The sequence below is a fragment of the Euprymna scolopes genome, chromosome 23 (assembly GCF_053919585.1).
Source record: "Euprymna scolopes isolate OS-2025 chromosome 23, ASM5391958v1, whole genome shotgun sequence".
Classification (NCBI taxonomy): domain Eukaryota; kingdom Metazoa; phylum Mollusca; class Cephalopoda; order Sepiida; family Sepiolidae; genus Euprymna; species Euprymna scolopes.
The window spans coordinates 102,766,221-102,838,309 of NC_136504.1; the positions used below are offsets into that span (position 1 = coordinate 102,766,221).

The following is a 72,089-nucleotide window of genomic DNA, read 5'->3' on the forward strand; positions in this document are numbered from 1 at the left end:
AGCATATTTTTTAAAGTAAGTGATTTTCTGGCATTTATATATATACATATATTTATAAGCAAGTAAAAATGTGTTGATTTTCTTTATATTTTTTTAAAGAAAACTGCTTTAAAAAACAAATATTGCATAATTTGCTATTAAACCTGTTATTTTTTTACATTTTGGTCTTTGCTCCTTTAATTGAAAAAAAAATTAGGGTTTGAATTACATTTTTCAAGTTGTTATAAGCTTCGAAAAATAGTAAGTTGAATTATTAAAGTTCTGATCATCATTTTTAATGGCCACTTTCTGATACAACTAGCCTTTCGATAATCTGAGATTTGTTTACAAAACTTCCGTTTGTTGCGATTCTGGTTTTTGGGGCTAATTAAGCTATTTTTTGTATAAACAAGGTGTTTTTTTTTTTTTATTTAATTCAATATCTTAGAACTTTAATAATTATTTTGAAATAGACCCAGAAAACTAATATTTATCTTTCAAAGGATTTTTACAATTAATTTATTTAACTTCAAAATTTAGCTGAAATTGTCAGTCGTGAAAACATTTTTCATTATAACTTTTTTTTTTTTTTTTTTCACGTGTACAAATATTTTTTTCCTTTTGGGAATTAACTTTAGTCTTTAATCTTTTTAAATATAATAAAAAGGTAGTCAGAAACCTACAAAATAATTATGATGAACCGGCTTTCAAAACTATGTCCCCCTATCTTTATCCACCATTTTTGCCGGTATATAAATAATGATATTTTAAATTTGTGCTTATGAACAAATATTTATTTAAAAACATAATAAAAAGTTATTAGTTCAAATAATGAACATAAAAACCTCAGTAAAGCTTTAATGATAGTTTTGAGTTTTAAAACGTTTTACAAGTACATTTTATGACTGTGGAATCTGATGGTAAAGGGGAAAGAACTCAATCGAGAAATAATTTGAATTATCTCCCCTGTTTTATTCAGTAAGTTGACTAATAAATTATAGTGTTTGTTTTTATTGGTGATCGTTTAAACGAGACACTTCAGATGGAAAAAATTATTACGTACTTACTTGTCATGACAAAATTATTATAAATTCCAAAAATCACGAAAAATAATCCAGCAGAAGACGTACTAGATATATTTTTAATAAAAAAAAAACGTCCATGATTACATTTTGAAATGCATTGGTTTCAAAATAGCAGACAATTAATTTGTCAATTTAAGTCAAGTGTTATCTCCCTTATTTATCGAACAGAATTAGTTGCACAACTCTTCCTCATTAAAACATATGTAAAACTCAATAATTCGATGAATTTTAGTTTTACTTTTTTTTTTACTCATTTTTTACTGGATTATTTTTTTTTAATTTTCAATATGACACATGTAATAATGTTTTCACCTGAAATGTGTTTATTTAAAAGATCACCAATCTAAAGAAGCATCTAAATTGTTTTTTTTTTAGAATTATTATAATGATATTGATAATCTTGTGTCGTCTTTAAAATGTGTTTAAGAAAGAAACTTTTGAAAAATATTATCTCTACTAAAAACCATGTGACCCGTGTGCACACCTATTGGGCTTGGATTGGATTTTAAATAAAAATCATCAAAAAAAAATTTTTTTTTTTCAAACGAAATTTTTTCTCCCTTAAAATTAAAGCAAACAATTTGATAATGATAATCATTTCATGTTTCTCGTGCAGATATTTTGACAGACAAAAATTCCCGCGCAAGGAATCAACACACATTCAAAAAAGCCAGAGACGAATCAAAATTTTGGTTGAGCAATGGAGCAAAGTCCATTTTTGTTAGCTCCTCTGATTGATTCCATTTCTCTTGTCAGGATTAAACTGTTCTTCAATCTACGCAATCCACACAAAATGTCCATGTTGCTCTTTGCTTTGTGCAACAAAAACACACAGTCCAAAAACCGCATCTCAATCTGGTTTAAGAGAGGCTTATTTCCTGCCAACCGATCACACAATTGCACTTCAGTTTGTCTGAAGTTTTGTCGTTTTTATTTCTTCATTATTTTTGTTGAAACACGAAATTGTCGAATCGGAATGTAAAAGAAAAAAATCGTTGTTGAAAATTTTTTTTTTTTTAAATCTTTTCTTTTGCTGATTTTTTTTGTTTTTTAAATCTTTTCTTTTGCTGATTTTTTTTGTTTTTTAAATCTTTTCTTTTGCTGATTTTTTTTTTTAAATCTTTTCTTTTGCTGATTTTTTTTGTTTTTTAAATCTTTTCTTTTGCTGATTTTTTTTTTTAATCTTTTCTTTTGCTGATTTTTTTTGTTTTAAATCTTTTCTTTTGCTGATTTTTTTTTTTAAATCTTTTCTTTTGCTGATTTTTTTTGTTTTTTAAATCTTTTCTTTTGCTGATTTTTTTTGTTTTAAATCTTTTCTTTTGCTGATTTTTTTTGTTTTTTAAATCTTTTCTTTTGCTGATTTTTTTTGTTTTAAATCTTTTCTTTTGCTGATTTTTTTTGTTTTTTAAATCTTTTCTTTTGCTGATTTTTTTTGTTTTTTAAATCTTTTCTTTTGCTGATTTTTTTTTGTTTTAAATCTTTTCTTTTGCTGATTTTTTTTGTTTTAAATCTTTTCTTTTGCTGATTTTTTTTTAAATCTTTTCTTTTGCTGATTTTTTTTTGTTTTTTAAATCTTTTCTTTTGCTGATTTTTTTTGTTTTTTAAATCTTTTCTTTTGCTGATTTTTTTTGTTTTTTAAATCTTTTCTTTTGCTGATTTTTTTTGTTTTTTAAATCTTTTCTTTTGCTGATTTTTTTTTGTTTTTTAAATCTTTTCTTTTGCTGATTTTTTTTGTTTTAAATCTTTTCTTTTGCTGATTTTTTTTTTAAATCTTTTCTTTTGCTGATTTTTTTTTTTTTTTAAATCTTTTCTTTTGCTGATTTTTTTTTGTTTTTTAAATCTTTTCTTTTGCTGATTTTTTTTGTTTTTAAAATCTTTTCTTTTGCTGATTTTTTTTTGTTTTTTAAATCTTTTGTTTTGCTGATTTTTTTTGTTTTTTAAATCTTTTCTTTTGCTGAGTTTTTTGTTTTTTAAATCTTTTCTTTTGCTGATTTTTTTTGTTTTTTAAATCTTTTCTTTTGCTGATTTTTTTTGTTTTTTAAATCTTTTCTTTTGCTGATTTTTTTTTTTTAAATCTTTTCTTTTGCTGATTTTTTTTGTTTTTAAAATCTTTTCATTTGCTGATTTTTTTTTGTTTTTTTAAATCTTTTCTTTTGCTGATTTTTTTTGTTTTTTAAATCTTTTCTTTTGCTGATTTTTTTTTGTTTTTTAAATCTTTTCTTTTGCTGATTTTTTTTGTTTTTTAAATCTTTTCTTTTGCTGATTTTTTTTTTTTTAAATCTTTTCTTTTGCTGATTTTTTTTTGTTTTAAATCTTTTCTTTTGCTGATTTTTTTTTGTTTTTTAAATCTTTTCTTTTGCTGATTTTTTTTGTTTTTTTTAATCTTTTATTTTGCTGAATTTTTTTTTTTTTTAAATCTTTTCTTTTGCTGATTTTTTTTTGTTTTTAAAATCTTTTCTTTTGCTGATTTTTTTTGTTTTTTAAATCTAATTTTTTGCTGATTTTTTTGTTTTTTAAATCTTTTCTTTTGCTGATTTTTTTTTGTTTTTTAAATCTTTTCTTTTGCTGATTTTTTTTGTTTTTTAAATCTTTTCTTTTGCTGATTTTTTTTGTTTTTTAAATCTTTTCTTTTGCTGATTTTTTTTGTTTTTTAAATCTTTTCTTTTGCTGATTTTTTTTTGTTTTTTAAATCTTTTCTTTTGCTGATTTTTTTTGTTTTAAATCTTTTCTTTTGCTGATTTTTTTTTTAAATCTTTTCTTTTGCTGATTTTTTTTTTTTTTTAAATCTTTTCTTTTGCTGATTTTTTTTTTGTTTTTTAAATCTTTTCTTTTGCTGATTTTTTTTGTGTTTTAAATCTTTTCTTTTGCTGATTTTTTTTTTGTTTTTTTTAATCTTTTCTTTTGCTGATTTTTTTTGTTTTTTAAATCTTTTCTTTTTCTGATTTTTTTTTGTTTTTTAAATCTTTTCTTTTGATGATTTTTTTTTGTTTTTAAAATCTTTTCTTTTGCTGATTTTTTTTTGTTTTTTTAAATCTTATCTTTTGCTGATTTTTTTTGTTTTTTAAATCTTTTCTTTTGCTGATTTTTTTTTTGTTTTTTTAAATCTTTTCTTTTGCTGATTTTTTTTTTTAAATCTTTTCTTTTGCTGATTTTTTTTTGTTTTTTAAATCTTTTCTTTTGCTGATTTATTTATTTTTTTTTTAAATCTTATCTTTTGCTGATTTTTTTTGGTTTTTAAATCTTATCTTTTGCTGATTTTTTTTGTTTTTTAAATCTTTTCTTTTGCTGATTTTTTTTTGTTCTTTAAATCTTTTCTTTTGCTGATTTTTTTGTTTTTTAAATCTTTTCTTTTGCTGATTTTTTTTGTTTTTTAAATCTTTTGTTTTGCTGATTTTTTTTGTTTTTTAAATCTTTTCTTTTGCTGAATTTTTTTGTTTTTTAAATCTTTTGTTTTGCTGATTTTTTTGTTTTTTAAATCTTTTGTTTTGCTGATTTTTTTTGTTTTTTAAATCTTTTCTTTTGCTGATTTTTTTGTTTTTTAAATCTTTTCTTTTGCTGATTTTTTTTGTTTTTTAAATCTTTTGTTTTGCTGATTTTTTTTTGTTTTTTAAATCTTTTGCTGATTTTTTTGTTTTTTAAATCTTTTATTTTGCTGATTTTTTTTGTTTTTTAAATCTTTTCTTTTGCTGATTTTTTTTGTTTTTTAAATCTTTTCTTTTGCTGATTTTTTTTTTGTTTTTTAAATCTTTTCTTTTGCTGATTTTTTTAGTTTTTTAAATCTTTTCTTTTGCTGATTTTTTTGTTTTTTAAATCTTTTGTTTTGCTGATTTTTTTTGTTTTTTAAATCTTTTCTTTTGCTGAGTTTTTTTGTGTTTTTAAAAATGGCCGCATTTTTATTATTTCAGAAAAATAAATTTCCTTACCTTCACCCACGAAAAACTACAATGTTAGCTGAAATTAGGTATGCATAGAAGGGGTTTAAGACCTTTTGATTTTCATCATTTTCATTCTTCAAATGAAATTCATGCAAAAATTCTCCATTTTCACCCAACTCAATCAATCCATTTCCCAAACTACAAAAAAAAAAAAAATGTGGCCATCTTCTTCATCTACATGAATCGATCGAATCTGCAATTTTTTGTTCAAAAATGCATTCTTCAAGTTTTCTTACGTTAGGAAACTTTCTTTGATTAATATGAAGACAATCAAGATTTTGGTGGAGCAAAGGAGCAGAGTCCATTTTTGTTATCTCCTCTGATCGATTCCATTTCTTTTGCCAGCAGATTGAACTCTTCGCTTCAATACATGCAAGGAGCTGCCAAAAACAGCCTATCATGCCTTGACAGAGTACAAAATAAACTTCGTGGCTTAGTGGGGGATGCCCTTTTTCTTCCCTGCAACCTCTCTCCCACAGAAGAGACGTTGCGAGCTTATCCTTGTTTTATCGTTATTTTCATGGCAGGTGCTCGTCTGAACTCCAATCTCTGGTCCCCTCTCGCCAATCTTTCACGAAAAACACCCGTCTAGCTGAATCCACTGTGAAAAATTTCCCCCACTCTATATCTGTGCCTAAATCAAAACGCGGATTCTATGAACAAAGCTTCTTTCTTAGAACTGCACGCCTGTGGAACTCTGTTCCGTCTGCCTGCTTCCTTCCGGACTACAACTTGGATGTTTTCAAGTCCAATGTTAACAAATTCCTAATGAACCGCCCCCCTAATTAAACACTTCATCAAATATCCACACTAACGTAATGTACTTGCAATAACCCTTATCCCTGAGTGGCTTCCGGGCCTGGATAAGTGGTGATCACTGTGTAAAAAAAAAAAAAAAAAAAAAAGCCACACAAAATGTCCACATTCATCTCCACTTCACGCAACAAATGCGTTCAGTTCAAAAGTCGCATCTTAGTCTGGTTTCTTGTTACAGACATTCGCATAGAAATGGAAGTAAATGCAACACCAGAAGAAACGAGGGGTCACCAGTTAGAATGGCTAACATAACAAACACAGTTTTGTTAATAAAAATTGAGAAAAAATGAAAATCGCCATATCTTTAAGTCCTTAATCAATCAAGCATTAATTTGCCACTTCATAGATAATAAAAAAAATTTTCTGACCGGTAGTATGGATTTAAGCAAGCTCATTATACTGCAGATTGCCTAACTGTAATCTCCAAATGTATATAGCATGCACTGGGTGAGGCAGGGGAGGCTAGATCAATAGGCCTAAGGTCTTAGACAGGGTTTGGTATAATGATTTTCTAATGAAAATTATATTGTATGATATTACTGAAGGCATACTAAACATAATTAAATCCTTCTTAGATAAGAAAATCCAGCTTGTCCTTGATGGTCATACATCTGAACAACATAATATAAATGTGGGTGTGCCAATATAATATAAATGTGGGTGTGCCAATATAATATAAATGTGGGTGTGCCAACATAATATAAATGTGGGTGTGCCAACATAATATAAATGTGGGTGTGCCAACATAATATAAATGTGGGTGTGCCAATATATAATATAAATGTGGGTGTGCCAATATAATATAAATGTGGGTGTGCCAACATAATATAAATGTGGGTGTGCCAACATAATATAAATGTGGGTGTGCCAACATAATATAAATGTGGGTGTGCCAACATAATATAAATGTGGGTGTGCCAATATATAATATAAATGTGGGTGTGCCAATATAATATAAATGTGGGTGTGCCAACATAATATAAATGTGGGTGTGCCAACATAATATAAATGTGGGTGTGCCAATATAATATAAATGTGGGTGTGCCAACATAATAAAATGTGGGTGTGCCAATATAATATAAATGTGGGTGTGCCAATATAATATAAATGTGGGTGTGCCACATGGGCCAATCCTTGGACCTTTATTGGTCCTGCTATTCAGAAATGATGTTCCTGATAAAATTGTCTATGAGATTAGTATATTTGCTAATGACACCACACAACAGACATGAGGGGGAAAATGAGTGCATATCTAAGGATATGACTAAAACTCTAGAGGAGAAATTCCAGTTTGTATTTGAAAGCGGCCAAAACTGGATGGTAACGCACAGACTAAGCTTATTTCCTTTAATAAATACAAGAAACCTTCTCGACTACTGATTGCCATGACATGATGACAGTACTTTTTTTAAGCTCATAAGTTTTACATTCAAAAACACCATTAATTGGAACAAATACATTGAAGAAATTGCCAAGGCTGCTGCAAGGATGGTGTGCTTTCTCTACCATGCGAGAAGGCTATTCACACCCGAGAGTATCCTGTATCTCTACAAAGCCATTATTCACCCATGCATGGAATATTCTTGTCACATCTGATCTGGTTCATCTGCCATTAGTCTCTCATTCCTAGATAGGGTTAAAAAAAACGTCATCAACATAAAAAAAGTCCCACACTGTTGGCCAAACTACAACCTCTGTCCCATCGCCAAAATGTGGCATCTCTGTGCCTGTTTTACAAGTAAAAAAAAAAAAAGGCTTCATTCAGTCTTGACAGACTATGGATACCCACTGTAAGGGTGCCTGCGCGTGAAATGTGTGTGGCAAGAGTTGCGCAGTCTCCAACCACGCCTCTCCTGAGTCAACATTGTTGCATACCAGTGGCAAGTTGAGGTACAAGACGACTGGAAACAATGCCGAGATAAGCGGACAGCACATCCAGCGCCTAGAATTCCCAAATGGTAACCCATCTGGTATTAGCCAGGCTCAACGTTGCTTAACTTCGGTGATCTGACGAGAACCGGTGTGTCAACGTGATTATGCCATATATGTTATATATGTTTTACAAGTACTTTAATGGTAAATGCTTGGATGAACTTAAAGCACTAATACCCCGTCAACGTAAATACCCCCCTGGCAATCCAGACAAATAGTAAAATCCCACCTTTACACCATCCCTGGATGCCATAAAGCCTTCTACTCAAATCACGTCTTCCCTCAAACTGCTAGACTTTGGAATTTGCTCCCAGGCCCCTGCTCTTCTAACTATACTGACATGCAAAAGATCGAATGTTATGTCAATAGACATCTCTCTGCAAAACTTCCTAAATAGTATCCTGGTAAATCTGATCCCAAATAGTAGCCCTTACGACTTAGCGGCACTGTGCCTTGTTCAAGAATGAAAAAAAACAATAATATATATATATATATATATATATATATACTAGCTGTACCTTGCCACGCGTTGCTGTGGCTCAATTTGGTGTAATGGAAAATTCTAATAAAAAGAGAAAATGCATGTTTCTTATATTCTTAGTACAGGAATCCACTCCAAAAAAAAAAAAAAAAAAAGGAATGAAAAAAACAATAATATATATATACATATATATATATATATATATATATATATATATATATATATATATATTTTTTTTTTTCATTTTTAAATTTTTTCCCTCATGTTTAACCCAAACAAAACATATCGCCACTTGGACATAAGGGGCTACTATTTGGGATCATGCCTATGAGAGATTTTACATTACATTTAAACTTGTGCATATAGCAGGAAGGGAATTCCAAAGTTTAACTGTTCAAAGGAAGAAACTATTAGAATAGGAAGCTTTCTGGCATTTAGGGACCTCAACAGTGAAAAGGTGAGCTCTTATTGCTAAGCAGGTTTGTCAGCAATATGTACGTTGAGGGGGCACAAGTTCATCAGAGCACATTCCATTAAAATATTTGTAAAACAGGCACAGAGATGCAACATTGTGGCAATGGGACAAGGGTTGGAGCTCAGTTGGAGCATATTTCCTGCTGACATGAGACCATTTTCCCAGGGACTACCATCTCCTATTTTGGAGATGGGTTAAGTATCTTTTTTTTTATTATTTAAAAAATTTTTTTTTTACATTTACTCCAATATACATTTTTTATATAAGCAACTTGATAAGAATATAAAACTTATTTCCAGTTCGGCCTAGTATTCACAGGCGATATGAACTGGAACAAATACATTGAGGACATTGCAAAGGCTGCTGCAAAGAAGGTGAGCTCACTCTATAGAGCTAGACTACTCATACTCGAGAGTATCCTGTACCTCTACAAGGCCACCATTCGCCCATGCATGGAGTATTGTTGCCACATCTGGGCTGGTGCATCTACCACTAGTCTCTCCCTCTTGGACAGGCTCCAAAAAAGAGTGTTCAATCTAATATATCCCACTTTGTCAACTAAACTCCAACCCCTGTCCCATCACTGCAATGTTGCATCTCTGTGCCTGTTTTACAAATATTTTAATGGAATGTGTTCTGATGAACTTGTTGTACTTGGCCCCCCTCAGTGCACATATACCTGACAAATCCACTAAGCAACAAAATCTCACCCCTTCACTGTTGAGGTCCCTAAATCCCAGAAAGCTTTCTACTCTAATAGTTTCTTTCCTCGAACAGCTAGACTTTGGAATTCCCTTCCTGCTACCTGCTTCCCTGACTGCGCTGATATGCAGAAGTTTAAATGTAACGTAAACCAACATCTTGTTAATCTTTCGTAGGCATGGTCTCAAATAGTAACCCCTTACGTCCAAGTGGTGATATGTCTTGTTAGGGGTGAACATAAAAAAAATCAAAAAAAAATCAGTAAATGTTCATTTATGCAAATTTGTTTGGTAAAGAAAGTGGAGTAAGTTGCCACAAGACGTAGAGATATGTATGTCAATATATTCATAGTGTAATTAATATCGCTCCAGTAGATATTTCACTGCTGATGCAATTCTCTACCTATGTAAGAGCTAGGTACGTCCAAGGATGGAATATTGTTGCGACATCTGGGCAGGAGCTGCTAGAAAGACCTTATCCTGTCTTGACAGAGTTCAAAATAGACTTTGTAGCCTAGTATGGAGGATGCCCTTTTCTCTTCCCTAAAACCTCTTTCTCACAGAAGAGATGTTGCGAGCCTGTCTCTTCTTTATCATGGCAAGTGCTCGTCTGAGATCCCATCTAGTGCCCCCCCCCTCACCAAAATTTCACAAGAAGCACTCGTCTGGCTGAAAACACTATCAGTAATTTCCCCCACTCTTTATCTGTGCCTAAACATAAAAGTAGATTCCATGAACAAAGCTTCTTTCTTAGAATTGCGCACCAGTGGAACTCTGTCTGTTTGCCTGCTTTCCAGCTGACTACAATATGGTTGTCTTCAAGTCCAACATAAACAAATTCTTTATGAGCCATTCCCATTAAGTAATCCAATTTACCAAATTTCCACAACTAACAATTTCTCCGATATTGTCCCATATACTACTGTACACTCTTTAACCCTTATCCTCGAGTGGCCTCTGGGCCTTGATAAGTGGTGACTCCAATGTAAAAAAAAAACATTCGTCTGGAGGCTCAAGGTTCAATCCTCACTGTGATAATAGTAAGAATAAAATTGCAGATTACTCAAGTTTTCTACCTGGTCACAACTGATGGAATGAAAGCACTCTACCCTTGTGGATTAAATCTATATCTATCTTTATATAAAAGTGAAAGTGTCTGTGTGTGTGTGTCTGTGTACATTTCCCTATGCAATAACTCTATCAATTTTAAGCCTACAGATTCGAAATTTGATGTACAGGGTACTGAGATTTGGGAAAATCGATGTGATTGGTTTTCGGACAGAAATTTGGCGATTAAGGGGTCAAAGTTCAACGATTTGACCTTTGAGAACTCTACCAAATTCGTCCTACAATTTTGGGTATAAACACGTGAAATTTTAGATATAGATTCCTTGGGCAACTTAATAACTTTATTTGAGCCCTAAACAATAAATTTTAAGGGGTCATAATAGGGGTCAAATTTAAAAAAAATTGACCGTTTTTTTTTTTTTGTTTTGCTCAGCAATACACCTCAAAACACCCGGGCAATTCCGGGCACCCATGCTAGTAATTTTAAAACTCAAATGACCTTGTAACGAGTGTTGTAACCCAACATCCGGTTTATGACTTCTGGTTGCGCTTGCGTACGCAAACATAAACCCATAACAGCGTAAATAAATAATCAACTCAATAATAAAACATATTTTACTGTGTACATTTTCACCGTCCCAATTGTTTGTTTTTTTTTCGCGTTTAAGTTTATTATATTATAATTGATTATTTTTGACAAAAAATTTACAGTTACTGAATTATAAGTGGTTAGCCATACTTATAGGTAAATGTGCACTGAACAGATACCATAATACTTATTATAGTTAAATTCAAATTGATATATCTGCTTCTTTTTTCTTTTTTTTACATCATTCATTTCTGTATTACGTTTAAGCTATTTTAAACCCCACTCTTCCCATGTTAAATAATAATTTCGAAATAATAACGTTAATATTTCAGCGTCACAATTGTTCTTTTGTTTTTGTTTTTCGCGTTTAAATTATCCAATTAAACAATTGTTAATACTTTCTGCTTTTTTTTTACATCGTTCATTTCCGTATTGTCTTAATTAGTTTTATTGACTTTATTATTAACATATAAATTAAATATTTGACCCAATGGGTCATGAATGTTTAAAATAAATGAAAAAAGTTACATTTTATTTTCATTTTCTATTTAAAAAGCCATTCTTAACATGGGGAGAGTGTCTTTAACTATTCATTGCTCCCAACTAAAAATTTCATTTAAAAACGATGTATCAAAATTTGAATTTAAGTATTATGGTATCTGTTCAGTACGCATTTACCTATAAGTATTGAAAACCACTTATAATTCAATGGCTGTAAGTTTTTTCTTTTTCAAAAATAAACAATTATAAACAGAACAACTCAGAAATCTATCTATATTCTTTTTTTCATTTTAATATACTTTCATAGAAATGTTTCTTTTATGTTAAAAAAATCTATTTTCTTTACGTCACAAGTGTCACACTCATGCATTAATTCCATAGCTAATATAACATACTGACCCAACGGGTCACGGGTAGTCTAGTAAATAAATAACGGGTAATACAGGGTGACCCCCAAAGAACGGGCCCCAACTCTAATTAGGCCCCGTTTCTTAATGGTGTGTCCGAATGAAATGAAACTTTGGTCATAACTAGTTTATTATATTCAAAACATCACATCACAACAGTAGGGTTATGTAGCAGAAACAAATAGAACTCTTTTCTTGTGCGTCAGTGCCTCCCCTGACCGTGCGATATGGCACATACTGACCAATCAGAGGCATAGCACAGAGACCTTCTTTACCCCCTAAGGAACTCTAACTGCTTTCGTTCCGGACGAGTAAAACTCCTTTTCCAGCCAGACGCCAAAGAGAGCGGACCTGTTTCCTCACTCGCCGATTCACACTTGGAGATAACTACCATGCAAAGGCAGACAAGTTTTATCCGAGTTATATCTTTTGGGCATCTTACCCTGACTCGCTTCAATAAACATTTTTCTTGTTAAGTTTTACGAAGTTGTTTGTTCGTTTATTCAGTAGCTTGTGTTGAATTATTTATTTTTATTAGGGAGTGCCCGAAAAGCACTAACTCAACTCTCTAAAGGTCTTTGGCCTTTTTTCTCCGTTCTACAGCATATGTTCTAGATGGCCTCCATTTAGCTCTTGTTTTTTTTTTTTGGTCACCTTGTATTATGATGTGTTACCTTCTTGTTGAATTTAAGGATTTGTACAGAATCTGAATGGAAACTCTTATTTAATCCCCAGCGATAGCTTGCTCTTGTTCCGTCTGCCATGACTGGATAAAAATCTAAAGTAATTTGTAATTCTTCATGTTAGGAAAATTATTTAAATAAGAAAAACTTAAACTTTAGCATTTACTTTCTTGAACACCTTTGTAAGAAAAAGGAACTTTTAGCCAAGTCAAAGTATTGCACATATTTAAAGAAATTATACATACATACATACATAGTGTGTGTGTGTGTGTGTGTGCGTGAGAGAGGGCGAGGTCACACTATGCCAGGCATGACCAACAATTATATTAGGCTGCACTGTAATATCTTTGGTTTTCACCTTTAATTCAACCAGCATCTTGACAACACTCTCAAAGGTGCATAATGAAGACCCACCACAAATAACACCAAATACTGGGAAGTTCCTGTCACCTCTATGAACGATTTTGCAAGAGTATAGCTGGTTTGAAGAGTCATCCAATCCACATGGACGCTCTACATCAATCTGAAGAGATGGCATGCTTCTGTCCAGAAGTAGCAATCATTATATATATATATATATATATATATATATATATGATGATTGCAACGTCTTGTCAGACGAGTGCCACTCCCTCAGACATTTAAAATCCATGAGCCCAAATGCCTGAGGGAGTATCTATACAAAGATGATGTTACAGAGTCTTAGCTTTGTACGACAGCTAAGTCTCTCTCTCGGTTCAAAATGTTGAGATCCAGCAACAAGCAAGAGCAAGATAGCCAACAACAAATTAAACTGCAGACCAGCTTAATGCGGGTACTGGTCTCCCGCTTTATGTTTTTTTTTTAAATCAGAGATTTGCTTCTCCTAGAAAGGTTGCCTTCACCACGGCTTACGGGAGCCCTCTCCACCCCAATACACATATACACACACACACACACACACACACACAAATATACACAAAGTACAATTAAATAAAAACTTAGTTTTGGTCTTCTCTTATTTTTCCTTTAGAAAGATATTTTTAAAGTAAGGTCTTTATTTTCAAAAACGTTGGTAATAGCAACACCTTTTTAAAGTACTGTCTTTCCTTAAGAAAGAGTTTTGTTGACTTTTCTTGTTGAAAGAATTTTGTAAATTGAATAAAAAAAAAATCATCTTAATTAAAACAAGTGCAAAAGAGAATTTTAATTTTAACCAATAAAAAAACGTCCTTTTTTTTATTCATAAAAATTAACATAAGCGACCAATTATTGTTTTTTTTTTTATTTTATTCATATTTTATTTTACTTGGCAAATTATATTGAAGGAATATATTTATTTCTAACACTGAGGCTTGAACCATCAACCTCCAGAAGACTGTCATTCAATACTGATTATACTTGGCATTTTTATCCATTACGCAAACGTTGTGAGAATAACTCAACATGAGACAGTAGTCTGAATAATATAAACATTTTTATGTTGTGGTAGAAGACGAGTTCTTGCTTTGAATGTCTTATAAGAAAGAACAAAAGACTGAACCTCATCCATAGTCAAATACTTTCTGGAGTGGTAGAATGATCCAACCATTTTTTCAGAAACCATGAAAAAAATAATACCAAAAAGCACTTTCATTGATTTTGCAGTAATTAAAATTTTAATCAACTTTGGTTTTTGTTAAATACTAGACTACCCGTGACCCGTTGGGTCAGTATGTTATATTAGCTATGGAATTCATGTATGAGCGTGACACTTGTGACGTAAAGAAAATAGTTTTTTTTTTACATAACAGAAACATTTCTATGGAAGTATATTAAAATGAAAAAAGAATATAAATAGATTTCTATGAGTTGTTCTGTTTATTATAATTGATTATTTTTGATAAAGGAAATTTACAGTTACTGAATTATAAATGGTTGGCCATACTTATAGGTAAATGTGCACTGAATAGATACCATAATACCTATTATAGTTGAATTCAAATTTTGATATATTTGCTTTTTTTTTTTTTTTTTTACATCGTTCATTTCTGTATTACGTTTAAGTTATTTTAAGCCCCACTCTTCCCATGTTAAATAATAATTTGGAAATAATAACGTTATTATTTCAGTGCACAGGTCAAAATCTGCAAAAGAAGCGATTTGTGTTTATTTGTTTACGTTGTTATGGGTTAATGTTTATGCGCGCATGTGCAACCGGATGTCGTAAACTGTAAAGTGGGTTACATACATCGTTACAAGGTCATTTGAGTTTTATAATTATATAGATTTACATATTTTAAATTTATGTAGACTTCACCTTATTTGAAGCACGGACCACTTGGAATGAATGAAATCTATATAATTATAAAACTCAAATGATCTTGTAACGATGTATGTAAACCACTTTCCAGTTTACGACATCCGGTTGCGCATGCACGCATAACCTGCGCACTGAAATATTAACATTATTATTTCGAAATTATTATTTAACATGGGAAGAGCGGGGTTTAAAATAAATTAGACGTAATACAGAAATGAATTATGTAAAAAAAAAAAAAGCAGACAGTATTAACAATTGTTTATTTGGATAATTTAAATGTAAAAAAAAAAAAAAAAAAAAAACAATTGGGACGCTGAAATATTAACGTTATTATTTCGAAATTATTATTTAACATGGGAAGAGTGGGGTTCAAAATAAACAAAAAACAAAAGAACAATTGGGATGCTGAAATATTAACGTTATTATTTCAAAATTATTATTTAACATGGGAAGAGTGGGGTTTAAAATAACTTAAATGTAATACAGAAATGAACGATGTAAAAAAAAAAAAAAAAAAAAAAGCACATATATCAAAATTTGAATTCAACTATAATAAGTATTATGGTATCTGTTCAGTGCACATTTACCTATAAGTATGGGCAATCACTTATAATTCAGTAACTGTAATTTTTTGTCAAAAATAATATATTATAATAAACAGAACAACTCCTAGAAATCTGTCTGTATTCTTTTTTCATTTTAATATACTTTCATAGAAATGTTTCTGTTATGTCAAAAAAAACAAACTATTTTCTTTACATTACAAGTGTCATGCTCATACATTAATTCCATAGCTAATATAACATACTGACCCAACGGGTCACGGGTAGTCTAGTTAAAAATAAATGTTAGATGTGCTTCTTTTAACCATTGATGGTCAGAGAAAGAACTTTACATTTTTTGCACTTAGTTATATTACAAAGGAAATCATTGCAAATATTGCGGGGGGGGGGGGGGAGAGAAAACATTTTATTTCAAAAATTTTTACAAAAAAAAAAAAGAAAAAAAAAGTTTTTGACAATTTCACTTCTACAGTGTTTCACAGTCCTTGTAAAGAATTTCAAAAATTTCCAGGGAAGTCATTTGATAACGATAAACAGGAACAAATACTTTATTTTCAAAAACGAAAAATTTGTATGGTTTATTGGAGTTTTCGGTCAAAAAATCTATTTCGGGTGAAAGAGAATGAATTCCAGTGTCATTTAAATATAAAATATGTCCATATTTATTCAAATAAAAGTCATATAAATTCTTTTTTTCTTTTATAAAAGAATTTTTTTCTCCCTCAGAATTAAAACAAACAATTCCATAATCATTATGTCCTTCACTCCATTTATCACTTTTTACTACGCGAACACATTTTGACACCCAAAAGTTCCCACTCATGGGATCAATACGCATCATTGAATCACATGAATAACTCCACATTGTCTGAAGTTTTATTGTTTTTATTTCTTCACCATTTTTGTTGAAACACGAAATTGTCAAATCTGGATGCAAAACAAAAACAGAATCATTGTTGGAACACAAAGACTGAAAAATTTTTCCTTTCATTTTGATGATTTTTTTTGTTTTTAAAAATGGACGCACTTTTATTCTTTCAGAAAAATAAATTTCCTCCTTTTCCCCACAAACAACTAAAATGTTGGGTGAAATTGAACACACATAGAAGGGGTTCAAGAACTGGGGATTTTCATCATTTTCATTCTTCAAATGAAATTCATGCAAAAATTCTCCATTTCCACTCAACTCAATCAATCTATTTCCTGAACTACAAAGAAAAATGTGGCCATCTTCAGTAACGTGAATTGATTGAATCCGCAGTCCATTTTCAAGATCATATGTTTCAAGTTGTTTCAATCCCATTAATATAGGAATTTCTTCTTGATCCAGAGAACGTGAAAATTCCTCTTGATCCAGTGAAGATGAAGATTCTTTTTGATCCAGAGAAGGCGAAGACGAAGACAAATTGACATTTTGGTTGAGTAATGAAGAAGAATCCGTTAGCTTTATCTCGTCTGATCGATTCCATTTCTCTTGCCAGGATTGAACTCTCTGCTTTAATGTACGCAAACCACACAAAATGTCCACATTTCTTTCCGCTTCGTGCAACAAATGCTGGCAGCTCAAAAGCCACATCTCAATCTGACTCAAAAGAGACGCATTTCCTGCCAACTGATCACGCAATTGCACCTCTTCATCATTCTTCTCACTTCGCAATTTATTGCACAGCTCATCAGCATCGCGCCGTGCACAATCCACTTTTTCATCATAGTTTTGCCAAATTTCAAGACATTTCTCATCAAATTCCGCGTTTAATTCACCACTCCGTCTCATCAGCTTCTCATTTGACTCCTTAACGACCGTTGCAAACTTTTTCACTTCTTCCTCCAGGATGGGACCTTCTTCAGTTTTTTGCTTCACAACTTCATCTTTCACATTCAACAGACGTGCACTCACACAACCAGAATCACGTGAAGGACACTCTCCTCCCCCATAACACACATCACAGAAACATGTGTTACACTGATCGCAGAAGAAGTCACATTCCTTCCCGTGGTGAAAGCATTTTTCGTCCATCACTTGTTCTATCCACTCCGAGCCGCTCATTCCATCCAAATCTTTACAATTGTGAGATTTTGCCAAATTCATGTGGACTCGGTTGCAACTATTGCAAAATATTTGTTTACATTCTTGGCACCAAAGTTTTCCACGGGACACAGATTTCTCTTCTGAGCAGGAACGACATTCCAGTGGTAAACGTCGCTTTAGTTCAGTTGCCAAAAATGGCAAGAGGTCCGATTCTTCCACGTAGAAAACTTCTCGGCATTTCGGACATTTTCCAATATTTGACTGCGTTTCCACATTTGTTGATATGTTTTCCTCCATGCAAGTGTTGCACACGCTGCAGAGGCAGGCTAGAGTATGAGAGTCCAGGTTCAAGTCCTGCCCACAAGAACAACACTGAAGAAGTCTGTTTGTCATAGATGAAGCCATTGTTGAACCTACAAGCAAATGAAAAATTGTTAACACTAAAAATTGGAAAAAAAATTTTGTTTTTAAAAAACATAAAATACAAATATATACAGTAATGAAATATTTAAATTGTAAGGTTGGTGTTAAAACTTGTGCAAAACAGATAAAAACTACATAGATGTTTGTATTTTTTTTTTATAAAACCAACATATGTAAATAAACACAAAACAAATAAACATTAAATACTTATAATAATGTCCTTCTAAACCTAAACATAGATTCCATGAACAAGTTTCTTTCTAAGAACTGCACACCTGTAGAATTCTCATCCGTTTACCTGCTTTCTAGCTGACTACAATATGGCCATCTTCAAGTCCAATGTAAACAAGTTCTTTATTAGCTGTTCCCCATTATTAATCCAACTTACCAAATTTACACTTCTAACAATTACTATATTGTCCATTCGACCACTGTACACTCTTTAACCCTTATCCTCGAGTGGCCTCTGGATCTTGATAAGTGGTGATTCCTTTGTAAAAAACATGACCTATTCAAGGAGCAACTCTACGGCACATTAGAGAAAGACTTTTTTATGGTAAAATATTGGAGGATTACAACATTTAAGCAAAGGAAGAAATGAAGGATATCCATATGTGCTTTACGACCGGGCTTTGCTGGGTGTTCATGCTAGCTTAGATAAATACTTTTGCAGTTTTAACAAAAAAGCTACAATAATATCAGAGCGTCTCCATTTAAGCTGAACATCTACAGAATGCCAACATCAATGAATCATATGAATGAGTCCCCTGTGGAATTTCCACAGGTCCCGCTAGTTAATTATAATAATATCCTTAAATATGCACCCAAACACTAACGATCCACAGAGTTCTGCTACAGAACAAGAAGAAAAGTGTTAGGGTTAGGGACATACAGAAACAGTATTTAGACATATTAAGTTTTCTTTCGTTGGAGAAAGACTTCTTTTTTTTATAGTAAAGTAATTAAAACAAATTCTAAATATATTTTTTAAACGTTTTAGCAAAGGAACAAAATGAAGAATATCTATATGTTATATATTCACTGTGGCCAGTCGTTCAACATGTGCTTTAAAGCATATATAATTGTTGAATCTACTTTTGTCACTGATCTACGATATATACACACTGACAGCGAGTAAAACACAGCACAGCTGATCTATAAAATAATCTTTTGTTTTTATTTCACACCAACAAACAGTTTGCGATTTTAAAGTTATGACTGGTGTTTGACATCAGTGAAGGCACATGGTGTTGGTGTGGATGTTGGCAGTGAAAAATTGTCAGCTTGTTCTCTCTCTGACTGACTTCCCTGCTTTCTGCTTGTGACAATTTTATATAAACATTCTTTTCCACTGGAATGTTTAATATTTCCCATTATCTATTGTCTCGAATCCTTTGACTGATATCCTCTCACATATTTCTGGATCAAATTATGCATTCCAATAGACAATGGTAGGAAGTCCCGCATTCAACGCATGGAATCCATTTACATGTGTGCAAGCCACTGAATTCTCCTTTTTCCAGGGTCACCTGCCAATCCAACATATATATATATAGACATTCATTGGAATTGATTAAAATGGTGGTGCACCCAGTATCGAAAAGTGCAAAGCAATCATTGTAGCATTAATCACAACTACTATTATTGGTATTGTAGTGCGCTTTCATTCTGTTGCCAGGGTAGCACCAGAATTTGGAGACAATACTTTGCAATGTGCTCAAATTTTCCTTAATTGTAGCACACTACTTGAGGTAGCACAATTTAAAATCTTGAACTGCTATCAACGACATTTAAAGCACTGATTGCTTGATGATTCCTTTTGGACGTTATTTTTCAGTGTATTGATTTGTGTACGCACTGCCACGGTCTCAGTCTCTCGAATTTGTTTGCTGACTAAAAGCCGTGCAGTTGGTATCAGTTTGTTGACGTCCATTCTTTTTATGTGGGGTAACTGTTGTAGTGTCACAGATATATTTTCGGGGAATCCTGTAATGAAAGCAAGTTTGGCTGTATGATCTTTAGTGCAGCTAATCTTTTGATTTTATTGGCATAAACATCAACATATTCTCTTGTCTACTTGAATAGTGTTAGCTTTTCATAGGCTTCCAAAAGTCGTTCCGTGAATGCCGTCGTTAGTCTCATTTCCATTTGCTCGACATCTAATTAATCTTCATGATGCATCTCAAGGTAAACAGCAAGTGCATCTTCATGCAAGTGGAATGAAACTACCAAGGTTTGCACTTTTTGTAGTTTAGCCACCAATTTCATCTGCTTGATCCATCTGACTACATCACCTCCTCCACTAAAACGTGTTATCACATCTTTGTCCAATTTCAATATTCCCGACTCCATTACCTCCTTTTCTTGCTGGAATAGCTTGTATACAAAAAACACAATTTGTATCACGTAAACTTAAACCATAATTCACAACAAAATCTCTTTCTCCAGTCTATTCTCATACAGAAGGGAAATCGCTACCTTAGAAAAGATGACATGATTCCATTTCTGTTTGATGAAAACCGGTTTTCTTTTTTATTGCAGCCATCTACTAGTTGGCCAGTTGTGTACAAATCCCAAGAACGATAGGAGTCTTCTATCATGTCTTAAAGTGACACAATGTTCAACGAACGAGATTAGAGATTCACTACTGTACAACTCATGTTCTCTACCCATCCAAGTTATGACAACCGAACCATTGTCATCACCCTAGGGGAAATATCAGATATTTTGTAATTCATATGCAAAACTAGGAAAACAAATGACTATGATTGAAACATTAGTAAAGGTGCAGTATCTTTAAACCCTTAAAAAAATCCTTTAAAATTACCACTATTATGGGTTTTCAAAGGTGCTGAAAACAAAAATAATGTTTAAAATTCCAGGAAACGAGTAATTTCCAAGATATGAAGAAATTATTGTTCTAAAAGGTAGGAGATCAATTTTCTATATTAATTTAATGTAAAATGAACATCAACTTGAAACCTACCTATTTTGGGAGGAGGGAGGGTGGCATCTTATTTTTTTGTAGAGTCGTGTTTATTTGGTAATTGTGGCCTATTAGATCAACACAAAACCTAAGGTCTTTTTCTTTTTTAAGGTAGGTTTTGTGTGGATTTACCAGGCCACAAAAAAAAAATAATAAGACTACCTAAAAGAACAATGGCCATAAAGTGGGTGCTCTTTTTATGCTGTTAATATAGAAAAGTGATCCACTCACTTTTTGATCCATTTAATGTGTGATGTTAAGGATAAATGTCACATAGCCCACTATACACAATTCAGGTCATTACCTTTCCAACAAGCCTTTATTTGTTAAATTCTGATCAGTAGTCACAGACATTTAAAACTTATAAAATTGACAAAAATGTGGTATATCAATATATGGAAATAGCTTTAGCCGTAGCCGAATTGAATATTGAAATGCTTATATCTTTGGTTCTACATGAAAATTTGCAAGCTTTTTGAAGATTATAATATTATTCTATGGTTAAAATTTTGTGACAATTGGTAAAAATGAACCCATATTTTAAAACCAATAAAATACAGTCCTGCTCAAAATCATAAGACCACTTAAGAAAGTAAGTGTTTACGCATATTATCAAATTTTTAATCAAACAAATGGTTGAAACCATTGCCAAAAGGAGAAAATATGATGGAAAAAAAATTAAATCTGCTTCATTTGAAACCTTAACCCTGATCTAATAATTATTTTTTAAAAAACAAACATTTTCACCTGGTCAAAATGATAAGACCACTTTAATAAAATCGGCTAGTTTTGAAAAAATGAATACGAAACGCTTTCTATATTACTAAAAGCAACTTGTTAGTGGATAAAAAACATCTTACTAAATTATAAATGGCAAAAGGGAAACCATTATTAGAGTTTGAGAGAGGAAGGATCTTTGAGCTTGATAGGGGGTGAACTCTCCCATAGATCCATTAAAAACGAAGTGAATCGTAGCAAAACGGTCATCACAAATTTTTTAAGAAATCCAGATCAATATGGGCACAAAAAGAGTCCAGGTCAACCAAAAAAATAATCCCATCACTGAATCACCGTATCAGAAGAAGTTTAAAAAAAACTCCAGTATGAGCTCAAATCGATTGAAAAGCCAAACAGCAGCAGAATGTAGTCCTAAAACCATCAGAAGGCATCTGAAAATGAAAGCTTTTAATCATTTAAAGTGACTGCAGAAACCACATCATCTTGAATAGCACAAAACTAACCGACTTAAATATGCCGCCAAATACCAGACTTGGGATGAAGAGAAGTGGGAAAATGTAATTTTCTCCAATGAGAAAAAGTTTAATCTAGATGGTTCAGATGGATTTCAACACTATTGGAATGATAAAAATTTGTCCAAAGAGACTTTTTCAACTCGGCATAGTAGAGGAGGGTCTTTAATGATCTGGGGTGCTTTCTCGTCAGCTGGGACCCTAAAGTTGCAAGTAGTGAAACGCCGGCAAACATCATTGAAGTACATTTCAATGCTTGAAAATGCTTCTATCAGGACTGAAGGTCCACGTCTGTGTGGAAGAAATTGGATTTTCTAGCAAGACAACGCTGTGATACACACTTCTCAACAAGCACGAGAATACTTTTCTTCAAATAATATAGAATTGTTAGATCATCCAGCATGTTCTCTGGACCTCAATCCCATTGAAAATCTTTTGGGATGGATGGCAAAAGAAGTGTTCAAGGATGGAACCCAGTATGATTCGATAAAGGAACTTTCTGATTCAGTTTTCAGTACATGGGATAAAATTCCTTCGCAACTGATAAAAAACTTAGTCGCAAGCATGCCGAAGAGCATTTTTGAAGTAATTCGTAATAATGGAGGCAATACTAAATACTGAGACCCCTTTTAGTAATTTATAATTGCCTTTTGTTAGATAAATTATCAGTGGTCTTATCACTTTGACCAGGTGAAAATGAATTTTTTTTTAAATAATTATTAGATCAGGGTTAAGGTTTTGAATGAAGCAGATTTCATTTTTTTCCATCATATTTTCCCTTTTGGCAATGTTAATTAACGTTTTGTTTAATTAAAAATTCGATAATATGCGTAAACGCTTACTTTCTTAAGTGGTCTTATGATTTTCACCAGGACTGTATACTCAAATTTGCCTACATTTGTATATATAGTGTCCTGGCAGGCAGCTTCATTTTGCTGCTTCGGTTGTCTCCCCTGTAGCCTTGCCACATCACTAATATATATATATATATATATATATATATATATATATACAGAGAGAGAGAGAGAGAGAGAGAGAGAGAGAGAGCTAGCAGGCTGCCCGGCATTGTCCAGTCCTCAAATACGCTCAAATATGATATTTTAATACATGTAGATTTTGCATTTATTATTATAGTGGCATTTTCCAAATTGATTATTATATTGTACCCAATATATAGTAACGATTTCAAATTTTTTTTTTAATATGATTTGGGTGGCATCAGCTACAATCGAAACCAAAACATTTAGTGATTCAATCTTATTACCGTTCGATCTATTGTGAAATGGATAAGGAAGGTTGAAAATTAAGCAAATTCAAGTTATGAATGTATTTTTGTGCATGTGAAAAGTACAAGTTTAGTCGACTTATTCTTGCCAAGGTCAACTGCTTTTTGCTTTTTTTTTTTTTAAATTTTGATCCCAAAGTAGTTATTTTTACCGGCTAAAAATCAAATCGAACTTGTTTCACACACACACACACACACACACACACACACACACTGACACACACACACACACACACTCAGACAAGGTTATATGTGCATGTGTTAGAATTTTTTAATCCTAAATGCTAGTCATCAATACACAATACAGAAAACAGATACACACACACACACACACTCAGACACACACACACACACACACAGATTTTAAATCTGAGTTTTGATGGGATCTTTCAAAATTAATTACAGCTATTTCCTATATAATAGCATTTTCTGTTTTAATAAATAAAAAAAAGTGTTTACGTAAGAAAATTAAAAAGCAGTGACCGTCAGCGATTAAAACATTCGATTAATTTTCAATTTTCAAGACTTTAAAAGTAAATTAACTTTATTTTTTTTATTTTAACACAAGAAATTTAATTTAAGACCAACAATCGGTTTCGTTTTTTTATTTAATTAGAACAAATTAATTGGTAATATCAATTTTAATCATTTTCCACTTTCTTATTTCGGAGTCAAATAGTGACTTTTACAAAGTTTTCAACTAAAAGCAATTTGATATTTCTGCACATGCTGACCCAGATTTCCGTGACGTTGGCTCGGGCTCAACCGGCAACTGACGTAAGCCGCAGGAATATTTCGGAAGATGAGCAAAGTAAAAGATGCCAGGAAAAAAATAAAATTTTTCGCATGCTAAATAGGATAGAAAAAAAAAAAAATACAAATCTAATTTTTAACAGCTACATGTCGGCCTGTCTGTCAGTCTGTCTCCATATTTTCAAACTATCTCCACCGAAACTATAAGTCGCAGAGCGGAGCCCGGAGTGGCGCTTGTTGGGCCCTAGCGCCGCTAGGTGCCTCAAATAATGGGACTTGGGTTTGTATTACTGTACACATAGATTCGAAAAAGTTGTCAAAAAACAAATATAGAACAAATAAATGTTATCAAAGGCAAGTTAAGTTACTTTTCTACCTAACTGGATATAGTTTTTGTGTTTTTATTCAATGTAACATGTTTATTCAGCTCGAAAAATATGCAGTGTTTACCGATGTATTGGAAAATTCAAAATGGCAGCCGACTCTCTCTCTCGGAGAGGGTACGTTTGGGAAAAGGTATTATAAATAATAAACTAGACAAAATACTGTTAGAAATTCGCTCAATATATGTTACCGTGACATAAGTTGACATGTATACGGTTGTTTTCTAACAGTATTTTGTCTAGTTTATTATTTATAATACCTTTTCCCAAACGTACCCTCTCCGAGAGAGAGTCGGCTGCCATTTTGAATTGTCCAATACATCGGTAAACACTGCATGTTTTTCGAGCTGAATAAACATGTTACACTGAATAAAAACAAAAAATATATCCAGTTAGGTAGAAAAGTAACTGATCTTGCGTTTGATAACATTTATTTGTTATATATTTGCTTTTTGACAACTTTTTCGAATCTATGTGTACAGTAATACAAACCCCGTTACCAATTTTGAAACGAAATTAAAAAAAAAAAAGTAATAAACAATTTTTTTCCGAACACAAAATATGGTGTACTAGTCCAGATATAAGAGACTTCAGACCCCCCCCCACCCACCGCGGCGCAGAACAAATACTACACTTTGATCTTGATATCCGTGTTAGTTACACAGTACATTAATTAATTTGGAACCAAAGAAAATCTCTCTTATATCCATTTTCTTATATTCGGTTCTCTTATATACGGCTTACACTGTATTTGAAAACCGAAACATGTATTATATCAAAATGTATCAATATATAATTGTAAAAACATTTATTTATTTATTAAGTCTGCGTAAGAAAATATAATTTTAATAAAACATTTTTCTAATGAAAGCAACATTGGATTTTTTATAAAGTAAATTAAAAGAATTAACAATTTTACTGAAAAAGATAACGAAATATTTATTCGTTTTTACTAAAATAATAACAGGGGAAATACGTCTTTTCTGGTTATAATAAAAGTAAAGTTCGTTTCATCTTGTTTTCGAGTTTCCACGATGTTTTAGCTTGATCTGCGCCGACGATTTTTTAACGGTGTTTTGGCCAGGATATTCCGACATCAATATGGGCACAAAGAGTCCAGGTCAACCAAAAAAATAATCCCATCACTGAATCGCCGTATCAGAAGAAGTTTAAAAAAAACTCCAGTATGAGTTCAAATCGATTGAAAAGCCAAACAGCAGCAGAATGTAGTCCTAAAACCATCAGAAGGCATCTGAAAATGAAAGCTTTTAATCATTTAAAGCGACTGCAGAAACCACATCTTGAACAGCACAAAACTAACCGACTTAAATATGCCGCCAAATACCAGACTTGGGATGAAGAGAAGTGGGAAAATGTAATTTTCTCCAATGAGAAAAAGTTTAATCTAGATGGTCCAGATGGATTTCAACACTATTGGAATGATAAAAATTTGTCCAAAGAGACTTTTTCAACTCGGCATAGTAGAGGAGGGTCTTTAATGATCTGGGGTGCTTTCTCGTCAGCTGGGACCCTAAAGTTGCAAGTAGTGAAACGCCGGCAAACATCATTGAAGTACATTTCAATGCTTGAAAATGCTTCTATCAGGACTGAAGGTCCACGTCTGTGTGGAAGAAATTGGATTTTCTAGCAAGACAACGCTGCGATACACACTTCTCAACAAGCACGAGAATACTTTTCTTCAAATAATATAGAATTGTTAGATCATCCAGCATGTTCTCTGGACCTCAATCCCATTGAAAATCTTTTGGGATGGATGGCAAAAGAAGTGTTCAAGGATGGAACCCAGTATGATTCGATAAAGGAACTTTCTGATTCAGTTTTCAGTACATGGGATAAAATTCCTTCGCAACTGATAAAAAACTTAGTCGCAAGCATGCCGAAGAGCATTTTTGAAGTAATTCGTAATAATGGAGGCAATACTAAATACTGAGACCCCTTTTAGTAATTTATAATTGCCTTTTGTTAGATAAATTATCAGTGGTCTTATCACTTTGACCAGGTGAAAATGAATTTTTTTTTAAATAATTATTAGATCAGGGTTAAGGTTTTGAATGAAGCAGATTTCATTTTTTTCCATCATATTTTCCCTTTTGGCAATGTTAATTAACGTTTTGTTTAATTAAAAATTCGATAATATGCGTAAACGCTTACTTTCTTAAGTGGTCTTATGATTTTCACCAGGACTGTATACTCAAATTTGCCTACATTTGTATATATAGTGTCCTGGCAGGCAGCTTCATTTTGCTGCTTCGGTTGTCTCCCCTGTAGCCTTGCCACATCACTAATATATATATATATATATATACACAGAGAGAGAGAGAGAGAGAGAGAGCTAGCAGGCTGCCCGGCATTGTCCAGTCCTCAAATACGCTCAAATATGATATTTTAATACATGTAGATTTTGCATTTATTATTATAGTGGCATTTTCCAAATTGATTATTATATTGTACCCAATATATAGTAACGATTTCAAATTTTTTTTTTAATATGATTTGGGTGGCATCAGCTACAATCGAAACCAAAACATTTAGTGATTCAATCTTATTACCGTTCGATCTATTGTGAAATGGATAAGGAAGGTTGAAAATTAAGCAAATTCAAGTTATGAATGTATTTTTGTGCATGTGAAAAGTACAAGTTTAGTCGACTTATTCTTGCCAAGGTCAACTGCTTTTTGCTTTTTTTTTTTTTTAAATTTTGATCCCAAAGTAGTTATTTTTACCGGCTAAAAATCAAATCGAACTTGTTTCACACACACACACACACACACACACACACACTGACACACACACACACACACACTCAGACAAGGTTATATGTGCATGTGTTAGAATTTTTTAATCCTAAATGCTAGTCATCAATACACAATACAGAAAACAGATACACACACACACACACACTCAGACACACACACACACACACACAGATTTTAAATCTGAGTTTTGATGGGATCTTTCAAAATTAATTACAGCTATTTCCTATATAATAGCATTTTCTGTTTTAATAAATAAAAAAAAGTGTTTACGTAAGAAAATTAAAAAGCAGTGACCGTCAGCGATTAAAACATTCGATTAATTTTCAATTTTCAAGACTTTAAAAGTAAATTAACTTTATTTTTTTTATTTTAACACAAGAAATTTAATTTAAGACCAACAATCGGTTTCGTTTTTTTATTTAATTAGAACAAATTAATTGGTAATATCAATTTTAATCATTTTCCACTTTCTTATTTCGGAGTCAAATAGTGACTTTTACAAAGTTTTCAACTAAAAGCAATTTGATATTTCTGCACATGCTGACCCAGATTTCCGTGACGTTGGCTCGGGCTCAACCGGCAACTGACGTAAGCCGCAGGAATATTTCGGAAGATGAGCAAAGTAAAAGATGCCAGGAAAAAAATAAAATTTTTCGCATGCTAAATAGGATAGAAAAAAAAAAAAATACAAATCTAATTTTTAACAGCTACATGTCGGCCTGTCTGTCAGTCTGTCTCCATATTTTCAAACTATCTCCACCGAAACTATAAGTCGCAGAGCGGAGCCCGGAGTGGCGCTTGTTGGGCCCTAGCGCCGCTAGGTGCCTCAAATAATGGGACTTGGGTTTGTATTACTGTACACATAGATTCGAAAAAGTTGTCAAAAAACAAATATAGAACAAATAAATGTTATCAAAGGCAAGTTAAGTTACTTTTCTACCTAACTGGATATAGTTTTTGTGTTTTTATTCAATGTAACATGTTTATTCAGCTCGAAAAATATGCAGTGTTTACCGATGTATTGGAAAATTCAAAATGGCAGCCGACTCTCTCTCTCGGAGAGGGTACGTTTGGGAAAAGGTATTATAAATAATAAACTAGACAAAATACTGTTAGAAATTCGCTCAATATATGTTACCGTGACATAAGTTGACATGTATACGGTTGTTTTCTAACAGTATTTTGTCTAGTTTATTATTTATAATACCTTTTCCCAAACGTACCCTCTCCGAGAGAGAGTCGGCTGCCATTTTGAATTGTCCAATACATCGGTAAACACTGCATGTTTTTCGAGCTGAATAAACATGTTACACTGAATAAAAACAAAAAATATATCCAGTTAGGTAGAAAAGTAACTGATCTTGCGTTTGATAACATTTATTTGTTATATATTTGCTTTTTGACAACTTTTTCGAATCTATGTGTACAGTAATACAAACCCCGTTACCAATTTTGAAACGAAATTAAAAAAAAAAAAGTAATAAACAATTTTTTTCCGAACACAAAATATGGTGTACTAGTCCAGATATAAGAGACTTCAGACCCCCCCCCACCCACCGCGGCGCAGAACAAATACTACACTTTGATCTTGATATCCGTGTTAGTTACACAGTACATTAATTAATTTGGAACCAAAGAAAATCTCTCTTATATCCATTTTCTTATATTCGGTTCTCTTATATACGGCTTACACTGTATTTGAAAACCGAAACATGTATTATATCAAAATGTATCAATATATAATTGTAAAAACATTTATTTATTTATTAAGTCTGCGTAAGAAAATATAATTTTAATAAAACATTTTTCTAATGAAAGCAACATTGGATTTTTTATAAAGTAAATTAAAAGAATTAACAATTTTACTGAAAAAGATAACGAAATATTTATTCGTTTTTACTAAAATAATAACAGGGGAAATACGTCTTTTCTGGTTATAATAAAAGTAAAGTTCGTTTCATCTTGTTTTCGAGTTTCCACGATGTTTTAGCTTGATCTGCGCCGACGATTTTTTAACGGTGTTTTGGCCAGGATATTCCGACATCAATATGGGCACAAAGAGTCCAGGTCAACCAAAAAAATAATCCCATCACTGAATCGCCGTATCAGAAGAAGTTTAAAAAAAACTCCAGTATGAGTTCAAATCGATTGAAAAGCCAAACAGCAGCAGAATGTAGTCCTAAAACCATCAGAAGGCATCTGAAAATGAAAGCTTTTAATCATTTAAAGCGACTGCAGAAACCACATCTTGAACAGCACAAAACTAACCGACTTAAATATGCCGCCAAATACCAGACTTGGGATGAAGAGAAGTGGGAAAATGTAATTTTCTCCAATGAGAAAAAGTTTAATCTAGATGGTCCAGATGGATTTCAACACTATTGGAATGATAAAAATTTGTCCAAAGAGACTTTTTCAACTCGGCATAGTAGAGGAGGGTCTTTAATGATCTGGGGTGCTTTCTCGTCAGCTGGGACCCTAAAGTTGCAAGTAGTGAAACGCCGGCAAACATCATTGAAGTACATTTCAATGCTTGAAAATGCTTCTATCAGGACTGAAGGTCCACGTCTGTGTGGAAGAAATTGGATTTTCTAGCAAGACAACGCTGCGATACACACTTCTCAACAAGCACGAGAATACTTTTCTTCAAATAATATCGAATTGTTAGATCATCCAGCATGTTCTCTGGACCTCAATCCCATTGAAAATCTTTTGGGATGGATGGCAAAAGAAGTGTTCAAGGATGAAACCCAGTATGATTCGATAAAGGAACTTTCTGATTCAGTAAATTTGCGATGTGTTTGATTATCAAATTGGCGCTTGTACAGTTTAATCAAGACATTAAAAAATGAAAATATCGATAAAAGGGTGGTTATCCTGACGCTCCGCACTTCTTTATTTACATTGGAAGTGACATCACACAAATCTTATAATACGGATGATGGCTACATTTGTAAAAATAATTTGTTTTATTTTTCTTTCATTTTGAGCTCCTTTTTTCTCCCGTTTTTGTTTTCTACAATTAATAAACCAGTTTACAAGTAAAAAATAATTTGTTTTACTTGTATAGTTTTTTAACAGGTGCTTATGCAGTTTAATTAACCGTTTTAACATAAGTAACGTGCCGACATTAACCAAGCAGAAGAACTGTTTATTATTTTACACCGCTTCTCACCAAATTTAAACAGGTAATTTTAAAGAATTTTCCGATGGTAGAAAGGCCCCCCCCCAAAAAAAAATCCGTGTCCACAAAGTGGGTGATCACTTTACGTTAAATTATTATAGAAAAGTGATCCCCCACTTTTTAAAACTAACATTTCTTCATATCTTGGAAACTACTCGTTTGCCGTAATTTTAAACGTTATCTTCGTTTTTAGCGACCTCGAAAACCTTTAAGAGTGGTAATTTTAAAGGAATTTTCGAGGGTGGAGTAATTCTTCATATTTACCTTTTTTTTTTAAATTGAATTGTTAGGTGAAAGTACAGAATAGTTACAATACACCCTCCCTTCCCCATGTTAAATAATAGGTTTCTAAATAATAGCGTTAAAAAAATATCTCGGGTCGTAAAGTGCAGGACTGCAGGAGTGCAGTGCTAGCAGTGTCAGAAATTTCGTGAAAATAGCGAATAATTCCACCCCATCTTTCCAAGCTTATAACTCCTCGAAAAATGCAATTCAAGTGCAGTGCAGGTGCAGGAGTGCAGGACTCAGGAGTACCTATAAAAGGTAACGCCGGATCAGAAAAAGAGCTCAAAATGAAAATAAAATAAATTTTCCGCTCAAAATAAGAAATGGGAGAAAAAAAAAAAGTTAAACTGGAGAAAAAAGGAGCTCAAAATGAAAGAAAAATAAAACAAATTATTTTTACAATTGTAGCCATCCCGTATTATAAGATTTGTGTGACGTCACTTCCAAGGTAAATAAAGAAGTGCGGAGCGTCAGGATAACGAATTTTCTTCTTAAAAATCAAACCTTTTTGCTCGGTATCATAACAAATTGTTTTTTCGCTGTAAAAAAAAAAAAAAAAAAATACTTGATGAAATTAAGTGATTTTTTTTTTTCGGAGAACTTCATTCCACGTATAATTTAAACTTTTTTTTCGATATTTACATTTTTAATGTCTTGATTAAACCATCAAATTCGTTGTCAGCAACCTCTATTACCTTAATAAAAAAACAAATTAGAGCGGTTGGTGTTCTGTTGTAGCGTAAGGTGCCAAATCGTCATTTTAAAAGTGGATTGAAAGAAAGTAAAAAATTACCAAATTTTCGCTCAATTTTTACGACGTGCCCCAGCGTATTATAAGCACCCCAACTTAAGAACGGCTTTCGGAATGAACACCACCAAACCTCGAAAGCCGTTATTAACATGAGGAAGTTGGGGGTGGTTATATTTATTATTTTGGGGCAGGTCGTAAAAATTACCAAATTTTCTAAAGTTTCGTAAGTTATTGTTGCATAAATTTGTTTTCTCTTTCATTTTTATTCGTTGTTAACAATACCACAATTTTGCTAAACTTGATTCGTTTCTTAATGAATAATAAAATGTTTACAAACCTTTTTGGTGTTCGTTAAAAAAAACAACAACAAAAGAAACTCGTATTTTCGTGATGAAACTATTTGTTCAAACGATTTTTTTTTTCTGAACTGTTCAAATAAAATTTCTTTCGTTGCTTTGCTTTGCTTCGCCACACCCAAGAAAAACGATTTTTTAAATATTTACAATTATTTATAACTTCGCAAAGTGATGTCAACTAAAATTATCAAACTCCAAAGGGTCGAAGGGAAATCTTTAGAAAGAAAGATTTTTTTACTTTTCGACAATTAATATTAACAATTGAAATTATCCTAACTCAGTGACGGTAAATATTTTCGGAGAAAAACAAAGTGAAAGTGTTTAAAATCGTTTCTAGGAAAACTACGAACAGGAGCCAGACTATAATGTTTGGAGCCAAATTTTTCAGGAAAAAAAAAGGCCAGAAAAAGCCAAATTCAAAAGCGAAGCCACATTTTTTTTTGTTTTTTTTTGGTAAAAAGGCCAAAAAGGACCAAATTGAAAATTAAAGAAAAAAAAATGACTATATTGAAGTTTTTAATAGTTTTTTTTGTATTTGTTTTGTCGTGTTTTCTTGGCAAAAACATTACCTATGAAATTGAAATTGAAAACTATGCTTTGCCCCACCCCCTTCAAGCATATTTTTCCTTTTTTAATTTAATAGGGTACGGTTTTATTTTTAATATTTAGGTAAATAATTTCATTACAAATATATTTTACAGTTTAGATATTTTTAACATTATACAAGAAAACGTTAAAGAATATTTTGTACTATTTTAATATTAAATAAATGAAGGAAAAGTTGGTAAATTTCTAGATGAGAACTCCAAGGTGCTCCTGCCCCCCCCCCAAAAAAAAACAACAGATAGATCTACTTTTTTTTAGGCAATTACGTTTGAATATCTCGAAAAACTTGGGTAAAACAATTATTTTAGAATTTAGAGTGAGAGATCAGTCTCACATATAAATTTAACATACGCTGATCAACCATTTCTAACAGGATAGCATTATTAGAGCATATAACCAGAATTTATTCTGCGAAAGAAGATAAATTGTTTTTTACAATATTATTAACTTAAATTATTTAAATACTAACATGACCCGTTAACTGGTGTTGCCCCGTGGAAGCACACCCTCCCCCCTATAAATAATTAAAGTATGGTTGTTGTTGTTGCCCAACCTCCAACCTCCTCATGTTAAGAACGGCTTTCAGATTAGAAACGTAACCTCTGTATGCTAAGAACCGGTTTCAGAATTGACCCCCCCAACCTCCCCATGTTAAGAACAGCTTTTAGAATAGACACACCAATCTTTCCATGTTAAGAATGGCTATCAGAATAGACACCCCATTTTGTGAGGGGTGTGTGTGAAAATATTTGTCCCAAATTTAACCTTGATAATCGTTGTCAGGATACCCACCCACAAATACTAGAAACAAACAAAAAATTGGGGGATGGCACTTTTGATCAGATAGAATTAGATTTGTTCCTCGTGTATGCGTACAAATCTGGCGGCCACTGATTTTAAGTGCATAATACAGGTTTTTATATCTCGAAAACTACTTGTATCTGCCAAATATAAATGAGATTTTCTTAATCAGCATAGTTGAAAACCTATAAACAAAGGTAATATATGTGAAGTGTCGATAAAGAGTCAGGAAAAGAGAAGTAAACAAAATACTCCACAGGAAGTATAATTTGTCTAAAATCAAACATAACGGCTAACGGACTTTTTTTTTGGGGGAGGGCAAAATATTTGCCCCAAATGTAACCTTGATAATCGTTGTTAGGATACCCACCTGCAAATAGGATAAACCAACAAAAAAATTGGGGGGGGGGGCAGTGTAAAAGAAAACAAAAAATAGCATCAAGTAAGGTTCGCTAAACTGCTCCGAAGTCGAAAAATAAAAAATGATACCCGTACATATTTTTTTTATTATTTATTATTTTTTTTTTCAGGGTTTGTTTTTGTTTGGGGGAGGGGGATAGTGGCGTGTTATTAATGTGTGCATAAGTAAGTGTAAGGTTATTAGTATTTAATTTTCTGTTTATGAGCATTTATTATGTTTGAATTTAAAAAAATTTTTTTAAATGGGGAGATAAGATTTTTGGTGTATGTACCTATTTGTGCCTAATACGTATTTATATTATATTTTTTGTACGCACAAGTGCATGCAGATTCTAGATGCATGCACATCAAAAATATGTGTGCACTTGCGCGAACAGAAATGGCCACCCATGATAACATATAGAATTACATGGCTTAATATTTCGAAAACTACTTGCTTTTCGTCTAATTTAAAATTTTTGTCAATACTACACTGTGACAAGGCAGTTTGGTATGCGAGTGCACATTTAACAGCCTTCGTTTATGCTCACGCGTAGCGTAAACAAAGACTAGGCTGTGAAATGAAAAATAGTCCAAGAGTTCAGGAATTAATACCATGTAAACGGTAAATTTGTGACAGAAAGGTTATCATTTTCTTTTAAAGCACACTGAAATCTACAAAAAGTATTTTGTGCTATACGAACGTGAGACGGGCCTTAAAGTAAAATAATAACGATTTTTCTTTATTTTTTAATTTCCTCGTGTCCTTATTGAAAGATGAAAACAGAAAAAGAAATCGAACAGAAACGCTTTTAGCCAATAAACAAAAAAAAAAAAAAATGCCCCCTCTCCCAGGTGGCAAAAAATGTGGGTACTCATTTTAAGCTAAAGTTACATAGAAAAGTGATCACCCACTTTTGGAAAAAGTTCTAGAAGTGTAAGCCATGTTTAGTTTCAGAACAGTTTCCGATGGTTCGTTGATCTACACAGGTCCTGAGTGGTGACTGGTTTGCAGTAGATAGTTTCACAGAGCAAAAGATTCTTACCGTGTCGAGACGGAAAAAACATGTGAAATTGCTACGGAAAAGGTTTAATATTTATGGAGCAATTCTGATTTCTGATTGGTTGGTAGCAGAACGTGAATTAATTTGATTTGTCAGTTCCTAGCAGCATCGTTTATAAATAGAATCGCCCGACTGTCTGGGATCATACCCCATTATAATTCCTTTATGATGGGATGTGTCTCCTAGCAGCTTCGGCTGCAGGGAGACAGGGTAGTACCAGTCAAGGATTCGTCACTTGACACTCAGCCCAACAGGTGAGGGGCCGGGAACCGGCCCAGCACCTGTTAGACTGATGTACACCACCTGGGTAATACCTAGGAGGTCCACCCTCCCAGGCCTTGCCACCGGGCTTTCCGTTGGGGCAAGTTTATTACTTGCTGCCTGAGGCGCCCCGACCGGGGAATGCCGACGGGGTTGATCAGGCAATTTTTAGGGGAGCCTGCAGGGTTCCCACTTTCCGGCCTTGTGCCACATAATGCTGATGTGGGCAGCATTTAAATAACTACCCCATTATGAATCAAACATATTGCAACAAAAGTAATTTCTTCATATCATGAAAACTATTTTTTTGCGGCGGAAACAATTTGCAGATTCGTTTTTAGCACACCGAAAAATACAAAAAAAAAAATTTTGTTCTATACGAATGTGAGACGGGCCTTAAAGTAAAAGTTTACTAAAAACATTAATTTTTGCAGGAACATTATGAAAAAAGCCCCTAAGTCCGTATTAATAAATTCGATATAACTCGAAGAAAAATTAATTTCTCAAACTACCGATGTTATCATTGAATTAAGCATTGTTTATTTAATATTTTCACACAAAAAATTTATAATTTCAAAAATATTCCTGCACATTTTTTTAATTACAGATTTTGCATAATTTTTATATGTAAGATTCTAATATTGTTCTTGCTTGCATGAATGTGAAACTTTTGGCGTAACATGATTTTTATATAATCTTAAAAAATAAAGATAAAAACATTTAATTAAAAAACAGGAACATAGAAGAAGAATTCAATTAAAAAAATGGTAAAAATGATACAAACGTTCAGGATAGGAATGTACGGATGCACGTCTGGGGAAAAAAAAAGAAAACTAGCACCCCTTACCTCCATTTAATCACATGACGTCATTTTCAGACAGCCTTTCGACTGTCTCAGATTTGGGGTTTCCGTATAATCAATGATTTCAAAACTTCCACTTGTTGCGATTTTGCGAAGGGTAGAATCCCTTGATTTTTAAACTAATTATACTATTTTTTGTATAAAAAAGGTGTTTTTTTATTATTTAATTCAATATCTTAGGACTTTACTTAACTAATTATCTTTGAAATAGACCCAGAAAACTAATATGTATCTTTAAAAGGATTTTTACAATGAATTTATTTAACTTTCAAAATTTAGATGAATTGCTTAGCTCACCGTGAAAAGGAAGGAGAATGGATTGTCATCATTGTCTAAATTGACTATACTAACCTAGCTAGTCTCTACTTCCCTCTTCTCTCACCACCATGAATTTAAGAAAACTCGTCCATGGCGTGTTTTGTAATGGGAAAAGTATTTTTGGTATGAGCCAGATTCAGAGAAATATTTTCAGTGAAAAAGATTTACAGGTTTTATATTCAAATGCGAGAAAATGAGAGACATAGTCATACGAGAAGAAAAATATAAAATAATGAGTTTTTTTTTTGTTTTTTTTTACATAAGAGTCGCCGGAAGCCACTCGAGGATAAGAGTTAAAGAGTGTACTGCAGTCAGTGGGACAATATCAAAGTAATCGTTAGTGTAATGCTTTGATAGATTTTTTATAATGAAAGCAGAAAAAGGGGGAAATATGAAATGACAACATAATTTATTGACTGAATCTTACAGATCTCGTGGATTTCGATAATGTCTAGTTTTGGCTTCTGTTTTAAAAGAAAAGGTTTAATAGTCAAAGGGAGGTAATTCAAATTATCCCACATCACTCTTTCAAGTCCCAAATTCATAGTGAGAGTTTCTTTGGTGGTTGAACTTTTCTACCACTCTTTGTATATTTTACTTTAGGACTTTCCGAGTTAAAAGGTTGGATATCCTGGTGTGTGTTATATATATATATATATATTAGTGATGGGACGATGCCAAAATTTTTCCCGATTCCGATTCCGATTCCGATTCCGTTCAAAATTTCCGATTCCGATCCGATTCCCGATTCCGATTCTTGTAAAATTTATACATAATTAATTAGAGATTTTTTTTTGTTTATTTTTTCGTAAATTTTCAAATTATTACATAAACCCCTGGTTAATGTCCGCGTATATTTTATCTCAAATGTTTGCCTTGTAATTGATTAAAAATTGTAACACAACAAAACATTTATTTTGATTTTAAAACAAAGCTATATTGTACCAGTTCGTATTTACTGTATAACATGCTACTTACATGAATAGTGGAAAATATTCGAAGATTGGTAGGCAAAATAAGAAAACGATGTAAGAACAATATATTTAACAACGCCACTTAGCAAAGCCACATCTCATTGTTACGAACGAATTTCTAAATAATAATATTACTATTATGAAAACCATTTTTAACGTGAGATTGCGTGAGCTTTCTGTGCTTTCTCTCGCAGCTAAATCCCTATTCCAAAATGAAATATTACTTTTATAGATTACGTGTTAGAACATTTTTTTAATTGGCGGAAAGAAAAGCGATCATTTAGAATTTAGAGTGTAAGATCAGTTTCGAATATAAATTTAACGTAAAATGATCATCATTTCTGGCCATCCTAATTCTTTATGGATATTAACTAAAGTGTTTCCCACTAAATTAAGTTCGGTTTGCAACGTTGTAAAACCATGTGTAATCGCTTAAAAAGTAGACACCCTATCCCCAATAAGCGCACATAATTTTAAATTGGTAACACACTACAGCTCATGTTACGTTATATTTATTTGTGAAACTGACCGTCTATTTTAAATTCCTAATCGTTTTATATTAGTGTTGTGTCGATTAATCGGAATCGGGAATCGGATAAATCGGTAATTTGGGGGGTATCGGAATCGGTATTGGAATCGTAAAAATTTGTGCCTAATTTCCGATTCCCAAATCGATTCTTTTAATATTTTTAAAAAGTTCATTTTCAATTGTTTGTACCGATTATAAATATTTCTTTCTTTTAAACTATTAGTAAAACTAAAGAAGATCTAAACTTATTTTATATGCGTAAAATAAACAAAACAAAAATTGAAACTTTGCGAATATATATATATATATATATATATATATATATATATATATATATATATATATATATATATATCACGGAGGCCTCGCTGAAGCCCGCCAATCTCACTCAAAAGTTGAGTTGAAAGTATTATGGGGTAATTAACACCTTCGATGCCGTTGGTTTCGACAACAATACTTTTTCACACCCACTTGCCAAATTTCTCAAGGAGTTTAATATGAAAAGATTTCAAACGAATAGAGTTTTATTTTATTTTCCTGGAGCCACATTGTCTGACACCGTCGCATTTTTCTCGGGTTTCGGAAAAGTTAAAAATATACATGAATATATCGCAATGAATTTATCAAAGTCTGGATAAAATAGATAAAGAGAAAACATTTAGAAATTTTTCAGATTGAAAAAGAAATTATATTTACATTTAAAAGTCCCCCCTCATTGAAATTCTACTTTTGGACGATATTTGTAAACCCACTAAAAACCAAATTATTTTTAGATCTAGGATGAAGCTCTAAACTGTCTTCACGTATTAAAAAAGGGTGCTTGTGCAGTTTACACTATGTTAAAAAACGAAAAATTAAAGAAAATATATATTCTACGTACTCGTTATGGAATGAAGTTCTCATAAAAAAAATCACGTAATTTCATCAAATAGTTTTTATTTTATGCCGTAAAAGCGATTTGGGAAATTCGGAATCTTCCTAAAAAAACTGCGATAATTAGTCAAGGGAGCGTAAAACAAAAACTATTTAATGAAATTACGTGATTTTGTTATGAGAACTTCATTCTATAACGAGTACGTAGATCTATAGAGTTTAGTTTTACTAATAGTTTAAAAGAAATAAATATTTATAATCGGTACAAGCAATTGAAAATTAACTTTTGAAAAATATTCAAAGAATCGATTTTGGAATCGGAAATTATACACAAATTTTTCCGATTCCGATGCCGATTCCGATTCCCCGAAAATTACCGATTTAACCGATTCCCGATTCCGATTCCGATTCATCGGCACAACACTAATATATATATATATATATATATATATATATATATATATATATATATATATATATATATATATTATAAATACAAGACTGGTAAATGAAAAAATATATCCAATTTCAATTTGGAAACGGATGAATCTCACAGGTAAGGAATTCATTTTTATAACATGGATAGGTTAGCCAAATTAATTAAGAATAGGAAACTAGATCTAATATCTGTAACATGTCTTCTTCTTAAGATTAAGGGAAGTGGTGTTTGATTAACACTGCTGGGAATCATGATTTTATATACTGTTTTGTTTTTAAATGTATATATATATATATATATATATATATATATATATATATATATATATATATATATATATATACACATATATAATTATTTCCATATATATATAATTATTTATATATATATATATATATATATATATATTTATATAAATATATATATATAATTATTTCCACAGTCAAAGAACGTCGCAGCTCACAAGAGCCATGACAGCCAAAAAAAATGAAAGTCCAAGGCTCGAGTTTCACCCTCATTTGAGCTCATCAGTTAAACATATCCAAACTCGGGATTCGCAACCCGAGCCTTTTGCATGCAGGGCGAGTATTCTGCCACATAAGCAAACGCATCACACACAAAAAAATGAAGTGTTTACTTAAGGGGGCGGTTGATGAAGTGTTTACTTAAGGGGGCGGTTCATTAGGAATTTGTTAACATTGGACTTGAAGACATCCAAGTTGTAGTCAGGTGGGAAGCAGGCAGACGGAACAGAGTTCCACAGGCGTGCAGTTCTAAGAAAGAAGCTTTGTTCATGGAATCCACGTTTTGATTTAGGCACAGATAAAGAGTGGGGGAAATTTTTCACAGTGGATTCAGCTAGACGGGTGTTTTCCGTGAAAGATTGGCGAGGGGGGACCAGAGATTGGAGTTCAGACGAGCACCTGCCATGGAAATAACGATAAAACAAGGATAGTCCCGCAACGTCTCTTCTGTGGGAGAGAGGTTGCAGGGTAGAGAAAAGGGCATCCCCCACTAAGCCACAAAGTCTATTTTGTACTCTGTCAAGGCATGATAGGCTGTTTTTAGCAGCTCCTGCCCAGATATGGCAGCAGTATTCCATTCTTGGACGTACTTGGCTTGATTTTGTTTGTTGATTTTATATGTATTCGGGTGCGTTTTGAATGAATAAAATTGTTGCTAGCAAGTATGATATTAAGACATTTATTATCGAATGTATTCCCTACTGTTTTCACTGGTCGCCATGTTTTGTTATTAAAAGTGTGAATAAAGACTAATTGTATTATTTTTATCTTTTTATAATTTTGTTAATTTTTATTGTATATTTTTTTCAATAATGTCCTTTTTTTATATTTTATTTCAATAAATCGTTTCAAAATACAAATAATTAATAACAAAAACAGTGAAGACACAACCTTCATAAAAACAATCGTCTAGCTACAACCACTATCCCCCCCACTTTCTACCTATGCCTAAATCTAAATGCAAATTTTATGAACAAAGCTTCTTTCCTATGACTAACTGCTTATGGACCTCTGTTCTCGCCAACATATTTTCCAGCTGACTACAATATGGTCGTCTTCAAGTTCAATGAAAACAAGTTCTTGTTGGGTCGTCTCTTTATATCACCAAATTATACCCAGTTTTCACCACTAACGATTACTACAGTGACCACCGTAGACTCATCAACCCTTATCTTTGAGTGGTGACTCTCTTATGATAATAATAAAATATTTTTTTAAATACTGGTAGAAACCCACCCAATAAATTTCAGGGTAACATTTAGTGAGTTGGTTTCTACCAGGATTTTTATTTATTTTTTTTTTTTTTGATACCCAAAATTCATTTTTGGTTCAAGACAGACTTGTTATTTGGCTTTAGTTTTTACTTTTGCAAGAGACAGCCACCAAGCTTTTTCTCTATCTGTTCTGATTTATTTTCACTTCTGAACCATGTTGGGGCGTTCTTGTTAACTCTCTTGGAACCATTAATTAATTTTAATTAAGAGGGAATAGATAAATTTTCGAAAAAAAAAAAAAAATGTCGTTTTAGGTAAAATCAATATTACGTACTAAATTGCTACATCGGAAGTAGTAATATATCCAAAAATTATGAAAATTTAATGAGCAAAAATTTATTTACAGGTAAAAATAATTTTGTTTTCAATATAGGGATTGATTTACTAGAACGTTGTAATTAAAAACCAAACACCTGTGCTTGGTTTGCAAACCGAATAAACTGTTTAGAATACGTCAAAACACAAAAAATACCCAGGTTATTGCCTTTGGTAACATTTATTTGTTATATAATTTAATTTGTTAACTACCTAGTTTTTTCGTTTGTTGGTTTCTCTGCTAAATAACCGAATTTTATAAAATTGATAATAAAAAATGTAAGTTTTATCATTTCAAAAAAAAAAAAGTGTATGCGACGATAGTGTTCAATCATTATATTGGTGTACCTATTTACTATGCCTCCCCACGGGACAGAGTTAGACACCAGGGTCGTTTTTTAACGTGGAGAAAAGGTACAAAAATAAAAATTGTCTCAGTCGTGAAGGATTTCTCCTCCACCGAAAGAGAACAAGAAAATGAAGTGCAGCATCTGAAGAACAGATACTACACTGTGTAAATCAAGCTTAAAAACGTTGTTTTATGAACGTTTTGAACAAGAGAAACGATCTCTCCCCCAAACCTTATACCTTTGGCCAGAAAGCCAAAAAAGAAATAACAATCTTGATAATCGTAGGTTGAATGATGAAACGTTGATGACATGGATATCAAAAGGTGACGTCACTTGGAAAACGTAAAATGCGACATCCTGATACATTAAACGAAATGTATTTTACTAGTTACTGCGTTTTATAAACGTTGTTATATTAAAAAAAATAAAAATAAATTAATAAATTTCGCAGCTATTTCATTATAAATTTAAAAGCATTTAACATTTTTTTTTGTTTAATTATTCTTTAAAAACTAAAATAAAAATAAAAACAAAAAAAAACAATGGAATTATCTTCTTTACATTTTTGTCACAAATCAGCCGACATTTTGCTCGGATACCATCATATGTAAAATGCTCACGTGCTTTTATAAACGTTAAAACACAATAAAAAAATGTCAATGCTTTTAATGATAAACATGAAAGCATTAGTAAAGCTTTCATGACATTCCCGCTTTTTAAGACTTTTTTCGGGTACATTTTTGAATGTCAAATATAATTGTAAGGGGAGATAACTCACTCGAAAAAATAATGTAAATTATTTCCCCTGATTAATTCAGTCACAAGAATAAATTATTTCTAGGATTATTATTATAATCAGTGATAATCTAGTACTGTACATTAGCTTATAAAATGTGTTTAAGAAAGAAACTTTTGAAGAATTGTATCCCTAGTACAAAAAATTTTTTAAAAATGTGACCCGTTGGTATACCGATTGAACTAGGATGAGATTATTCTTTTTAATCACGAAGAAATGAGTTTGCAAAGCCAGATAAATATACAACAATGAAAATGACAAAAAAAAAAAAAATTTTTATGTTTTCTGATGATGCTTGATAATTTGTATTTTACGATGACTCTACACATTTGGAGTGTAAGGACCTGTGACGTAATGGATAAAGTACTAAGTAAAGTTCAGTAATAAGCAATGTTCTTCTGGAGATTTGCTGAACGTTAAACGTTATAAATTAATGAAAATAGATACCAAGTTAATTTATTTACAACTGTAGACTTAATTTAAAACGAAGAGAAAACATTGATACATTTTTTTATACAGAAAGTATTTTTTGGTGGAAAGTGTATAAGATCATGTATGTGTACGTGCCCGTTTGTTGATGTCTGTGATCATGTGATTAACATATTTTGTTTAATGTGGGAGCTGGATAGTAACTGTTGGTATGAAGGGTTGCCCCTACATTGACCAATACATATGGCCTTTGCTTGCAGTATCTGTCGGAACAGATACTACACTTTGAGATATTAAATCTTTTATTCATGTTAAAAAATACAGTCAAAATTAACGAAGAACAAAAAACTTAGGCACATGGCCAAATCAAAAGGGGGGATTTTGGGGGTCGTTGGTCATCCTTGTCACTCCAGAACTAAACAAAGTCAAAAGTTTCTCCCAGCTAGTATCTTCTTTCACCATAATACTGCATTCACCCTTTCATATTGGGGGACGTCCTAGTAACTCCCAATTTTTAAAACATTTTTTATTGACGTCAGATACTACACTTTGATCTTGTCGCCCGTGCCGCGCAAGGCGGGGGTGTTCATGATTTTTGCAAAGTTTAACTTACCGTTGTAAGGCGGTAGCAATAGACAACAATTTGTTTTATTACTGAGTCGGTTTGTGTGTGTAACAAAACTCAGAGCGTGTGACATGCTGTATGTCGTTATAGCATGCCACGGAGGGGGGGGGGAGAGAGGGAGAGAAAAGAAGTCGATATCGCCACCTATCAGTTGAAACCTGCAACTCTGGAAATAACCATATATGTCTATTCTTTCCCGATTTTACAAATTGTGTCTGTGTGTTCGCTGCATGCAAAATAAGGCTGGATTATAGTTTTCAAACTGATGTATCTTTACAGATTCAAAGTTTGAATCCTTAATACAGGCGACACTCAAAAATACAATTAAAATTAGTTACGTTTTCAAGTCATAGATGACAGAACGAGAGAGTGCTACCCTGTGGATTAAATAAAGGGTTCTGTTTGAAGTTCTCTGCACATCTGGAATTCAACAAGACACATCTGATGAAGGCCAGAAGGTTACATCAGCGGAAACATTGTGAGAATAACTTTCAAGATAAGAACATTATTCTGAAGAATGAAAATATTTTTTTAAATCGTATATTACTTCTAGCTAGTCTTGCACATATCTCACGTGAACATTGATTACCTTATTGATTACCTTATTGAGTCACTTTGAAATAAAGGTATTATTTGTATTGATTCACTATTTAAATAAAATTGTTTTTGTATTGAGTCACTATTTAAATAAAGATATTTTTTGTATTGATTCACTATTTAAATAAAATTGTTTTTGTATTGAGTCACTATTTAAATAAAGTTATTTGTATTGAGTCACTATTTAAATAAAATTGTTTTTGTATTGAGTCACTATTTAAATAAAGATATTTTTTATAATGAGTCACTATTTGAATAAAAATATTTTTGTATTGAGTCACTATTTAAATAAAGATATTTTTTATAATGAGTCACTATTTAAATAAGGATATTTTTGTATTGATTCGCTATTTAAATAAAGATATTTTTTATAATGAGTCACTATTTAAATAGATACTTTTTGTATCGAGTCACTATTTAAATAAAGATATTTTTTATAATGAGTCACTATTTAAATAAGGATATTTTTGTATTGATTCGCTATTTAAATAAAGATATTTTTGTATTGATTCACTATTTGAATAAAAATATTTTTGTATTGAGTCACTATTTAAATAAAGATATTTTTATAATGAGTCACTATTTAAATAAAGATATTTTTGTATTGAGTCACTATTTAAATAAAGATATTTTTTGTATTGAGTCACTATTTAAATAAAAATATTTTGTATTGAGTCACTATTTAAATAAAGATATTTTGCATTGAGTCACTATTTAAATAAAGATATTTTTTGTATTGAGTCACTATTTAAATAAAAATATTTTGTATTGAGTCACTATTTAAATAAAAATATTTTGTATTGAGTCACTATTTAAATAAAGATATTTTTGTATTGAGTCACTATTTAAATAAAGATATTTTGTATTGAGTCACTATTTAAATAAAAATATTTTGTATTGAGTCACTATTTAAATAAAGATATTTTTTGTATTGAGTCACTATTTAAATAAAGATATTTTTTGTATTGAGTCACTATTTAAATAAAAATATTTTGTATTGAGTCACTATTTAAATAAAGATATTTTGCATTGAGTCACTATTTAAATAAAGATATTTTTGTATTGAGTCACTATTTAAATAAAGATATTTTTGTATTGAGTCACTATTTAAATAAAAATATTTTGTATTGAGTCACTATTTAAATAAAAATATTTTGTATTGAGTCACTATTTAAATAAAGATATTTTTGTATTGAGTCACTATTTAAATAAAGATATTTTTGTATTGAGTCACTATTTAAATAAAAATATTTTGTATTGAGTCACTATTTAAATAAAGATATTTTGCATTGAGTCACTATTTAAATAAAGATATTTTTGTATTGAGTCACTATTTAAATAAAGATAATTTTGTATTGAGTCACTATTTAAATAAAGATATTTTTGTATTGAGTCACTATTTAAATAAAGATATTTTTGTATTGATTCACTATTTAAATAAAGATATTTTTGTATTGAGTCACTATTTAAATAAAAATATTTTGTATTGAGTCACTATTTAAATAAAGATATTTTTGTATTGAGTCACTATTTAAATAAAGATATTTTTGTATTGATTCACTATTTAAATAAAAATATTTTGTATTGAGTCACTATTTAAATAAAGATATTTTGCATTGAGTCACTATTTAAATAAAGATATTTTTTGTATTGAGTCACTATTTAAATAAAGATATTTTTGTATTGAGTCACTATTTAAATAAAAATATTTTGTATTGAGTCACTATTTAAATAAAAATATTTTTTGTATTGAGTCACTATTTAAATAAAGATATTTTTTGTATTGAGTCACTATTTAAATAAAAATATTTTGTATTGAGTCACTATTTAAATAAAAATATTTTGTATTGAGTCACTATTTAAATAAAAATATTTTGTATTGAGTCACTATTTAAATAAAGATATTTTTTGTATTGAGTCACTATTTAAATAAAAATATTTTGTATTGAGTCACTATTTAAATAAAGATATTTTGCATTGAGTCACTATTTAAATAAAGATATTTTGTATTGAGTCACTATTAAAATAAAAATATTTTGTATTGAGTCACTATTTAAATAAAGATATTTTTGTATTGAGTCACTATTTAAATAAAGATAATTTTGTATTGAGTCACTATTTAAATAAAGATATTTTTGTATTGAGTCACTATTTAAATAAAGATATTTTTGTATTGATTCACTATTTAAATAAAGATATTTTTGTATTGAGTCACTATTTAAATAAAGATATTTTGTATTGAGTCACTATTTAAATAAAGATATTTTTGTATTGAGTCACTATTTAAATAAAGATATTTTTGTATTGATTCACTATTTAAATAAAAATATTTTGTATTGAGTCACTATTTAAATAAAGATATTTTGCATTGAGTCACTATTTAAATAAAGATATTTTTTGTATTGAGTCACTATTTAAATAAAGATATTTTTGTATTGAGTCACTATTTAAATAAAAATATTTTGTATTGAGTCACTATTTAAATAAAAATAATTTTTGTATTGAGTCACTATTTAAATAAAGATATTTTTTGTATTGAGTCACTATTTAAATAAAAATATTTTGTATTGAGTCACTATTTAAATAAAAATATTTTGTATTGAGTCACTATTTAAATAAAAATATTTTGTATTGAGTCACTATTTAAATAAAGATATTTTTTGTATTGAGTCACTATTTAAATAAAGATATTTTTGTATTGAGTCACTATTTAAATAAAGATATTTTGCATTGAGTCACTATTTAAATAAAGATATTTTGTATTGAGTCACTATTAAAATAAAAATATTTTGTATTGAGTCACTATTTAAATAAAGATATTTTGTATTGAATCACTATTTAAATAAAAATATTTTGTATTGAGTCACTATTTAAATAAAGATATTTTTTGTATTGAGTCACTATTTAAATAAAAATATTTTGTATTGAGTCACTATTTAAATAAAAATATTTTGTATTGAGTCACTATTTAAATAAAAATATTTTTGTATTGAGTCACTATTTAAATAAAAATATTTTGTATTGAGTCACTATTTAAATAAAGATATTTTTGTATTGATTCACTATTTAAATAAAGATAATTTTGTATTGAGTCACTATTTAAATAAAGATAATTTTGTATTGAGTCACTATTTAAATAAAGATATTTTTGTATTGAGTCACTATTTAAATAAAGATATTTTTGTATTGAGTCACTATTTAAATAAATATAATTTTGTATTGAGTCACTATTTAAATAAAAATATTTTGTATTGAGTCACTATTTAAATAAAGATAATTTTGTATTGAGTCACTATTTAAATAAAAATATTTTGTATTGAGTCACTATTTAAATAAAGATATTTTTGTATTGATTCGCTATTTAAATAAAGATATTTTGTATTGAGTCACTGTTTAAATAAAGATATTTTTTTATTGATTCGCTATTTAAATAAAGATATTTTGTATTGAGTCACTATTTAAATAAAGATATTTTTGTATTGATTCGCTATTTAAATAAAGATATTTTTGTATTGAGTCACTATTTAAATAAAAATATTTTTGTATTGAGTCACTATTTAAATAAAGATATTTTTTGTATTGAGTCACTATTTAAATAAAGATATTTTTGTATTGATTCGCTATTTAAATAAAGATATTTTGTATTGAGTCACTATTTAAATAAAGATATTTTTGTATTGATTCACTATTTGAATAAAAATATTTTGTATTGAGTCACTATTTAAATAAAGATATTTTTTGTATTGAGTCACTATTTAAATAAAGATATTTTTGTATTGATTCGCTATTTAAATAAAGATATTTTTGTATTGATTCACTATTTGAATAAAAATATTTTTGTATTGAGTCACTATTTAAATAAAGATATATTTTATAATGAGTCACTATTTAAATAAAGATATATTTTATAATGAGTCACTATTTAAATAAAGATATTTTGTATTGAGTCACTATTTAAATAAAGATATTTTTGTATTGATTCACTATTTAAATAAAAATATTTTGTATTGAGTCACTATTTAAATAAAGATATTTTTTGTATTGAGTCACTATTTAAATAAAAATATTTTGTATTGAGTCACTATTTAAATAAAGATATTTTTGTATTGAGTCACTATTTAAATAAAAATATTTTGTATTGAGTCACTATTTAAATAAAGATATTTTTGTATTGATTCACTATTTGAATAAAAATATTTTTATAATGAGTCACTATTTAAATAAAGATATTTTTGTATTGAGTCACTATTTAAATAAAAATATTTTTTGTATTGAGTCACTATTTAAATAAAAATATTTTGTATTGAGTCACTATTTAAATAAAGATATTTTGCATTGAGTCACTATTTAAATAAAGATATTTTTGTATTGAGTCACTATTTAAATAAAGATATTTTTGTATTGAGTCACTATTTAAATAAAAATATTTTGTATTGAGTCACTATTTAAATAAAAATATTTTGTATTGAGTCACTATTTAAATAAAGATATTTTTGTATTGAGTCACTATTTAAATAAAGATATTTTTGTATTGAGTCACTATTTAAATAAAAATATTTTGTATTGAGTCACTATTTAAATAAAGATATTTTGCATTGAGTCACTATTTAAATAAAGATATTTTTGTATTGAGTCACTATTTAAATAAAGATAATTTTGTATTGAGTCACTATTTAAATAAAGATATTTTTGTATTGAGTCACTATTTAAATAAAGATATTTTTGTATTGATTCACTATTTAAATAAAGATATTTTTGTATTGAGTCACTATTTAAATAAAAATATTTTGTATTGAGTCACTATTTAAATAAAGATATTTTTGTATTGAGTCACTATTTAAATAAAGATATTTTTGTATTGATTCACTATTTAAATAAAAATATTTTGTATTGAGTCACTATTTAAATAAAGATATTTTGCATTGAGTCACTATTTAAATAAAGATATTTTTTGTATTGAGTCACTATTTAAATAAAGATATTTTTGTATTGAGTCACTATTTAAATAAAAATATTTTGTATTGAGTCACTATTTAAATAAAAATATTTTTTGTATTGAGTCACTATTTAAATAAAGATATTTTTTGTATTGAGTCACTATTTAAATAAAAATATTTTGTATTGAGTCACTATTTAAATAAAAATATTTTGTATTGAGTCACTATTTAAATAAAAATATTTTGTATTAAGTCACTATTTAAATAAAGATATTTTTTGTATTGAGTCACTATTTAAATAAAAATATTTTGTATTGAGTCACTATTTAAATAAAGATATTTTGCATTGAGTCACTATTTAAATAAAGATATTTTGTATTGAGTCACTATTAAAATAAAAATATTTTGTATTGAGTCACTATTTAAATAAAGATATTTTTGTATTGAGTCACTATTTAAATAAAGATAATTTTGTATTGAGTCACTATTTAAATAAAGATATTTTTGTATTGAGTCACTATTTAAATAAAGATATTTTTGTATTGATTCACTATTTAAATAAAGATATTTTTGTATTGAGTCACTATTTAAATAAAGATATTTTGTATTGAGTCACTATTTAAATAAAGATATTTTTGTATTGAGTCACTATTTAAATAAAGATATTTTTGTATTGATTCACTATTTAAATAAAAATATTTTGTATTGAGTCACTATTTAAATAAAGATATTTTGCATTGAGTCACTATTTAAATAAAGATATTTTTTGTATTGAGTCACTATTTAAATAAAGATATTTTTGTATTGAGTCACTATTTAAATAAAAATATTTTGTATTGAGTCACTATTTAAATAAAAATATTTTTTGTATTGAGTCACTATTTAAATAAAGATATTTTTTGTATTGAGTCACTATTTAAATAAAAATATTTTGTATTGAGTCACTATTTAAATAAAAATATTTTGTATTGAGTCACTATTTAAATAAAAATATTTTGTATTGAGTCACTATTTAAATAAAGATATTTTTTGTATTGAGTCACTATTTAAATAAAGATATTTTTGTATTGAGTCACTATTTAAATAAAGATATTTTGCATTGAGTCACTATTTAAATAAAGATATTTTGTATTGAGTCACTATTAAAATAAAAATATTTTGTATTGAGTCACTATTTAAATAAAGATATTTTGTATTGAATCACTATTTAAATAAAAATATTTTGTATTGAGTCACTATTTAAATAAAGATATTTTTTGTATTGAGTCACTATTTAAATAAAAATATTTTGTATTGAGTCACTATTTAAATAAAAATATTTTGTATTGAGTCACTATTTAAATAAAAATATTTTTGTATTGAGTCACTATTTAAATAAAAATATTTTGTATTGAGTCACTATTTAAATAAAGATATTTTTGTATTGATTCACTATTTAAATAAAGATAATTTTGTATTGAGTCACTATTTAAATAAAGATAATTTTGTATTGAGTCACTATTTAAATAAAGATATTTTTGTATTGAGTCACTATTTAAATAAAGATATTTTTGTATTGAGTCACTATTTAAATAAATATAATTTTGTATTGAGTCACTATTTAAATAAAAATATTTTGTATTGAGTCACTATTTAAATAAAGATAATTTTGTATTGAGTCACTATTTAAATAAAAATATTTTGTATTGAGTCACTATTTAAATAAAGATATTTTTGTATTCATTCGCTATTTAAATAAAGATATTTTGTATTGAGTCACTATTTAAATAAAGATATTTTTGTATTGATTCGCTATTTAAATAAAGATATTTTGTATTGAGTCACTATTTAAATAAAGATATTTTTGTATTGATTCGCTATTTAAATAAAGATATTTTTGTATTGAGTCACTATTTAAATAAAAATATTTTTGTATTGAGTCACTATTTAAATAAAGATATTTTTTGTATTGAGTCACTATTTAAATAAAGATATTTTTGTATTGATTCGCTATTTAAATAAAGATATTTTGTATTGAGTCACTATTTAAATAAAGATATTTTTGTATTGATTCACTATTTGAATAAAAATATTTTGTATTGAGTCACTATTTAAATAAAGATATTTTTTGTATTGAGTCACTATTTAAATAAAGATATTTTTGTATTGATTCGCTATTTAAATAAAGATATTTTTGTATTGATTCACTATTTGAATAAAAATATTTTTGTATTGAGTCACTATTTAAATAAAGATATATTTTATAATGAGTCACTATTTAAATAAAGATATATTTTATAATGAGTCACTATTTAAATAAAGATATTTTGTATTGAGTCACTATTTAAATAAAGATATTTTTGTATTGATTCACTATTTAAATAAAAATATTTTTGTATTGAGTCACTATTTAAATAAAGATATTTTTTGTATTGAGTCACTATTTAAATAAAAATATTTTGTATTGAGTCACTATTTAAATAAAGATATTTTTGTATTGAGTCACTATTTAAATAAAAATATTTTGTATTGAGTCACTATTTAAATAAAGATATTTTTGTATTGATTCACTATTTGAATAAAAATATTTTTATAATGAGTCACTATTTAAATAAAGATATTTTTGTATTGAGTCACTATTTAAATAAAAATATTTTGTATTGAGTCACTATTTAAATAAAAATATTTTGTATTGAGTCACTATTTAAATAAAGATATTTTGTATTGAGTCACTATTTAAATAAAGATATTTTTGTATTGAGTCACTATTTAAATAAAGATATTTTTATAATGAGTCACTATTTAAATAAAGATATTTTTGTATTGAGTCACTATTTAAATAAAAATATTTTGTATTGAGTCACTATTTAAATAAAGATATTTTGTATTGAGTCACTATTTAAATAAAGATATTTTTGTATTGAGTCACTATTTAAATAAAGATATTTTGTATTGAGTCACTATTTAAATAAAAATATTTTGTATTGAGTCACTATTTAAATAAAGATATTTTTGTATTGATTCACTATTTAAATAAAAATATTTTGTATTGAGTCACTATTTAAATAAAAATATTTTGTATTGAGTCACTATTTAAATAAAGATATTTTTGTATTGATTCACTATTTAAATAAAGATATTTTTGTATTGATTCACTATTTAAATAAAAATATTTTGTATTGAGTCACTATTTAAATAAAAATATTTTGTATTGAGTCACTATTTAAATAAAGATATTTTTGTATTGATTCACTATTTAAATAAAGATATTTTTGTATTGATTCACTATTTAAATAAAGATATTTTTGTATTGATTCACTATTTAAATAAAGATATTTTTGTATTGATTCACTATTTAAATAAAGATATTTTTATAATGAGTCACTATTTAAATAAAGATATTTTTGTATTGAGTCACTATTTAAATAAAGATATTTTGTATTGAGTCACTATTTAAATAAAGATATTTTGTATTGAGTCACTATTTAAATAAAAATATTTTGTATTGAGTCACTATTTAAATAAAGATATTTTGTATTGAGTCACTATTTAAATAAAGATATTTTGTATTGAGTCACTATTTAAATAAAGATATTTTTGTATTGAGTCACTATTTAAATAAAGATATTTTTGTATTGATTCACTATTTAAATAAAAATATTTTTATAATGAGTCACTATTTAAATAAAGATATTTTTGTATTGAGTCACTATTTAAATAAAAATATTTTGTATTGAGTCACTATTTAAATAAAAATATTTTGTATTGAGTCACTATTTAAATAAAGATATTTTGTATTGAGTCACTATTTAAATAAAGATATTTTTGTATTGATTCACTATTTAAATAAAAATATTTTGTATTGAGTCACTATTTAAATAAAGATATTTTTTGTATTGAGTCACTATTTAAATAAAGATATTTTTGTATTGATTCGCTATTTAAATAAAGATATTTTTGTATTGATTCACTATTTGAATAAAAATATATTTGTATTGAGTCACTATTTAAATAAAGATATATTTTATAATGAGTCACTATTTAAATAAAGATATTTTTGTATTGAGTCACTATTTAAATAAAAATATTTTGTATTGAGTCACTATTTAAATAAAGATATTTTTGTATTGAGTCACTATTTAAATAAAGATATTTTTTATAATGAGTCACTATTTAAATAAAGATTTTTGCATTGAGTCACTATTTAAATAAAGATATTTTTTATAATGAGTCACTATTTAAATAAAGTTATTTGCATTGAGTCACTATTTAAATAAAGTTATTTGCATTGAGTCACTATTTAAATAAAGATATTTTTGTATTGTCACAATTTAAATAGATATTTTTGTATTGAGTCACTATTTAAATAAAGATATTTTTTATAATGAGTCACTATTTAAATAAAGATATTTTTTATAATGAGTCACTATTTAAATAAAGTTATTTGCATTGAGTCACTATTTAAATAAAGTTATTTGCATTGAGTCACTATTTAAATAAAAATATTTTTGTATTGTCACAATTTAAATAGATATTTTTGTATCGAGTCACTATTTAAATAAAGATATTTTTTATAATGAGTCACTATTTAAATAAAGATATTTTTTGTATTGAGTCACTATTAAAATAAAGATATTTTTTATATTGAGTCACTATTTAAATAAAGATATTTTTGTATTGAGTCACTATTTAAATAAAGATATTTTTTATAATGAGTCACTATTTAAATAAAGATATTTTTTGTATTGAGTCACTATTAAAATAAAGATATTTTTTATATTGAGTCACTATTTAAATAAAGATATTTTTGTATTGATTCACTATTTAAATAAAGATATTTTTGTATTGATTCACTATTTAAATAAAAATATTTTGTATTGAGTCACTATTTAAATAAAAATATTTTGTATTGAGTCACTATTTAAATAAAGATATTTTTGTATTGATTCACTATTTAAATAAAGATATTTTTGTATTGATTCACTATTTAAATAAAGATATTTTTGTATTGATTCACTATTTAAATAAAGATATTTTTGTATTGATTCACTATTTAAATAAAGATATTTTTATAATGAGTCACTATTTAAATAAAGATATTTTTGTATTGAGTCACTATTTAAATAAAGATATTTTGTATTGAGTCACTATTTAAATAAAGATATTTTGTATTGAGTCACTATTTAAATAAAAATATTTTGTATTGAGTCACTATTTAAATAAAGATATTTTGTATTGAGTCACTATTTAAATAAAGATATTTTGTATTGAGTCACTATTTAAATAAAGATATTTTTGTATTGAGTCACTATTTAAATAAAGATATTTTTGTATTGATTCACTATTTAAATAAAAATATTTTTATAATGAGTCACTATTTAAATAAAGATATTTTTGTATTGAGTCACTATTTAAATAAAAATATTTTGTATTGAGTCACTATTTAAATAAAAATATTTTGTATTGAGTCACTATTTAAATAAAGATATTTTGTATTGAGTCACTATTTAAATAAAGATATTTTTGTATTGATTCACTATTTAAATAAAAATATTTTGTATTGAGTCACTATTTAAATAAAGATATTTTTTGTATTGAGTCACTATTTAAATAAAGATATTTTTGTATTGATTCGCTATTTAAATAAAGATATTTTTGTATTGATTCACTATTTGAATAAAAATATTTTTGTATTGAGTCACTATTTAAATAAAGATATATTTTATAATGAGTCACTATTTAAATAAAGATATTTTTGTATTGAGTCACTATTTAAATAAAAATATTTTGTATTGAGTCACTATTTAAATAAAGATATTTTTGTATTGAGTCACTATTTAAATAAAGATATTTTTTATAATGAGTCACTATTTAAATAAAGATTTTTGCATTGAGTCACTATTTAAATAAAGATATTTTTTATAATGAGTCACTATTTAAATAAAGTTATTTGCATTGAGTCACTATTTAAATAAAGTTATTTGCATTGAGTCACTATTTAAATAAAGATATTTTTGTATTGTCACAATTTAAATAGATATTTTTGTATTGAGTCACTATTTAAATAAAGATATTTTTTATAATGAGTCACTATTTAAATAAAGATATTTTTTATAATGAGTCACTATTTAAATAAAGTTATTTGCATTGAGTCACTATTTAAATAAAGTTATTTGCATTGAGTCACTATTTAAATAAAAATATTTTTGTATTGTCACAATTTAAATAGATATTTTTGTATCGAGTCACTATTTAAATAAAGATATTTTTTATAATGAGTCACTATTTAAATAAAGATATTTTTTGTATTGAGTCACTATTAAAATAAAGATATTTTTTATATTGAGTCACTATTTAAATAAAGATATTTTTGTATTGAGTCACTATTTAAATAAAGATATTTTTTATAATGAGTCACTATTTAAATAAAGATATTTTTTGTATTGAGTCACTATTAAAATAAAGATATTTTTTATATTGAGTCACTATTCAAATAAAGATATTTTTGTATTGATTCGCTATTTAAATAAAGATACTTTTTGTATTGATTCACTATTTAAATAAAAATATTTTTGTATTGGGTCACTATTTAAATAAAGATATTTTTGTATTGATTCACTATTTAAATAAAGATATTTTTGTATTGATTCGCTATTTAAATAAAGATATTTTTGTATTGAGTAACTATTTAAATAGAGATATTTTTTGTATTGAGTCACTATTTAAATAAAGATATTTTTGCATTGAATCACTATTTAAATAAAGATATTTTTGTATTGATTCACTATTTAAATAAAGATATTTTGTATTGAGTCACTATTTAAATAAAGATATTTTTGTATTGATTCGCTATTTAAATAAAGATATTTTGTATTGAGTCACTATTTAAATAAAGATATTTTTGTATTGAGTCACTATTTAAATAAAGATATTTTGTATTGAGTCACTATTTAAATAAAGATATTTTGTATTGAGTCACTATTTAAATAAAGATATTTTTTATATTGAGTCACTATTTAAATAAAGATATTTTTGCATTGAATCACTATTTAAATCAAGATATTTTGTATTGATTCACTATTTAAATAAAGATATCTTTTGGTATTATTTGGATTATTCAGACTACTGTTCTCATCTTGAGTGTTATTTTTACATTTCAACCGATGTAGACTTCGACTTTCTCCGGGTGTGTCTTGTCAAACTCGGAGATATTTATTGCCTGTGGGGATTTGTACGGAATCTCAAATAGAACCATTTTATTTAATCAGCTGGCTCTCATTTTGTCAGCCATGACTGGGTAGAGATCTTAATCAATTTTAATTCTTAGTACCGCCTGCATTGAGGCTTGAGCCATCAATCTGTTACTTAATACTTGTTATACTTAACACTTATATCCATTACGCCACAGGTTCTGGCAGACGTTGTAAGAATAAAACTCAAGATTACACAGTCTAAATAATTCAAATATTGAAAAACTAGCGGGGGCGGGGAGCAGGAGGTCTTTTCCTGGGCGTAAAATATGCTTAAATACAATATTTTAATTTGCCCAGATTTCATATATCTTATTATAGAGTCCTAATTTCAAAAGTGAAAAAAAAAGTATTTGGGTGCCATCAACCAAAACTGAAACTGTAGCATTCAAAGCTGGTGACGTTACCACCGTACCAACATTACACGTATATAAACCGATTAAAAATTACAAATAAACAAAGATGTGTGCACAAAATGTACAACGATTTTTTTCAATTTTGACCAAATTTTTGACCCTTTAAAAACTATTTTAACCGGCTAAAGACCCATCAAAGAAAAGTCCATAAAAATTCCAATCATTTGAGGCCCCTAGCACTGCTCTGCGACTTTAGTTTCAGAGAAGTTTGAAAATATGGAAACAGACAGACAGGCAAACATGTAGCCTTTTATATAGAAGAATAGTAGTCCGAATAATTGAAATATTAGAAATTATCCTCATCTAAAAAATGTCAAAAACAGAACATAATTCTTTATTGTACAGATTTTTAGTCAATATCGACAAATATTTTTTAATTAAAAAAAATGTACTTTTCAAAAGCAACATGCAACTATCACATAACGTTATTGGATGTTCTGTTGACTTGGCAAGTTGAGAGAAGCTTCATGGTGTTTCCTTGAAATGGCAAGTGAGACATGCCTGTAAAATCATGGTTATCCTCGGTGGGGACTGCATGATTAATTCTCCAAGACTTGAGGGAGTTTCGTGTGGGGGTGGGGGTGGGAGTGGGGGGAGCTATTTTTTTCTTTTTTGTTGTTTTTTTGTTTGTTGTACTCACATTCATCTCTAACAAGGCATATCGCCACTTGGACGTAAAAGGCTCCTATTTGGGACGATGCCTATGAAAGATTAACAAGATGTTGGTTAACGTTACATTTAAACTTCTCTTATCAGTGCAGCCAGGGAAGCAGGTAGCAGGAAGGGAATTCCAAAGTCTAGCTGTTCGAGGGAAGAAACTGTTAGAATAGAAAGCTTTCTGGCATTTAGGGACCTCAATAGTAAAGGGGTGAGATTTTGTTGCTAAGCAGGTTTGTCGAGGGGTCACAAGTGTAACGAGTTCATCAGAACTCATTCCATAAAAAATATTTGTAAAACAGGCACAGTGATGCAACATTGCGGTGATGGGACAGGGGCTGGTGCTTAGTTGATAAAGTGGGACCGATAAGATAGATAACTCTCTCGTCTCTACTGCGTTTGGTTGGAACACAAATCTTTCATGAATAGCATCATATATTTATTATTTGTGGCAGCAGTATTCCATCTTTGGACATATATGACTCTTATAGAGGTAGAATATTGCATCTTAAGTCAGGTTCATTGTTGAGTAATAGAGTGATGTATCTATTTTTTTCCCCAGTGACCTTAGCAATGAACTGGAGATACATATTCCAGTTTAAATCCGATGTGAAAATTAGACCTAAAAGCTTATCTAATTAAGAGGCTTTTTATGTTGTGGTAGTAAGACGAGTTCTTGTTGTGAATGTCTTATAAGGAGGAACCAAAGATTGGAATTCATCCGTAGCCAGATGCTTTCTAGAGTGGTAGGATGAGGCAACCATTTTACTAGTAACCATGAAAATAAATATTTTAAGATGCCAATGTTGTAGTCTGCAGTAATTCAAATTTTAATCAACTTTCGTGTCTGTTAATTATTTGCATATTTTAAATTCACGTAGACTAGTGGTCAGGCCCAATTCTCACCCTTGTCAAATCATGGACAACTTGAAAATGAATGTAAAAACGCGTGATGTGCTCTTTGGTGGTCAGAGAAAGAGCTTGGTGTTATTTTTGACTCATATTAAGGAAATCATTGGAAATATTGGAAAACAAAAAATAAATAAGAAAAAATATTTTATTTCATGTTTTTACAAAAAAAAATAATGATAATTTCACTTTTAAAGTGTTTGGTAGTCTGAGTAAAGAATTTCGAAAATTCTTAAGCAAGAACCATTAGAAACATATATTTTATTTTCAGAAACGAAACACTTGCTATTATTATATAAATAGCAGTCGATCAAATTCTTCTTTTCTGGCAAAAAAGAATAAATTATTCCGTTACTTAAAAGAAAAAAATGTCCAAATTTATTTAAATAAAAATCACACAAATATGTTGGATTTATTCTAAAAGAAATTTTTGCTCCCTCAGAATTAAAACAAACAACTTCAGAAAATTTATTATTCACCCATTTTGACACCCAAATATTCTCACTCACTGGATCAATACGCATCATTGAATCACATGAATCACTCCACATTGTCTGAAGTGTTATTGTTTTTATTTCTTCACCATTTTTGTTGAAACACGAAATTGTGAAATCTGGATGCAAAACAAAAACAGAATTATTGTTGAAACACAAAGACTGAAAAGTTTTTCCTTCCATTTTGATGATTTTTTTTTTTTTTGTTTTTAAAAATGGCCGCACTTTTATTCTTTCAGAAAAATAAATTTCCTCCTTTTCCCCACAAACAACTAAAATGTTGGGTGAAATTGAACACACATAGAAGGGGTTCAAGAACTGGGGATTTTCATTTTCATTCTTCAAAAGAAATTAATGCAAAAATTCTCCATTTTCACTCAACTCAATCAATCCATTTCCCGAACTACAAAGAAAAATGTGGCCATCTTCTTCAGTAACGTGAATTGATTGAAGTTTCAAACATTCTCGAAAATTTAATTCTTTAATTTCTATCAATCCATTTAATATAGGAATTTGATTTTCATCCATAGAGTCCAAAGATAGCCCATCTTCCATAGAAATTGCTCTACTACTGCACGATGTTGGAGTGTCTATTTTCATTATCTCATCCGATCGATTCCATTTCTCTTGCCAGGATTGAACTCTCTGCTTTAATGTACGCAAACCACACAAAATGTCCACATTTCTCTCCGCTTCGTGCAACAAATGCTGGCAGCTCAAAAGCCACATCTCAATCTGACTCAAAAGAGACGCATTTCCTGCCAACTGATCACGCAATTGCACCTCTTCATCATTCTTCTCACTTCGCAATTTATTGCACAGCTCATCAGCATCGCACCGTGCACAATCCACTTTTTCATCATAGTTTTGCCAAATTTCAAGACATTTCTCATCAAATTCCGCGTTTAATTCACCACTCCGTCTCATCAGCTTCTCATTTGACTCCTTAACGACCGTTGCAAATTCTTTCACTTCTTCCTCCAGGATGGGACCTTCTTCAGTTTTTTGCTTCACAACTTCATCTTTCACATTCAACAGACGTGCACTCACACAACCAGAATCACGTGAAGGACACTCTCCTCCCCCATAACACACATCACAGAAACATGTGTTACACTGATCGCAGAAGAAGTCACATTCCTTCCCGTGGTGAAAGCATTTTTCATCCATCACTTGTTCTATTCACTCCGAGCCGCTCATTCCATCCAAATCTTTACAATTGTGAGATTTTGCCAATTTCATGTGGACTCGGTTGCAACTATTGCAAAATATTTGTTTACATTCTTGATACCAAAGTTTTCCACTGGACACAGTGTTCTCTTCTGAGCAGGAACGACATTCCAATGGTAAACGTCGCTTTAGTTCAGTTGCCAGAAATGGTAAGAGGTCTGATGTTTCCACGCTGAAAACTTCTCGCCATTTCGGACATATTCCGATATTTGAATGTCCTCCAGCATCCGTAGATAGGTTTTCCTCCATACAAGGGTCGTTTAATTGTTATGTACTTCCATTTCTTGTCATAAACAATTTTACCAAGAATTCTGCATAAGTTTTGGTTTTGGTTTCGATTATAGCTGATGGCGCTTAAATCATCTATCTTTTAATAAATAATTTTACCAAGAATTCTTCATAAGTTTTGGTTTCAGTTTCGATTATGGCTGAAGGAACTCAAGTTATATATACATACATATATTTTTTTCAAAAGTTTTTATTTCGGTTTCGATTCAAACTAATGCACCACAGTCATATGGATATATTCTTTTATCTTTGAAATCACAACTTTATAATATATAAAAATCGATAGAACATTAACTCTATAATATACAAAATCTGCAAGAATTAAAATATCATATTTAAGCGTACTTTACGACCGGGCTTTACCAGGCGTTTGTGCTAGCTTAGATAAATACTTTTGCAGTTTTAACAAAAAAGCTACAATAATATCAGACCATCTATAGAATGTACATGTCCTCTGTGGAATTTCCACAGGTACCGCTAGTTAATTATAAAAATATCCTTAAATATGCAACCAAACACAGAAACAGTGTTTAGACATATTAAGTTTTCTTTCGTTGGAGAAAGACTTTTTTTGTAGTAAAGTAATTTAAACAAATTCTAAATATATGTTTTAAACGTTTTAGCAAAGGAACAAAATGAAGGATATCTAAATGTTATATATTCACTGTGGCCAGTCGTTCAACATGTGCTTTAAAGCATATATAATTGTTGAATCTATTTTTGTCACTGATCTACGATATATACACACTGACAGCGAGTAAAACACAACACAGCTGATCTATAAAATATTATTTTGTTTTTATTTTACACCAGCAAACAGTTTGGGATTTTAAACTTATGACTGGTGTTTGACATCAGTGAAGGCAGATAGGGTTGGTGTGGATGTTGGCAGTGAAGTATTGTCAGCTTGTTCTCTCTCTCTTTGACTGACTTCCCTGCTTTCTGCTTGTGACAATTTTATATAAACATTCTTTTCCACTGGAATGTTTAATATTTCCCATTATCTATTGTCTCAAATCCTTTGACTGATATCCTCTCACATATTTCTGGATCAAATTATGCATTCCAATAGACAATGGTAGAAAGTCCCGAATTCAACGCATGGAATCTATTTATATGTGTGCAAGCCACTGAATTTTCCTTTTTCCAGGGTCACCTGCCAATCTGACATATATATATAGACATTCATTGGAATTGATTAAAATGGTGGTGCACCCAGTATCGAAAAGTGCAAGGCAATCATTGTAGCATTAATCACAACTACTATTATTGGTATTGTAGTGCGCTTTCATTCTGTTGCCAGGGTAGCACCAGAATTTGGAGAAAATACTTTGCAATGTGCTCAAATTTTCCTTAATTGTAGCACACTACTTGAGGTAGCACAATTTAAAATCTTGAACTGCTATCAACGACATTTAAAGCACTGATTGCTTGATGATTCCTTTTGAACCTTATTTTTTAGTGTATTGATTTGTGTACACACTGCCACGGTCTCAGTCTCTCGAATTCGTTTGCTGACTAAAAGCCGTGCAGTTGGTATCAGTTTGCTGACGTCCATTCTTTTTATGTGGGGTAACTGTTGTAGTGTCACAGATATATTTTCAGGGAATCCTGTAATGAAAGCAAGTTTGGCTGTATGATCTTTAGTGCAGCTAATCTTTTGATTTTATTGGCATAAACATCAACATATTCTCTTGTCTACTTGAATAGCGTTAGCTTTTCATATGCTTCCAAAAGTCATTCCGTGAACGCCGTCGTTAGTCTCATTTCCATTTGCTCGACATCTAATTAATCTTCATGATGCATCTCAAGGTAAACAGCAAGTGCATCTTCATGCAAGTGGAATGAAACTACCAAGGTTTGCACTTTTTGTAGTTTAGCCACCAATTTCATCTGCTTGATCCATCTGACTACATCACCTCCTCCACTAAAACGTGTTATCACATCTTTGTCCAATTTCAATATTCCCGACTCCATTACCTCCTTTTCTTGCTGGAATAGCTTGTATACAAAAAACACAATTTGTATCACGTAAACTTAAACCATAATTCACAACAAAATCTCTTTCTCCAGTCTATTCTCATACAGAAGGGAAATCGCTGCCTTAGAAAAGATGACATGATTCCATTTCTGTTTGATGAAAACCGGTTTTCTTTTTCATTGCAGGCCATCTACTAGTTGGCCAGTTGTGTACAAATCCTAAGAACGATAGGAGTCTTCTATCATGTCTGAAAGTGACACAATGTTCAACGAACGAGATTAGAGATTCGCTACTGTACAACTCATGTTCTCTATCAATCCAAGTTATGACAACCGAACCATTGTCATCACCCTAGGGGAAATATCAGATATTTTTTAATTCATATGCCAAACTAGGAAAACAAATGACTATGATTGAAACATTAGTAAAGGTTCAGTATCTTTAAACCCTTAAAAATATCCTTTAAAATTACCACTATTATGGGTTTTCAAAGGTGCTGAAAACAAAAATAATGTTTAAAATTCCAGGAAACGAGTAATTTCCAAGATATGAAGAAATTATTGTTCTAAAAGGTAGGAGATCAATTTTCTATATTAATTTAATGTAAAATAAACATCCACTTGAAACCTACCTATTTTGGGAGGAGGGAGGATGGCGTCTTATTTTTTTGTAGAGTCGTGTTTATTTGGTAATTGTGGCCTATTAGATCAACACAAAACCTAAGGTTTTTTTCTTTTCTAAAAAAATAATTATTAGATCAGGGTTAAGGTTTCGAATGAAACAGATTTAATTTTTTTTTATCATATTTTCCCTTTTGGCAATGGTTTCAACCATTTGTTTGATTAAAAATTCGATAATATGCGTAAACGCTTACTTTCTTAAGTGGTCTTATGATTTTGACCAGGACTGTATACTCAAATTTGCCTACATTTGTCTATATAGTGACCTGGCAGGCAGCTTAATTTTGTTGCTTCGGTTGTCTCCCCTGTAGCCTTGCCACATCACTAATATATGTAGAGGGAGAGAGAGAGAGAGAGAGAGAGAGAGAGAGAGAGAGAGCTAGCAGGCTGCCCGGCATTGTCCAGTCATCAAATATGCTCAAATATGATATTTTAATACATGTAGATTTTGCATTTATTATTATAATGGCATTTTCCAAATTGATTATTATATTGTACCCAATATATAGTAACGATTTCAAATTTTTTTTTTAATATGATTTGGGTGGCATCAGCTACAATCGAAACCAAAACATTTAGTGATTCAATCTTATTACCGTTCGATCTATTGTGAAATGGATAAGGAAGGTTGAAAATTAAGCAACTTCAAGTTATGTATTTTTTTCGGAAAAAATCTGAAACAGAAGACACCCATTTATTTAAATATCTTTTATTTAAATACGTTCATTTTATTACTTACTTAAAAAAAATGTTTTGTAAATATATATTTTTTCTTTTAAATCTTCAATAGTTTTGTAAATATATTTAAAAAAAAGAATTGCTGGCGAATATTCGAGCATGTTTGCTATTTGACTTGTTTACGAACGACCGACGCTATGTGCGTGTGCCAATGTCAAGGTCGAATCACCGGTGTTAATTGAAATGTGCGCTTGTCACCGCCAGGCGGCGTCGTCTGCTACAGGGTATCTATTCTTTACTTGATCCCTTTTTTTTTATAAGAAAAAACAAATTTTACGATTTTTGGGGATAATAAATAAATAAATTGACTTCTTTTAATAAAGAGAATGTGTCTTTGGGTTTGTATTACTGTACACATAGATTCGAAAAAGTTGTTAAAAAAACAACAACAAATATATAACAAATAAATGTTATTAAAGGCAAGATAAGTTACTTTTCTACCTAACTAGATAATTTTCTTATGTTTTTATTTAATGTAACATGTTTATTCAGTTCGAAAAACATACAGTGTTTACCGATGTATTAGAAAATTTAAAATAGCCCGACTCTCTCTTTCACACGGTAAGTTTGGGAAAAGGGGTTATAAATAAAAAAAAAACTAGACAAAATACTGTTAGAAAGTCGCTCAATATGTTACCGTGACATAGGCTGACATATATTCAGTGGGTTTTTAACAGTATTTTGTATATTTTTTATTTTTAACTCATTTTCCCAAACATACCGTGTTCAACAGAAAAGCCGGCGCCATTTAAAATTTTCTAATACATCGGTAAACACTGTATGCGTTTCGAGCTGAATAAACATGTTACATTGAATAAAAACACTAAAAAATCATCCAGTTAGGTAGAAAAGTAACTTATCTTGCCTTTGATAACATTTATTCGTTTTTTGACAACGTTTTCGAATCTATGTGTACAGTAATACAAACCCAAAGACACATTCTCTTTATTAAAAGAAGTCAATTTATTTATTTATTATCCACAAAAATCGTAAAATTTGTTTTTTCTTAAAAAAAAAAGTACTTCGTTTATTAAAGTCTGTTTTCAGACGAACAAAAAAAAAAAAACTAGTTTTTTCCACATTCTCTTTATTAAAAGAAGTCAATTTATTTATTTATTATCCCTAAAAATCGTAAAATTTGATTTTCTTCAAACAAAAAAAAAAAGTACTTGATTGATAAAATATTCGATGGTCTGCATGTACTGCCCTTGTTGACCCATATTTCCGCCAGGGGTCGTTTGTGGCGTTATCTCTCAAACAAGATGGCGTCTGGCTTTTTCTTCCATGAAACGTCCGATAATATTTGATTTTCTTAAATAAAAAAAAAATACTTGATCGATTTACGTGATTTTTGGAATATGACATCTTCATGCAGTGACGAGTACGTACATTATAAAGATTTTTTCAGATTTTTATTGTATAAAAGATTTGTTGTGGCCCATTTATAGACTTGCCTCCACCAATTTCTCAACGAAATTTCCACGTCTATCCTTGTAGCCATGTCACTAGTAAGGGTGCTGGAGGTAAACGTTTTGTCTGGGCTGACGTTATCCGCCTGATAGTCAGGGACCCGAACCTTGGATTAACCACTAAGGAGGCTGTCCTATCAGCAGGTGCAAAGTACTGGGGCTGCTGTATTGCCATTTGGTGAATGGAATCTGGACCATGCAGTAGCTTCTGGTGGGGCCTCTCGATGCCATACTAGTGGGTAATTGTTACGGCTTTACCTTATCATGTGCTACAAAAAAAAAAAAAATTCTTCGTTTCTTTTTCTCTCTTAGTTTCCCCTCTCTGTCCTGCTCTAAGTAAATCTGACGACCTAGTCCACAAATTCCAAAATTTCATCATGACAAGTTTCAAGAAAAAATACACGATTAAACCCGGTTCTCCAACTTCCAACGTAGACCCCTACTACCATGTCTCCTTCTCCAACATCAGGGGTCTTCGTTCTAACCTTCCAGAGGTTTAAACCCAATTACAGGAGACTAAACGAGACCTTTTATTTTTAAGTGAAACTGGCATTGGACAGTCTATTTCCCTAGATGAGTTTGCAATTACAGGATACTCTAACTTAACTTCTAAATCTGACCCCCAAGATCGCCATGGGCATGGAATATGTGCCTATATTAAAGATAGCTTTCCATGTGGGAGGGACATCTCCAGGGAAGATCCTAACTTACCCTATATGTGCTTCCGGGTTGCTTTAGCTCACACTACTGCATTTATATTTACTCTCTATCGCCCCCACAACAGCGGAGTTACTATCTTTCAAAGCATATCTGAGAAAATTGACCAAGTCCTTTCTACTAATCCTTCAGCTAACATTCACGTATGTGGAGACTTCAATGTTCACAACGTCGAATGGTTGACCCACTCAAACAAGACCGATGATGAGGGGAGGTTCTGTCATGATTTCTCCATTGCCTATGACCTCACTCAGATTGTTCAGGAACCTACCCGTGTGCCCGATAATGACGGCCAGTATTCGAGTCTACTAGACCTTTTTCTCACAACTTGCCCTGAACTATGTTCAGTTTCTGTTCTGTCGCCTCTTGGATCTTCCGACCACTCTGTTGTATCAATTAAGATAAAAATGAAATGTAATAAGTCCCCAGACGTACCTCTTCATCGTACAGTATATCGATACACTAAGGCTGACTGGGATAGCTTCCGTACATTTATATCTGATCTACCTCTGCATTCCATGTTTAAAAAGGATGTGTCCTCTATAGTATTAGACCTGACTGAATGGTTAATTGTAGGTATTGACCATTTCATACCCTCTAAAAAGTTTCAGCAAAAACCTAACAGCCAGCCATGGTTCTCTCCAGAATGTGCTGCTGCCATTGCGCACAGAAATCACTTTTTCCACTGCTTCAAACGTAATAGATGTATGGAAACTAAAGCCGTTTTCAGGACTGCCAGCAACCATTGTAAGAAAGTAATAAGGAACGCAAGAGAGTTGTATGCTCAATCTGTTAAGTCCAAAGTAGCTGAGCAGCGGCTTGGTTCCCACCAGTTTTGGCAAATAGCAAACAGAATCCTGAACAGAAGCGTATGCTCCATCCCAACTATTATCAATGGACCTGAGGTAATCTCGTCAGCATCAGACAAAGCCAAACTCTTTGTCAAGAACTTTGCAGCTAATTCTACCCTTTGCGACCAAGACCGCCAACCCCCAATATTTCCTCCTGTATCAGAAAACACGCTATGTGATATACGTATATCTGTACGTGATGTTGCGAAGCTAATCAAAAACCTTGATTCGAGTAAAGCAACTGGCCCTGATGGTATTCCAATTATAGTACTCAAAAAACTTCAACCTGAACTAGCGCCCATACTTACAAAACTGTTTAAACGTTGTCTTAAGGAGAATAGTTTCCCATCTCCCTGGAAAATCTCATCAGTATGCCCTGTATTTAAGAATTCAGGTGATCGCTCATCCCCCTCTCAGTACAGGCCAATAAGTCTCCTGTGCGTCATGAGTAAGTTGCTAGAATCTGTGTTAAATACAGAAGTAATCAACCATCTCAACAAAAATAACCTTCTTAGTGACACTCAATATGGTTTCCGTTCTGCTAGATCTACAGCAGATGTCCTTACAGTTATATCGCATAGGATTAGCAAATCTCTCGACGGTGGCAATCTTTCTAGGGCAATTGCTCTTGACATATCTAAAGCCTTTGATAGGGTATGGCATAAAGGTTTACTTCATAAGATCGCTAGCTATGGTATAGTTGGAAAAGTCTTCTCAATTATTAAATCATTTCTTTCTGATAGGTTCATAAGAGTAGTAGTTGAGGGGAAAAAATCAGAAGCTCACAGTATTAATGCCGGTGTCCCTCAGGGATCTATCCTGGGCCCAACTCTTTTCCTGATCTACATTAATGATCTTCCAAATCATATCCTTACATCATTTGTAGACATTTATGCTGACGACACTACCATTTATGGTACCACATCTAAGACAGTAAACGACCAAGTTCTCTCCAATTCTCTCTCCTCTGATCTTGAGCACGTAGTACAATGGGGAAAGGAGTGGCTGGTTACTTTTAATGCATCTAAAACCAAGCTTCTCTCTTTACATCATCAACATTCTAATCCACATTTGTCATCAATTGAAATGAATGGCTCTCGTCTTCAGGAGGCCTCTAGTTTTGACAAGCTTCTGGGCTTGACCATTACTCCTGATCTTAAATGGAACACGTATATCAAATCTGTTGCCAAAGCCGCTGGAAAAATGGTGGGATCTTTCTATCGATCCAGTATTCTCTATCTATATAAGAGCCAGGTACGTCCAAGGATGGAATACTGTTGCCACATCTGGGCAGGAGCTGCTAGAAAGGACCTGTCCTGCCTTGATAGAGTTCAAAATAGACTTCGTAGCCTCGTAGGAGATGTCCTTTTCTCCTCCTTGCAACCTCTATCTCACAGAAGAGATGTTGCGAGTTTGTCTCTGATGTATCGTTATTTTCATGGAAAGTGTTCAACTGAGTTTCAATCTATGGTCCCCCCTCGCCAAACTTTCACAAGAAACACTCATCTAGCTGTAAACACTATCAATAATTTCCCCCACTCTTTATCTGTGCCTAAACCTAAACGTAGATTCCATGAACAAAGCTTCTTTCTTAGAACTGCACGCCTGTGGAATTGTCTTCCGTTTTCCTGCTTTCCGGCTGACTACAATATGGTTGTGTTCAAGTCTAAAGTAAATAAGTTCTTGACGAGCCGTTCCATATAAGTTATCAAATTTACCAAATTTTCATTACTAATGATTACTATATTGACCAATTTCTACTGTACACTCTTTAACCCTTATCCTTGAGTGGCCTCTGGGCCTTGATAATGTGGTGATGCCTTTGTAAAAAAAAAAAAAAAAAAAAAAAAAAACGTAAAACAATTTACGTTGGTAATAGTAATATTGTTTTAAATAGGGACCAAATATTTGCTAACGTTATTTAATACCCCCTCTTTTTGGTTTTGGTGCTATTTAAGATAGTCGACAGTTCGATTTTTTTTAACGTGTGGTTTTAAACAAAAACAACTGTACTTGTCTTGTCGAAAATAGTAATATATCCAAAAGTTACGAAAATTCATCAAGTAGAGAATTATTTAAAGTTAAAAGTAATTTTTACGGTAAAATTAAAGAAAATTGCATTTTCCCCAGATGTGAACACCTTGAAGATTACAAACACAGGGGGCATACTTATCTCCCTTTTTTCCCCTATTTTAATGGCTTTTGACAGTTGTAGCCTTTAGCGATAGACTTTTTTCTTTCTTATTAAAACACAACTCAGTAGCGCGGTTATTCTACTTTTCGTATTAATCAAATATGAGAAAAGGACATTATTGAAAAAAATATACAATAAAAATTAACAAAATTATAAAAAGATAAAAATGACACAGGTAGTAATGTAGCAGTTAACAAACTATTTATTATAAACGGATCAATGCCAAAGTGATTCGGCCGCACTGACCAATCGGTTTGGCAGGGCGCATTGATTTGAGCTGTCCCTTTAAGAACTATTTTTTAGCCCTTTGAGCTGCGATCGGGAGAGGGACGCCAGCAAGCAATCTATACAGACCTCTCTCACTCACTCCTCCCACTACTACTTGTTGACAACTGCAGTGTGATGGCAGACGACACCTTAAAACACATTTTACACTTTCTTTCTTTCTCTTCAGTCTGAGATACAATCTCGCCTTTTTTCTTTAATAAACCCTTTGTTGTTGTTGTGTTAAAAGCAATGTCGTTTGGCCTTGTGTTTATTCAAGCAATTATTCTCCTATAGCTTTTATTTGCACTTTTAATAACAAAATGAAAAATTTTAATTTTTATTTCATTTGAAATTTTATAAGAAATATGAGCGCTTATTGGAACGAAATTTCGGAAATCGTAAAACTGAATTTTACATGAAAACAATGGTATCTATGTATTCCTCGTATTTTTAAGATGATTATATCAAAAAATGACGAAAATCGATAAGGTAGAAAATTATTGGTAAATGCTTTCTTTAAATACAATAGGACACCGAACAATAAAAAAGGTGTGGATGGTGATGGGGGATTAGAAAAAAAATGCCAATCCATAGATCCAGCCGCAGTGCATTAAGTCAGATACACTTAATGTCACAGAAATTTTGAGCATGATTACAATGGATATACTCCATTTTGGCAGTCAGCTGTGTCTGACGTTGATAAGCTGTGGCTCTAGCCATTTTGCCCTTTGGGAGCAGTTGCACTGACAAGACTCTGCTAATGTCATTAAGCAGTTGGAAATTGTGTTCTGTGAAAGGGGGCCACAAATTGAGGTGCTTACTGACAATGGTGCTGCATTTTGCAGAGATTTATTGAGTCTGCGCAGATGTGTGGTACATATACAACTTCAATGCGCTCATGTAACATTGAGAAATGGAATAATCAAGAAGTTTGTTGTGCTGTAAAATTGACGGTTCTCACAGTCCTACTGCTGCGTGAAGTAGTAATATATATGTTTTTCCTTTGAGTTGGTTCCATTTCCCTTCCCTCATGAAGCCACAATCTATTTTAGCAATTATGGCCTTCGACCCTAAGCTTATACCAGTGTTTGATGGCAGGGACTCCGAACAATCAATATTGGAATGGCTGGAGAAAACTGAGCTGATATGTCAACTAAGTGGGGTGAAGCATCCTGATGTGCTTGCTACTCGGCACGTAAGGTGTGTACAAGAAATTGAGCTTGTATAGTAACAATATTGCATAATAAATAGCTTGTGTATAGGTTGTATAGTAATGAGGTTGTACAGTAATAAGGTTACATATTACCAAGGTTGTATAGTAACGAGGTTGTACAGTAAGAAGGTTACATATTAACAAGGTTGTATAGTAATGAGGTTCTGCAGTAACAGGGTTACATATTAACAAGGTTGTATAGTAATGAGGTTGTACAGTAATAAGGTTATATATTAACAAGGTTGTATAGTAATGAGGTTGTACAGTAATAAGGTTATATATTAACAAGGTTGTATAGTAATGAGGTTGTACAGTAATAAGGTTACATATTAACAAGGTTGTATAGTAATGAGGTTGTACAGTAATAAGGTTATATATTAACAAGGCTGTATAGTAATGAGGTTGTACAGTAATAAGGTTACATATTAACAAGGATGTATAGTAATGAGGTTGTACAGTAATAAGGTTACATATTAACAAGGTTGTATAGTAATGAGGTTGTACAGTAATAAGGTTACATATTAACAGGGTTGTACAGTAATAAGGTTACATATTAACAAGGTTTTATAGTAATGAGGTTGTACAGTAATAAGGTTACATATTAATTAGGTTGTATAGTAATGAGGTTGTAGAGTAATAAGGTTACATATTAACAAGGTTGTATAGTAATGAGTTTGTACAGTAATAATGTTATATATTAACAAGGTTGTATAGTAATGAGGTTGTACAGTAATAAGGTTACATATTAACAAGGTTGTATAGTAATGAGGTTGTACAGTAATAAAGTTACATATTAACAAGGTTGTATAGTAATGAGGTTGTACAGCAATAAGGTTACATATTAACAAGTTTGTATAGTAATGAGGTTGTACAGTAATAAGGTTACGTATTAACAAGGTTGTACAGTAATAAGGTTACATATTAACAAGGTTTTATAGTAATGAGGTTGTACAGTAATAAGGTTACATATAAACTAGGTTGTATAGTAATGAGGTTGTACAGTAATAATGTTACATATTAACAAGGTTGTATAGTAATGAGGTTGTACAGTAATAAGGTTATATATTAACAAGGTTGTACAGTAATAAGGTTATATATTAACAAGGTTGCATAGTAACGAGGTTGTACAGTAATAAGGTTACATATTAACAAGGTTGTATAGTAATGAGGTTGTACAGTAATAAGGTTATATATTAACAAGTTTGTATAGTAATGAGGTTGTACAGTAATAATGTCACATATTAACAAGGCTGTATAGTAATGAGGTTGTACAGTAATAAGGTTAGATATTAACAAGGTTGTATAGTAATGAGGTTGTACAGTAATAAGGTTACATATTAACAAGGTTGTATAGTAATGAGGTTGTACAGTAATAAGGTTATATATTAACAAGGTTGTATAGTAATGAGGTTGTACAGTAAAAAGGTTACATATTAACAAGGTTGTATAGTAATGAGGTTGTACAGTAACAAGGTTATATATTAACAAGGTTGTATAGTAATGAGGTTGTACAGTAATAAGGTTAGATATTAACAAGGTTGTATAGTAATGAGGTTGTACAGTAATAAGGTTACATATTACCAAGGTTGTATAGTAATGAGTTTGTACAGTAATAAGGTTACGTATTAACAAGGTTGTACAGTAATAAGGTTACATATTAACAAGGTTGTATAGTAATGAGGTTGTACAGTAATAAGGTTACATATTAATTAGGTTGTATAGTAATGAGGTTGTACAGTAATAAGGTTACATATTAACAAGGTTGTATAGTAATGAGTTTGTACAGTAATAATGTTATATATTAACAAGGTTGTATAGTAATGAG

The 72,089-nt window shown here is 30.4% G+C and overlaps 1 protein-coding gene and 1 pseudogene across 1 annotated transcript; both read right to left on the reverse strand.

Moving 5' to 3' along the window:
• Positions 1-7,745: 7,745 nt before the first annotated feature.
• Positions 7,746-7,862, reverse strand: LOC145246226 (5S ribosomal RNA; annotated as a pseudogene).
• Positions 7,863-15,881: 8,019 nt separating this feature from the next.
• On the reverse strand, positions 15,882-32,304 carry LOC145246079 (uncharacterized). Its single transcript, XM_080107933.1, has 2 exons — positions 31,940-32,304; positions 15,882-17,938 (listed from the first exon to the last, which is right to left on the reverse strand). Exon 2 carries the CDS (start codon positions 17,928-17,930, stop codon positions 15,963-15,965), a length of 1,968 nt encoding a protein of 655 aa, XP_079964059.1. The 5' UTR covers positions 17,931-17,938; positions 31,940-32,304; the 3' UTR covers positions 15,882-15,962.
• Between the last annotated feature and the right edge of the window lie 39,785 nt (positions 32,305-72,089).

Bases quoted from the DNA above. Each gene is read 5' to 3' on its own strand.
- LOC145246079 (XM_080107933.1), bottom strand. From the start codon at position 17,930: ATGGCTTCATCTATGACAAACAGACTTCTTCAGTGTTGTTCTTGTGGG.